A 72,089-nucleotide genomic window follows, 5' to 3' on the forward strand; every position below is an offset into this window, starting at 1 on the left:
AATCCATCAGAAACCAGATCAAGTTGTTCAGTAATGTGACTATAACTACAGCCAACAGGAAGACGATGAGGTCACTGAGAGTAAACAGACTCAACAGGGATAAATTTTTTTTCAAGTATATAAATGGGGAAGGAAAAGATAATGGAAGAGACATAGGCAATATTTATAGAGCAGCAACTCTTATGGCTTACAGCTCCAAGAAGCAAATAATGAGAGGAGTGTTAGTGTGGCTTTTTGTCTTTACCAAAGCTTTGATAATTGTGAATGGGGGAGAGATGCAGTGGAGATAGCCTCTCAAAGTCCAACCCTACATCTCCATGGTGAGAGGTGGCCAGCCAACAGAGCTCTGGTGAAGCTGAGTGGGCAATGGATTGCAGAAGCAATGATGAACTCCAACCATATCATCAGCCTCCGAGGACGATGGAGACAAGAGATCATCGATGGCTTATGCTCCTCTGGGAGCTAAGGGCCTAAGTCAGTAAGTAAGCAGTGGAGATGGACATGTGCATGGACCAAAGCAGTGTGGATATCATGGTCTTTAATGGTTTCCCACAGAACAATAATTGAATTAGTTGTTTCAGGAAAGGAATGGAGTTGTTGGCCCTCAGAGAACAGCTACAATGAACATGATGATATGTTACTGGGCCCCAAACTACCCTAAAAACAACACCTTCTGAAATAGGTCATCTTATATTGGAGTGTATGGTCTACTTTGCCTATACATATAGCTATACAAATAGCATAATGCCTATACCTTCAGCTTACTACAACCACTTTAAGGAGATCAAGCAGGCCTGAATAAGAAAAGACAATGCTGGAACAGTATTGAACCCAACAATGATGCATTAAAAATTTGGCATTTTGTAGACTCAGTTTCAAACGGGATAAACATCAGGCATTCATGATGGGAAATGAGAAAGAGCCCTTATAGCCAGCAGTGGAACAAAGCAATCCCATATGAATCCAAGTAATAGTTTCTCTAACTAGATTTATGAGATATTAAATCTGGGACACCAAAATCTTAAGATAGAAATCAGACACCACCTTGGGACTATTATTTTGGGTTAACAGTTAAAACCACATTATTCATTACAACAGCATAATCTTTTTTTCACTGATACAAATCCAAGATTTACAGTACTTGTACTAGGAAAGTATTGTTGTCTGATCACAATCTAAACTCAAACTCATATCTTGCTCATTCCAAGATGACAGACTAACTCTTTTGGATGGCATTCTTACCAGAAATGAGGATATTCAGAAAGGTCTATCTGGACACTCTAGAATGTAGTGTTCTGTTCATTAATTATTGTATAAATAGTTTTGTTTGGCCTATGGTTGAAACCATAAACATAGAATGTCATTAGAAATAAAAAATGGTATTTACAAGGAGCATTTTACTGCTAAAATACTGCTCAATACAAACACACACTAAAGTCAAAAAAAGATAATGAGATCTACTGTGCGGATTCTCACCCATGCGATGCACAATTTTCAAACAATCGATGAATCAAACTGACAGCTTTAAGTTCCCATGGACTACTTATTTGTTCCAACCTACCATTTCCTTCACTGTGCTGGCCATAACAGCAGGGGATGGTGGAAAAGGCTGATATAATAGGGATACTTAAAAGACTCTTAGACAGACACATCGATGTAAGAATATTAGAGAGATATGGGCTGTGTAAGAAGGAAGGGTTAGCTTGATCATTGAGTAGATAAAAGAACAGCACAAAATTGTGGGTCAAAGATCCATTCTGTGCTGTACTGTTCTATGTTCTATGTTTGTGTGTAACAATATGCTTTATTTTGAAGCTTAAACCTGTCTTTCTAGGCTCCCGAACCGGAGAAATCATCCTTCCTGCATGCAGCCTTCTAAGTTATTTAGGAGTTTTGTCGGTTTCAATGAAATCATTTCTTGTTCTGTAAGAGAATGCAAACTTATTCTCCTCAATATTTCTCCATACAGCAAATCCAACACTTTATCTGTCGGAGTAGGGAAATGTTGCACATCTCCCTCCTTGGCAACTTTGCCTTCGTAAATTAGAAGACAAAATTGCACACAATACTCTAGGTACAGTCTCACCATATCCTAACGAACTTGTGTGTGATATCTGTATACACAAAATGCTAGAGGAACTCAGCAGGCCAGGCAGCATCTATGGAAATGAATAAACAGTCAACATTTTGGACCGAGTCTCTTCATTAGGACTGGAAAGGAAGGGGGAAGAAGCAACGATAAGAATGTGGGGAGGTGAAGAACAGCAACCTAGAAGGTGATAGATGAAGTCAGATCATGGGGGAAGGGTATATGAAGCAAGAAGCTAGGAGGTGAAAAAGTAGAAAAAGTAAAGGGCTGGAGAAGAAGGAATCTGATAGGAGAGAGAAGGAGGCCATAGGAGAAAGGGAAGGAGGAGGGGCACCAGGTGAGGTGATAGACAAGTGAGGAGAAGAGAAGTAAGAGGGGGACCAAAGTGAGGAATTGAAGAAGACAGAAAAGGGAAGGGAAAAATACTGGGTTAGATGTACATGGCATCAGGTTCGATGCTATACAGATGGAATATGAGGTGTTGCTCCTCCAACATGAGAATAGCCTCATTGTGGCAGTAGAAGAGACATAGATCTAAATATTGAAATGGTAATGGAGAGTGGTATTAAAATGGTTGGCCACCTTGAAATATACCATACCTCTTCAATAATGATATTTTTATACCTGAACTGAGACCTTCTCATAATAAAGGCTAGCGTATTATTTCTTTCCGTTCACTATCTCTCAGCATCTCAGAGTAGTATATGGTGACATATAGTACCTAATTTGATCATAAATCTATTTTGAATTTGCTATATCTATATGTTGGTATTCAGGAACTTTTTTTTACCCAATTTATCATCCATTGAAAAAAAGTATTCTGCTCTTTTTTTTTTCACTAAAGTGAATGCATTTGCTTTGATTGTGTATTATATGCATCTAGCACAGTCAGTGTGTCTCTATCTCTTTCAACTATTTTTCTTCCTTCTCCCAATTCACTGTTACATAAGCGAACCTGGCAATGTCACATTTGGTCCTCTTACCAAATGATTGTCAGAGGCTATGAATAGCTGGGTCCCAACCATTAACCCTGATGAAAACAACACCACTTCATAATAGGAAAACTTACGAAAGGTCCTGATGAAGGAAACGTTGATTATTTATTCCTCTCCATAGATGCTGTCTGACCTGCTGAGTTCATCAAGCATTTTATGTCTGTTACTTAAGAAAGATGTTTATTCCAGCTCTTCATTTTGTATCTAACAGACAATTCTCTATCTATTTCAATAAATAACCATCAGCTCCATGCTTTGTAAAATTCTTGAGCAACTTCCTGTGTTGGAGCTTAACAACACCTTCTGAGAGTGCTAACTACAGCACATCCATTATCTACCTTCAGTTTATATATTTTACCAGTAACATCATCAAAAAATGCCAGTCAATTAGTCAAATATAATTTTCCTTTCATAAGATCATTAAGTCTGTCTTTTCTTATTATTCCTTTTAAAATACAGTATTCATTTCAAAAGCTTAAACTAGACTAGGCTCTTTCATTCACTTCATAAAAGAAAATTAGTCATCAAGTAACTATTGAAAGAGAATAAAGTTTTTAATTAATTGATCAGCTTTATACATTAGAAAATGCCCTCTGGTACCCTAATATTTCTGCGCAGAAGGAAACATATCTTCTCATGGAGCCCATGTTATCAGGTGAAGCAGCTTCTGCTTTTCTAGGAAAGATCATTATTTTGTCTCAATACAATTTATTTGCAAGAGATATTCCTTTGAGAGTTTGGCCAAAGAAAGTTATTCCGTTATAATCTGGGACTAAAATGAATGTTCAAAAATTAGAACATACAGACGTTTGTAGAATGATGATTTCAAGATGCTACACGCCTACTTCCTGGCCATTAAGACAGTGAATCATGAGCATTTATTCCTCATCATGAGCATTTATTCCTCAAGTAGCTTGGTAAAATGGATAGCATTGTTATAGGATCATACAATAAGGAGGTCTGGAGTCAGGAGTGATGTATTTACATGGATAGAGAATTGGTTATCCAATAAAAGGCAGAGAGTTGGGATAAATAGATGTTTTTCTTGCTGGCAATCAGTGGTGAGCAGATTGCCACAGAGGTTAGTGCTGGGCCCTCAACCATTCAGGATAGACATTACCAATTTGGAAGAGGAGACCATGTGTAGCTTATCTAAGTTTTCTGTTAACACTAAATTGAGTGAAAAAGTAAATTGAGCAGAAGATGTGGAGTGTCAGCAGAGAGATATAGATTCAGTGAGCAGGCAATCGTCTGGTCTCAAGTACAATGTTAGTAAGTGTTGAGTCTCCAACTTTGGAAGGAAATATAGAAGATCACATTATTTTTTAAATGGAGACAGATTGCAGCATGTTGTGTAGAGGGACTTGGAATGATTGTGCATGAATCATAAAAGGTTGTTTTGAAGATTCAACAGTTTATCATGAAGGCAGGTAGAATGTTGGCCCTCTTTGCTAGAGGGATTGAATTTAAGAGCAACAAAGTTATGCTGCAACTGTACAGAGTACTAGTGAGGCTGGATTTGGAGTGCTACATACTGTTCCGTTCTCTTTATTTGAGGAAAGATATACTGGCTTTGGAGTTAGTGCAGAGGATATTCACCATGTTGACCCAGAGATGAGGAAGTTAGTCTATCAGGAGAGATTGAGTCACCTGTGACTATACTGGTGGAATTCAGAAGAAGAGAGAAATTTTTTATAGAAAATAAAATTATCAAACAGATAGATAAGATAAAGGCAGAACGTTTGTTTCCACTGGCAAGTGAGACTCAGGCGAGGTACATCACCTCAAGTTTTGGGGCAGTAGATTTAGAGAGGAGGTGAGGAGAAACTGCTTTTCCCTGAGAGTAGTAAATTTGTGGACCTCTGACCAAGGAACCAGCAGAAGTGACCTCATTAAATATATTTAAGACACAGCTAGAAAGCTTTCTGCATAGCAAGGGAATTAAGGGTTATGGGGAAAGGGTAGATAGGTAGAGCTGAGTCAATGCCCAGATCTCCCATAATCTTACTGAATGGCAGAGCAGACTTGATGGCTCAGAAATCCTACTCCTGCTCCCACTTCTTACATTCTTATGTTGAAATTATGCAGAGCTGGCTAATGGTGACACCAAACCATATTTACTGCTGAGATCACTTCCATCAAATTGGACTCTAACAATCCACTGGTGCAATGTGTGAACCACAAATGGGAAGAGTGGTCTCAGCCGCAGGGAGAACTTAACCTTACACTGGGCAACTGAAACTTCACATGCAAGTAGATCAACCCATCAAGGTCTTCAACTGATCCAGAGTATATGGGCAACAACAGAGCACATAAAGAACCAGACCAGGAGCTACCCATGTATCTAAAGGAGCTTTCAGAGGCATAAGCTGTAAGTACAAACAGTGCATATGAAAATGGTGAATAGTCACGCAGCTAACTTCTGCATCATTCAGGTAGAAGGGACAGGCTTAATGCAGTAAGAGAACAAAAATAAAATAATGAAATTCAAACTGAAAGGAGGCTATAGAGGAGAAATAGAGAACTTCCTGATGCATAATGAGAAGAAATGCCCTCCGTATGCATCAAATAACAAATCATGTGTAGGCATAATCACTGGGGGAAGATGTACAACCTTAATGTGAGAGCATGTAGAGAGAATGGATGAGCCAGAATAAATAGAGTAACATCATAAAAATAAAGCAATACATGAAAAAGAGTTAGGGATTCCACCAGGTCTTACAGTCATATATGAACACCAAGTAACAGGATCTGGAAGCTGTCAGTGAAATAAAATTCACACTGAACTGAATTTGAATTGACTTTATTTCTAACATCCTTCACATACATGAGGAGTGAAAATCTTTACGTTACATGTCCGTCTAAATGTGCAATGTGCAATCATAGAAATATATAATAATTTATTATAAATAGAACAGTCAATGTAATATAGAAATACAATCAAATCAGTGTGAGTTAATCAGTCTGATGGCCTGGTGGAAGAAGCTGTCCCAGAGCCTGTTGGTCCTGGCTTTTATGCTGCAGTACCATTCCCCAGATTGGAGCAGCCGGAGTAGATTGTGACTGGGGTGACTTGGGTCCCCAAAGATCCTTCGGGCCCTTTTCTCACATCTGTCTTTGTAAATGTCCTGAATCACGGGAAGTTCACAACTACAGATGCTCTGGGCTGTCCGTACCCTGCAATCCTGCAATTAAGGGAGGTACAGTTCAAACCAGGCAGTGATGCAGCCAGTCAGGATGTTCTCAATTCTGGCCCTGTAGAAAGTTCTTAGGATTTGGGGGCCCATACAAAACTTCTCCAACTGTCTGAGGTGAAAGATGCACTGTTATGCCTTTTTCACCACACAGATAGTGTGTACAGACCACGTGAGGTCCTTGGTGATGTGGATGCCGAGGAACTTAAAGCTGTTTACCCTCTCAACCCCATCATTGATGTCTATAGGGGTTAGCTTGTCTCTATTCCATATGGTATAGGGACAATGATGGATAATTTGAAGCAGGAGGACACTCTACACTGGAAGAGGAAGAGATTAAAAGTGTCTGTGAACATTAAGTTTTTAAGTCTATAGCCATTAAGTTCAGAGCAATCATAGCAAAATCATCCCTGAAAAACCGATAGAAGGTAGTTTAAAGTTTTCAAACAAAGTATCTTGAAACAAGCAAGCAGGCCATTTGTGACGTGTCTGTGGAGTGAGAGATCACGGAGTGAGTTGGAGACAGTTCCTTGAGGACTTTACGTCCCAGTTTCAAAAAGTGAGCGGGATCTGTTGGGACACTTTCTGCGGAGTGCCATATTGACTGGGATAACAGTAACTTAGCAAGGGCCAATAAAAAGAACTGAGGTGTAGCAGGCAAGTATTGGAGTGGTCATGCTTTGGTTCAACAAGCATCAGAAAGAACAGGCGCAGGTTAGAACTTAACTTTGAGAACTTAGAGGTGTTACAAGTGTAGGTGGGATAGTAGTTCAGGCAGTGGAATGCTCCTCCTTTGAGAAGTGGGATTTTAGGGTACCTAACAGTGTCCCTGATGACTACATCTGCAGGAAGTGCACCCAACTTCAGCTCCTGACTGACAAGGACAAGGAACTGGAGACGGAGCTGGATGCGCTCAGAACCTTCCAGGAAGCTGAAAACTTCAGAGATGAGACTTTTAATGAGGTGGTCACATCCAGAGTGCAGGCTTCAGATAGTAGATGGGTGACCACCAGGACAAGTAAGGGAAGTAAACAGTTAGTGCAGGGCTCACCTTAACATCAAACATACCCTTGTGAGGGTGATGACCTATCGGGGGACAATGGCAGCAGCCAAGATAGTGGCGCTGTGGCTGGTTCTAAGGCCCAGCAGTTAAAGTCAGACAGAGTGATAATGACGGAAGACTCAAAAGATATGAGAACGAAAACAGATTCTGTGACCATGAAAAAGAAGACAAGATGGTTAGTTGTCTCCCAGGTTTTAGGGTCCATGATGTCTCAAAGCCCCTGCAGAAGACTCTCAAGATTGAGGGTGAGCAGTCAGATGTCATGGTGCACATTGGCACCAATGACATTGGTAGAAGGGAGGAAGAGGCACAGTGAGTATGGGGAGCTAGGGAAGAGGCTGAAGAGCAGAACCTCCAAAGTAGTAATCTCTGGATTGCTACCATACCACATGCTAGTCAAGGCAGGAATAGGATGACAGTACAGATGAACGAGTGGCTGAGGAAATGGGGTAGGGGACCAGAATTCAGATTTCTGGATCATTGGGATCTCTTCTGGGGAAGGTATGACCTGCACAAAAAGGATAGGTTACACCTGAAAATAAGAGGGACCAACATCATTGCAATCAGTTTTGCTGGGGCTGCTGGGGAGAGTTTAATCTAAGTTGACAGAGGAATGAAAACCAGAGAGTGATAGAGTTGAGGTTGAGGCAGTTGGTATACAAGTTGATTCAGTATGTAGTGAGGATGGACAGGTAGGCGATAGGGTAAAATTGCAGTCAGTGGATGAATTAAAGTGTTACATGGTGGCAGCATCAGGACAAGTGATGAATACTGAACTGAAGGTGTTATATTTGAATGCATGCAGTACACAGAATAAGATAGATGGTCTTGTAGGGCAGTTAGAAATTGGCAGGTATGATGTTGTGAGTATCACTGAGTCATGGCTGAAAGAAGATCATAGTTGGGAGCATAACATCTAAGAATACACATTGAACCGAAAGAACAGGCAGGTAGGCAGAGGAGGTGGAATGCCTGTTTTGGTGAAAAATGAAATCAAATCCTTAGAAAGAAGTGACGTAGGATCAGAAGATATAGAATCCATAAGGGGAAAGTTAAGAAACTGCACCTGATAGGTGTTATATACAGGCTCCAAACAGTAGCCAGGATGTAGGATATAAAATACAATGGGAAATAGAAAAGGCACGTATTAAGGGCAATGTTACGACAGACATGGGGAATTTCAATTTGGAGGTAGATTGGAAAAGTCAGGTCGGTGTTGGATCCCAGGAGAGGAAATCTGTAGAATGCTTACGAAGTGGATTTTTAGAGCAGCTTGTGGTTGAGCCCACTATAAGAAAGGCAATTCGGATTGGGCATTGTGCTTAATGTGGATGAACCCTTAGGAGGCTGTGATCATAATATGATAGAATTCACCCTGCAGGTTGAATGGGAGAAGACAAAGTCAGATGTACCTTTGTTACAGTGGAGTAAAGGGAATTACAGAAGCATGTGAGAGAAGCTGGCCAAAGTTGATTGGAAGGGGACTCCAGTAGGAATGGCAGCAGCACATCCGTGCTCCGAGCTTATGGGAGCAACTCAGATGGGCAGGATAGAGACATCCCAAAGATGAAGAAGTACTCTAAAGGGAGGATGAGGCAAGCATGGAGGATAATGGAAGTCAAAGACAGCTTGGAAGTAACTCTGAGGCTACTTGACAATATACGAGCCCATAATATTACAGAAAAATAATACCGTGGAGGTATACTGAGGTCTTTAAACTCTCCCTTGGGCAGTGTGTGGTATCCACCTCTTCATTAGCTCTTCATTCAACCCTGGAACCCTAGACAACAAAGATGCATGCATCAGGCTGCTCTTTATTGACCAGAGCTCAGTATTCAATACCATCACAGACTCAGAGTTATAGAAAAGTACAGCCACACAAACAAGCACTTTGGCCCATCTAGTCCACACCAAACCATTTAAGCTGCCTACTCCCATCAAGCTGCAATGGGACAATAGCTTTCCATATCCCTACCATCAATGTACCTATCCAAACCTCTCTTAAACAATGTAATTGAGCTCACGTGCACCACTTTCACTGGCAGCTGGCTCACACTCTCACGTCCCTGTGAGTGAAGAAGTTTCCTATTAACATTTTCACTTTTCACCCTTAGCCCATGATCTCTATTTGGAGTCCTACCCATCCTCAGTGGAAAAAGCCTGCTTGCATTTACCTTATCTATACCCCTCATAATTTTGTTTACCTCAAAATTGCCTCTCAATCTTCTACATTCCAACGAATAAGGTCCCAACCTATTCAAATCTGCACACAATAATGCACACAATACTCCAAATTAGGCTGCATCGGTGTCTAGTACAACTTCAACATAACATTCCTTCTCCAATACTCAATACTTTGATTTATGAAGGCCAATTTTCTAAAGCTTTCTTAACAATCCTATCAACCTGTAATGCCACTTTCAATGAATTATGGACCTGTATTCCAAGATCCCTTTGTTCTACCACACTCCTCAATGCCCTACCACTCACTGTGTAAGACAAACCATGGTTGGTCCTACCAAGGTGCAACAACTCACACTTGTCTGCATTAAATTCTATCTGTCATGTTTCAGCCCATTTTTTCAGCTGTTCTAGATCCTGTTGCAAAGTATGATAGTCTTGTTGGTTCTCCATTACCCCACTAATCTTGTTGTAATCCACAAATTTGCTGAACTAGTTAACCATATTATCACCAGATCATTGATGTAGATGACATAGAACAATGGACCCAGCACTGACCCCTGTGGCACTCCACTTGTCACGGGCCTCCTGTCAGAGAGGCAACCATCTACTACCATTCTCTGGCTTCTCCCACAAATCTAATGTCTAATGCAATTTACTACCTCCTTTTGAATGCCAAGTGACTGAACCTTCTTGACCAATCTCCCTTATCAAATGCCTTGCAAAGTCTATGTAGACATCATCCATTGCCTTGCCTTCTTCAACTTTCCTGGTAACTTCCTCAGAAAGCTCTAGATTGGTTGGACATGACCTACCGTACACAAAATCACACTGACTATCCTTAATCAGTCCATCTCTATCCAAATACTCATATATCCAGGCACTTTGAATACCTTCCAATAACTTTCCAACTACTGATGTCAGGCTCACTGGCCTATAATTTCTTGGTTTATTTTTAGAGCCTTTCTTAAATAGAACAACATCAGCTATCCTCCAATACTCCGGAACCTGACACGGGGCTAAGGGTGATTTAAATAGCTCTGCTAAAGCCCCAACAATCTTTGAACTTGCCTCCCGCAGGGTATGAGGTTACACCTTGTCAGGCACTGGAGATTTATCCACCCTAATTTGATTCAGGACAGCAAAATACTTCCTCCTCTGCAATCTATATAGAGTCCATGAAGTTGATGTTGTTTTGCCTTACTTCTATAGACTATGTATAGTCTCTGTGTCCATCTCCTGAGTAAATACAAATGTGAAAAAAATGCATTTAGGATATCCCCATCTCTTCTGGCTCCATGAATGGATTAACATTTTGATCTTCCAGAGAACCAATTTTGTCCCTTGCAATCCTTTTGCTCTTAACATATCTGTAGAATCCCTTAGGATTCTCCTTCACCTTGTCAGCTAAGGCAACCTCAGGCCTTCTTTCAGCCATCCTGATTTCTTACTAACGAGTTCTCTTGCATTTCTTATATTCCATAAGCAACTCACTTGTTCCTGCTCGCCTATACCCACAATGCACCTCTTTTTTTCTCTTAACCAGGGCCTCAATATCTCTTGAAAACCAAGGTTCCCTGCCCCTGTTATCTTTGCCTTTTATCTTAACAGGCACATACAAACTTTGTACTCTCAAAATTTCACTTTTGAAAGCCTCCCACTTACCAAGTACACCCTTATAAGAAGGCCCGTTCCAGTCCACACATGCCAGATCCTTTCTCCAATTTAGTATCTCAGCCCATGGACGGGGCCTATCTTTTTTGCATACTTATTTTGAAACTAATGGCACTGAGATCACTGGATGCAAAGTGTTCACCCACACAAACTTCTGTCACCTCCCCTTGCCTCATTTACTCATAGCAGATCAAATATCACACATTTCCTCATTGGGACTCCTATGTACTGATTAAGAAACTTTCCTGAATACATTTGACAAGAATCCTCTCTAAACTAATCAATAAGCTCCAATACCTTGGCCTCAGTACCTCCTTGTGCAATTGGATCCTGGATTTCCTAAGTTGCAGGCTCCAGTCAGTTTGGATTGCAACAACATCTCCTCTATGATCTCCATCAGCACAGATGCACCACAGGGCTGTATGCTTAGCCCTCTGCTATACTCACTTTGCATTTATGACTGTGTGGTTAAGCATAGCTCCAATGCTATGTTCAAGTTCGCTCATGACACTACTGCTTTCTAAACAGCAAATGAAGAGGTTAAAATTCCACTGCTTAGAACAGCCAAATCAAAGAAACATACAGAGTGGAAAAAGGGTGTTGCATGTTCTATGGCATAGAAAGCGAAGGATCTGTGATCTTGGCTTCAGGAACTGGCAAAAACTGCAATTTGTCAAGGTAAAACAATGAAATGGGGAGACAATTTTAAAAAAGGAGTACACTGACTGAGAAACGCCCTCTGGCAAGAAGCAAAACAAACCTGATACAAATGTACTCTGAAAGTTTTGATGAAATGCTGAAACATTTTGACAAATCAAAATATCATTCTAGCACTGATCCATAAGTAAAGGCAGTGAAACAATAACCCTACACTGACCCCGACACACCTCGACCAAACAGAGGAAGCTTGGAAAGGAACTCCAAGAAAGGAGGGCAGAATGGGGTAAAAAGCAATGTCAAGGAGCCGATACCAAAAAATTTTCTCATGTAAGGGAGAGCTGTGGATATACCGGGACCCAGAAGCCCTAAATAAAACAAGTAAAAGACAATTGTCATTTATCTCCATTTCTTGAAGAAACTATCTTATCATTAGCAAGACTAAAGTTATCTTATCATTAGCAAGACTAAAGTTTTCAGCAAACATTGCCGGGACTAGACACTTCAGTGTGCACCTTCTTGACGTATGTTCATTGTTAACTACATTTAATCCCTTAATAAATGATACCTCTTCCCACATCTATCTTTTGCCCTAAAAAGATCTCAGATGAAAATGTAGAAGGCTTACAGAAGATGGAAAAGAGCAACAGGTCATGGGATTTAGACACTCTAACTCTCTAAAGTATGGATAACTGACATGTCCCCTTTAAGGGTTCAGGATGGTCCTGCTAATTGGCAATCAATTTTTGGGTGCCAAGAATTGAGTACTTAAAGAGCACCTGAACTAAGCTTTGGTGTTGAATCGTAAACCCTGTTACTGATATTATCTAGTGTTGGTTTTGTACCATGTTGCTACCGTGTCTTGATCCTTCCTTCAGATACTCCAACGTTTGGGTCCGAACCATCCTCGTCAAAAACTCATCACAGTACAATTGAACCAGTATGGACCCAACGGGGTATCAGAGTCTTTCATCCTCTGGGGTCAAGCACAGTGAGAGGATTTCCAGGCAAAGCCTGCAGATACACTACCTCCAGGTGGCCGTCTGTCAATTTTCGCAAGAGGAAATCAGGAGAGTTAGTCAGTCGTTCTGTGGAGACATTACATCTTCCAGCCCTGGAGAGATTCGACGGTGACCCAGGTTCTTGCTGCCGCTTCCTTATCCAATGCTCATTAGAGTTTGAACTCCAGGTGTCCCGGCTGTCTTTGGAGTGTGGAAAGGTAGCCTTCAATATCTCTCTTCTGACTGGAGGGGCCCTGGCCTAGGTCACCATGCATTGGAATGCAAGTCAGAAATTTGCCTGAGTCAGAGGAATTCATGGCCGCCATGAGGAAGGCAGATCCGGCAACAGTTCCATCACTCCATTGGAGGCAGCCAAGCCTCAGACCGCCTGATGAAGATTCACAAGCTGACTACACAATCAAATTTTGGACTTTGGCCCGAGAGAGTGGCTAAAATGAGGAGGCCTTGGCCACTCTATTTTGCTATGGACTCTGAGATGAACTGAAAGATGCCATCAGCCTGGAAGAATCAACAGAGAACTTAGAGGTTCTGATCCACCATTCCATTTGTCTTGATAATTGCCTGGCAGAGCAAGAGTGGAACTACTTCTGGAGGTTAAAGAGAACCGGTCCAAGCCAGGTCCCAATGCATCGCAGTTCTGCTCACCAACCTTGGACAATGACCAGCCCACTTCCTGCTCAAGATCCTGTCAAGCCCATGTAGGGTGGCAGCTCTCTGCTGATGAGAGGTCTCAGAGTTGGAGTCAAGGTCGCTGCTTTTACTGTGGGGAAGCAGGTCACCTACGGGCGAAATGTCCTAGGCTGCAACCATTGGGAGAACTGCTAAGACCGTCCAATGTCAGCAGGACTGTGACAGTAGCAGCCACTACTCGCAATCCCACGAATTCTGCTTTTGTGCTGAAGGTGGAGTTCTCCTGAGGTAAGATCCTGAGGCAAGTGAAGGCTTTTGTGGACTCTGGGGCTGTGGGTAATTTTCTGGTCTTAGGAACCACCCATCGGCTCAACATGCCACTGCAAGAGTTGAGCCAGTCCATGCCCGCATCTGTCTTGGATGGCCGCCCGCTAGAGTCTGGGCAGATCTAGCAACAGACTGTGGTCTTGCAGATGAAGGATAAGGGACCGTGTGGAAGATATTTGTTTTTACATTATTGACTCTCCACAGAGTGAAGGGAGGAGAGTATCAATATTTGGTCCAGTCATTGTAAGAGGTTTTGTTTGTGGTGTGGTGTTCCAACCCCCAGATTCTCTTGAGACCAATGACCAACAAGGAGGCGACCTTCAGTGTGAGATAACCTTAGGCCTTCTGAAGACCTCGTCCTGTCCACAAGGATGGACAAGCCAGTCGCAGCCAACGGGACTGTGCGAATCCCAACATTGTCTAATTGGGACTGCATGGGAACTAGAGAAAGCAAATCTCTAGTTCAGAAGTGACCAAGGAGATGCCCAAACAGTCTGGAAAGCTTGCAGCTAAGCCTAAGGAATCTAGCTGCCATGTCTTGAAGAAAGCAAAGTCTCCTTTACGCTGATCCTTGAAGCCTATTCCTAGGAGGGGATAAGTACAGCCCCACTGACGCCCAGGTTTATCGATGGGAAACAGGTCTTTACAGTAAGACCTTTGGACTCACAGACTGTTCAGGGTGTTCAGCAATACCTTGTGGACTGGAAAGGATTCAAACCCAAGGAAAGGTGCTGCATGCCTGAAAGAGACACCTTGGATCTGGCTTTCATCCACGACTACAGTCACTGTGTCTGCAAGCAGCCAGGGCCATCAGGCGTCAGCCGTAGGGGAGGCGGTCCTGTTACAAGATGCTCCCATCCGTGCCAGCTTCCAGGATTTAGATGCTCTGATTCCCTGGTGTATGAACAGCTGGCACAGCCCCTTTAAGGATTCAGGATGGTCCTGCTAATTGGCAATTATGTTTTGGGCAGAGAGAATTGAGTATTTAAAGAGCACCTGAACTGAGGTTCAGTGCTCAATCATAAGGCCTACTAGCGATATCATCTAGTGTTTGCTTTGTGCTCAGCTCTCGATCCAATTTGATACCATGTCTTGATCCTTGCTTCAAAAACTCCAGAATTTGGTTCAAACCATCCTTGTCAAGGACTCTCGTCACACCATGACGATCATCTTCACAAAATGGGGAAAAGAAACTAAAAAGATTGACCACAAGCCAAATGCTGACTGGTCATCTTGAATGAGGAGTGCCATTTCTTCAGTAATATGTACTTCAGGTAGACTGAATCCAAGTCTCAAAAAATCATAGCTATTACTGAGATAGATGCACTAAGAGGAAATTATGACGTTTTTAAGACTAGTCAAATGCATGATTTCTTTCACCCTTTGCAAAATATAATGTAGTGCAAACCTGAGAGAATGTTGATAGAAGAGGCTGAATAAAATTCCACTGATGCAGTTCTACACTGCCATCATAGAGAGTATCCTCACTTGAGCCATTACTCTCTGGTTTGGTACAGAATCCTCTCACAATATACAAAAACTATAGCAAACTGTCAGTTCAGCAGAAAAGGTCATTGGCTGGAGTCTATCATCACTGTAGGATTTGTATGTGTCCAGGAAAAATCATTGTGGACACTACCCAACCAGCAGACTGCCTTTTTGAAAATCCCCCTTCTGGAACGGGCTACAAGGCTAGTAGAACAAATGCTTCACGCCATTTTAAAAGTTCCTTCCTCCACGCAGTTGATATGAGTGACTATTCTAGTTAACCACCACTACCCTCTCTATCTGTTACGTGAGTCTCTGCACTGCATTGTAAACACCTTAAAACATCTTTATAATGCTGTTTAACATTGTAAATACATCCTGGTATTTATGCACATTTTATTCCATATCTGTATTTTAACCTGTTTGTTTATTTTTCAGATAGTTCTTTACTCTTATAATTGCTGAATGTTGTTTTTGTTAATGTATGTTGTACCAACACACTACAACAAATTCCTAATACATGTATATACCAATTATGTGATGAATAATGTTGGTACTTGAATTTTGACCCTAAAAAATGATATTTCCACAGAAATAACTACAACATCAAAAATAACTGTCATTTCACGGCTCCTGCTCCTTGTCTGGTAACAGCTCCTAGGCTCCAAGAAAGACTTCTCAAGCCTTTGGATTGAAGTGTGCAAGCAATTTCATGAATAATTACTGCCCTGTTCCTGCTCCAAGTCATGACTCCAGTCAGCACCAGATTGCTTCAATTCATGCCAGCCACTCTCAAAACTGGACCACATGGCAATGCACCAATGCAAAAGAGAGTCCTGCCTGATGCTGGTTCGGACAATACAATTATGATACAAAGGTGAGTCAACAATACTAACATGCGACCAACAATGGATCAAAGTTAATTGCACTTCGTGACTCTGGGACACATCTTGCTGAGTCCTCATATATTTTCTCTGGTAGCTCCAGAATGTCTACATCAAGCAGTCCACAAGGATGGCCAGCTGCCAATACCTATGATAATGTGTTTCCTGCCAGCACCCAGTGAGTCCTATTTTCAACTGTTCAAGTTCTATTCAATTAACAAGGTGCTGCTTCCAGTTATAGTACAGGCAAGAGTGTGTGTAAGGGCAAATGCATCCTAAACCTCTGCACAAGCTAACTAGCTGTTGGCCGAAAATCATTGATTTTGATCTTTGCAATGCTGACTGCTAACTAATTGCAAACAGAGTTGGGAAATTATAATCGTCAGGAAAATACATTCCTTCAGCCAGATTTAGAGTAAGATGATCCATATTACAGATGTATAAAACACTACTTGTCCCCTCAATTGTTTTGCTTTGCAACTAAATATTCCCATTAATACTTGAGTTATTTTAACTACCATCTAGAGTATATGCTTGTTTTAGGGCTTTTTCAAATCTAGCGGAACAGAGGACAATTGGATACAACCGTAACAAATGGAGAGATCAAAGCCGAAATAAGTTGGCAATCTAGTGCTTATCAAAAGCAAAGGAAAGGGCCATCTAATCCATCAAGAATACAACACATTATAATGCCATGAACCTCATCCCCTTCTAGTTCCCCTTCACATCGGCATATCACGGGAGAAGCAAACATAAAGAATCAAAAACAAAGCTCTGGAACATTTCTCATCTGTGCATAAGGACAGTTAAGCACACGACGGGAGAATATCAGTGATTTATATTGTTAGTTCTAGCTGGCCTCATTCCATCTTTAATTTCACACAAGAATTTATTCTACTGGACATTGAATACCTGCAGCAAATATTCATTCGATGTGCCTGCTGCCTTTTTGCCAGACATTGACAACTCATCAGACAAGAATTGGTTCTGGCTTCTAACCTAGCTCTTTGTTATTGCAAATTGAGTAGCTTTCCCTGTTCATGTTTTTAGAAACTTCAGTTATATGTCCTCAAAGTTTTTCCTTTCTAGAGTTCCCAAAACTACACAAATACTGAGTAATTGTAAAGTACAACTATTGAATTTTCTTCTGTTTCATTTTTTTTCCTGGGCTCAGTAAGCAAGAGTAAATATCATCTTTGGCAACATAGAATCATGGAGTTATACAGTGCAGAGACAGGCCCCTTGGTCCAACTGGTCAATGCTGAGCAAGATGTGCCATCCAAACCAGTTACTTTTGGCGGCATTTGGTCCATAACCTTCTTAATCCCTCTATCCATGTAGCTGTCTTAATCTCTTTTAAAAGCTGTAATTTTATCTACTTTAACTGCATCTTCAGGTGGATTATTCCATGTAGTTACTACCTTTTAGATAAAAAAAAAGTTGCCCCTCAACTCTTAAGTCTCTTGCCTCTCACCTTAATCCTATGCTCTCTAGTTCTTGATTTTGCAATGCTAGGGAAAAGATCGAGTGCATTCTGTGCAGTATAAGGATGAAAGGGGGGTGGAGGGCTATGGTCTAGGTGAGGGTCAATGGGACCAGGCAGAATAACAGTTCACGTAGACTAGTTTGTTTCTGTGCTGTAGTTCTCTCTGACTCTATCACTCTATTCACTTTATCTATGCCTCTCATGATTTTTTGCACCTCCAGAAGAAAACCTCTCAGTCTCCAATGCTCTAAGGAATAAAGTCCTAGCCTATCCAATCTTTTCCTTTAATTCACTGCCTCAATTCCTGGCAACATCCTTGGAAAACATTTCTGTAGTCCTTCCAGTTTAGCAGCATCTTTCCTGTAGCAGGCCAAATAAAACTGAACATACCTCTGGAATAAAGAACTGTATAGTGTAACAATTTTTCTGTTAAAAATAAGTAGTCCGACTACATTGCCAACTACAAAGTACCCAGGATAGCTTTAGGGAGTGGTGTCTCAGAAAGGCAGCATCCATTATTATGGACCTCCAGCACCCAGGGCATTCCCTTTTCTTACTGTTACCATTAGGTAGGAGATACAGAAGCCTGAAGGCACACACTCAGTGATTCAGGAACAGCTTCTTGCCCTCTGCCATCCAATTCCTGAATGGACTTTGATGCTTTGGACACTACTTCACTTTTTTTAGCATACAGTATTTCTGTTTTTGCACATTTTTTAATAAGATTCAATATGTGTAATTTACTTGATAATTTATTATTTTATTTTATTATTACTAGTTTTTTCTGTCTCTGCTATATTATGTATTGCATTGAACTGCTGCTGATAAGTTAACAAATTTCACGTCACATGTTGGTGATAATAAATCTGATTCTGATTCTGAAATTAATTTTCTATCTCTACAGACACCAGGCTTACACAAGGTGCTGGAGGGAATCAATGTGTCAGATAGCATCTATGTAGGAAAATGGACAGTCGATGTTTCGGGTTGAGATCCTTCATCAGGTCTGAATTTCACTTCCAATCTAAATAGGAAGTCTTAACACAAACATCAAATGTCCATTCCCCCCGCCCCCCCAGAAATGCTTTCTGACCCACTGAGTTCCTCCAATTTTCTGTGTTGCACCAGATTCCAGCATCTGCAGCCTCTTGTGTCTCCATTTTACGCTGCCTCCCCAGTCGTCATTTGCTGCCAAATTTACAAAATCTATTAGAAAGCATGGGAAAGCTTGGAAAGCATGGGAAAGCAATTTATCTTCCAAGTAACTCTTCTAAAATGAGCAATTAGCATACAAAAAGGATAAATACAGTTCCATAATGACACAGCACAAAGATGTACAGTACATTTATCTTCTGCAGTATGCCGGTGAAACTGTCACTCAGTTCCCAAAGATTAGGATAGAATAAAATGGTGCACCATAGAGAAACTGCTTGCATGACAGTACAGTCAAAAAGTCATAGATCACTACAGCATAGAAACACCTACTCTGCGCCAAACCAGTAAACTCCCCAGTCTCACCGACCTGCACCCATACCTATCCAAATTTCTCTTAAATGTTGAAATCAACCCCGCATCCACTACTTGCATTGGCAACTCATTCAAACACTGTCACCACCCTCTGAGCGAAGAAGTTTCCCCTTAAACCACCTTTATCTCTTAACCCATGACTTCCAGTTGTAGTCTCATGCTATCTCAGTGGAAAAGGCCAGTTTGTATTTACTCTGTCTATACCCCTCATAATTGTGCATACCTCCATCAAATCTCCCCTCAGTCTTATCTTCAATATTCTAGAGAATGAAGCCCTAGCCCATTCAACATTTCCCGTAACTCAGGTCCTCTCCTCCACTCCCAGCACCAGCTTTGTAAATTTTCTCCGCACCATTTCAATCTTATTTACATCTTTCCTGGAGGTAGGTAGCCAAACCTGCATGCAATACTCCAAATTAGGACTCACCAATGTCTTACACAACTTCAACATAACATCCCAAGCTCCTGTTCTCAATACGTCAAAAACTTTCTTTACAACCCTATTTACATGTGATGCCACTTTCATGGGATATGGATCTGCATTCTCAGATCCCTCTGTCCTACCACATCTCTCAGTGCCCCACTGCACATCGTGTAAGACCTATGCTGGTTGGTCCAGCCAAAGTGCAACACATCACAATTGTCTACATTAAATTCCATCTGCCATTTCTCAGCCCCATTTTTCCAGCTGGTCCAGATACTGCTGCAAGCTCTGATAGTCTTCCTCATTGCCCGCTACACAAACCTTGGTGTCATCTGCAAATTTGCTGAACCAGTTCACCACATTATCATCCATATTGTTGATATAGTTAACAAATAGCAATAGACCCGGAACCGTTCCCTGCAGCGCAGCACTAGTCACAGATCTCCAGTCAGAGAAGCAACCATCTACAACCGCTCTCTGGCTTCTTTCACAAAGCCAGAGTCAATCCAATTTACTGCCACATCTTGAATGCCAAGTAACTGAACCTTCTTGACCAGCCTCTCATGAAGGATCCTGTCAAGGGGCTTGCTAAGATACATGTGGACAATGTCCATTGCCTTGCCTTCATTAACTGGTAACTCCCTGCTAATTTCTTCGAACAAAGCAATACCATGATATTTAGCCTCCCCCTTGGACTACCTTCCGAAAACTTAGATGTTAGTTCACCGACCTATAATCTCCTGGTTTATTCTCACAGCCTTTCTTAAGCATTTGAACAACGCTAGCTATCCTACAATCCTCCGGCACCTCACCTGTTGCTAAGGATGTTCTAAATCTTTCTGCTAGAGCTCCTGAAATTTCTGCACTAGTCTTTGAAAGGGTCCAAAGGATCACCTTGTCAGGCCCTGGGTATTATCTATCTTAGTTTGTGTCAAGAAGGGAAACACAAAAAAATCGATTTAAGATCTCCCCATCTCTCTCAGTCCATGCATAGATTACCAGTCTAATCTTCCAGAGGATCAATTTTGTCCCTCGCTATCCTTTTGCTTTTAATATATTTGTAGAACCCCTTCAATTTTTCTTCAACATGTCTGCCAGAACATCATCCTCTTTAAGCCCTCATATGCTTCTTTTAACCCTCCCGAATTTCCTTCTGATACTCCTTGCATTCTTTACACTCCTTAAGTACCTTATCTGTTCCTGCCTGCCCATACCTTTTGTGCACTTCCTTCATTTTCTTAACCAAGGCCTTAATATCTCTCGAAATCCATGGTCCATAAACCTGTAATCCTTGCCTTTTATTCTGACAGGAACGTACTAACTCTGTACTCTCAAAATTTCACTTTTGAAGACCTCCCACTTACCAAGTAGATCTTTGCCAGAAAACAACCTATCCCAATCCACACTTGCCAGATCCTTTCTGATACCATCAAAATTGGCTTTTCTCCAATTTAGAATCTTAACTCGAAGACCAGACCTATCCTTTTCCATAATTACCTTGAAACTAATGGAATTATCATCACTATATATAAAATGTTCCTCCACACAAACTTTTATTAACTGCTTGTCTCATTCCCTAATAGGAGTTCTAGTTTCGTCCTCTCTCTAGTTGGGACTTCTATGTACTGATTCAGGAAACTTTCCTGAACACATTTGATAAACTCTTTCCCATCCTGTCCTTTTACAGTATGGGAGTCCCAGTCAATACGCATAAAGTTAAAATCACTTACTATCTCAACTTTATGCTTCTTGCATAATACAAATACAGATTTGTTCCTCTAAATCCCATAGACTGTTGGGTGTCTATAATATAATCCCATTAAGATGGTCATACTTTTCTTATATCTCAATTATACCGATAAAGTTTCACTAGGTATGCTCTCCAGCATATCCTGAAAGAACAATGCCAGGACCTTTCCCCTCCCCCTTAATTCTGAGATCACAGTTCTGGAGATACTGTGCTTTAACTTAGCATCTAGCTCCATGAACTTTCTTTATAGGACCTTATCACCCATCCTACCCATGTCACGGTACTGACATGGATCACAACCTTTAGATGCTCACCCGCCCACTTAAGGATGCTGTGGACTCAATCTGCGATGCTCCAAGCCATGACACTCTGGAAGCAAGAACCCATCCGGGTATCTCATTCTTGGCCACAGAACCTCAGTTTTGTACCCCTAATCAATGATCTTCCTGTTACTCTAGCTTGCTTCTTCTCTCACCCTTCTCTTCTGAGCCACAGAGCCAGACTCAGTGCTAGAGATCTGACTGCTGTGGCTTCCTCTTTTAGGTCACCCCTCCCAACACTAAGCAAAGTAGTGTACTTGTTGTTGAGGGGAACGGCCTCAGTGGTACTCTGCACTGGTGGTCTATCCGATTTCCCCCTCCTGACAGTCACCTCATTACTTGTGTCCTGTACTTTGAGTGTAACAACTTCCCTGTATGACCTGCCTACCAACTCCTCAGACTCTTGAATGATCCAGAGTTCATCCAGTTCCCACTCAAACTCTTTAACATAGTCTGTTTGATGCACTTCTTGAAGGTGTAGTTGTTAGGGACACTAGAGGTCTTCCTGCCTTCCCACATCCTTTCAAGAAGAGCATTCATTATCTTGCCTGGCATCCCCATTGCTCTAAATGTGCAAAAAAAAAAGAAAGAACTGAAAAATTATGAAAAGAAATCTAGCTACAGTCTGCACCTCTCCTCAGGGAAGGATTGATGAGCCCAAGCCTCATCTCCCCACTCCAACACTGGACACTCACACGATGGCCTCTCCACTTAAACCTAATTTCTTTTTATTGGTCCTTGCCAAGTGTCTAATTATGTGCAATCCAATGTCTCACTCTGTCTATGCAATCTGATAACTCCTCAGGACTATGGTGCGCAAAATATACTGACTGCCCTCACTTGCTTCTTTTAAACTCTCTCCCTCAAAGCAATCTGATAACTCCCAGAGACTGTGGCACACAAAATGTGCCAATTGCCCCCACTTACTTCTTTTAAACTCTCTCTCCCCCTACGCAATCTGCTCACTTATTGGGACTGTGGCATGTAAAATGTGATGAAACTACTATGATGAAAGCAACAATCAATTTTCACTTTGCAGGGATACAGATACTGTAGTAGATAATCTCAGGACAGGGTTTGTGTGGCACTAAATGGTGGAACTTGCCTCCTGGTGAGCTGGTAGTGCATGCAAGAGATCCCTTCTGTTACATGGGCTAAGGCACAGAAAAGTGGTTGTTCCTGAGTTTCCTAGAGCTGTTCACCCAGCATTAGACTCCTAACCCTAAAACAAGCATCTTTGAAGGGTGGAGAAGTTTGGGGGGAAGGTGTTCTTGGGAGCAGAGGCAGATAATACAGGCTAAGCTGTTTTCGTAGAGCACAAAGGAAGACACAGTTATTTCTGCTGAACTTCCAGTGGACATTGTAGGGGACCAACAATTCAGAAGACAATAGGAGAAACTGAGCTACTGTTCAAGTCATTCCCTTGTTTGAACTGTAGTAGATGAATTCCAGGAATGACTAGGAGATGGATTCTAGGGAGTAGGTAAGCAATCAATTAGGGAACAACCTATTTAATATCCAATACAGTGCACCTAGACAGGGTTAATTAATAATATTGTTGTAAACCTCCCCATACCAGACTCTGAATATCATCTTATAAAATTCTATTTTTTTTACTCTGGAATGTTTTCTGCAGATTGAAGGATAACAAACATAGAGTAATAGAGTCATAGAGAAGTACAGCAGAGAAACAGGCTCTTTGGCCCATCTAATCCATGCAGAAAACATTTAAACTGCATACTCCCAATGATCTTCACCAGGACCATAACTCTCCATATCCCTACTATCCATGTACCTATCCAAACTTCTCTGAAATGTTGATATCGAGCTTGCATGGACACTAGTGCTGCCAACTCATTCCACACTCTCATGTCCATTTGAGTGAAGAAGTTTCCCCTCATGTTCCCTTTAAACTTCTCACCATTCACCCTTAAGCCATGACCTGGGGTTGTAGTCCCACCCAACCTCGGTAGAAAAATCCTGCTTGCACTTACCCTATCTGCACCCTTCATAATTTTTGTATACTCCTATCAAATCTCCCCTCAATCTTCTATGTTCTAAAGAATACAGTCCTAACCTATTCAATATTTCCTTACTGTATATCCCATGTCCTCCAAACCCGGAAATCTCCTCGTAAATTTTCTCTACACTCTTTCAACCTTGCTTACATCTTTCCTGTAGGTGGGGGACCGAAACTTCACACAATACTCCAAATTAGGCCACACCAATACCTTCAGCAACTTCAACATAACATCCCATTTCCTGTGCTCAATACATTGATCTACGAAGACCAATAAGCCAAAAGCTTTCTTTACAACCCTATATATCTGTGATGCTACTTTCAACAAATTATAAACCTGTATTCCCAGACCCCTTTGTTCTACCACACTACTCATTGTGTAAGACCTGCTCTAGTTGGTCCTAATGAAATCCAAAATCTTGCACTTGTCTGCATCAAATTTTATCTGCCATTTTTCTGGCTGATGCATCTCCCTCTGCAAGCCATTATAGCCTTCTTTGCTGTTCACTACCCCCCAATTCTTGGTGTCATCTTCAAATCTGCTGATACAGTTGGTCATATTATCATCCAGATCATTGATATAGATGATAAACAACAGTGGACACAGCACTGATCCCTGCAGAACACCACTAGTCACAGGCCTCCAGTCAGACAGTCAACTTACTACTACTATTTTATGGCTTCTCCCACAAAGCCAATGTCAAATCCAATTGACTACCTCATTCTGAATGCCGCATGACTGAACCTTCTTGAGCAACCTCCCCTGTGGGACCTTATCAAATGCCTCACTGAAGTCCATGTAGCCAACATCCTCTGCCTTGCCTTCATCCACCTCCTGGTAACTTCCTTAAGAAACTCAATAAGATTGGTTAGACATGACCTACCATGCATGAAGCCATGCTGACTATCCTTAATTAGTCCAGGTCTATCCAAATGCTTATATATCTGGTCCTTTAGAATACCTTCCAATAACTTTCCCACAACTGATGTCAGACTCACCGACCTATAAATTCCTGGTTTCTGTTTAGAGCCTTTTTTAAACAGCAGAACAACATTGGCTATCCTCCAACGCTCTGGCACATCTACTGTAGCTAAGAATTTTTAACTATCACTACTAGGACCCTGGCACTTGCCTCCCGTAGTGTTCAAGGGAACACTTTATCAGGACCTAGGGATTTATCCACCCTGATTTGTCTCAGAAGAGCAAACAGCTCCTCCTCTGTAATCTGTACAGGGTCCATGAAGTTGATGTCGCTTAGCCTTACTTCTATAGAATCTGCATCGGGAAGTATTTCTTTACACAGCGAGTTGTGGACACATGGAACAAACTACCTAATTGTGTAGTTGAGAGTAGTACCTTAGAGACTTTCAAATCTAAACTCAATAGTTATTTCAACACACTATGTGACCCGGAGTTTGGCAAGGTTTGTTGGCCCAAATGGCCTGTTCTTGTCAAAAACTTTCTAATGTTCTAATGTATCCACATCCCTAGTAAATATAGATGCAAGGAATGCAATTAAGATCTCCCCCATCTGTTTTGGCTCCAAATATGAATTTCCATTCTGGTCTTCCAGAGGACCAATTTTGTCTCTAACAATCCTTTTGTTCTTAACATACCTGTAGAATCCCTTAGGATTCTCCTTCACCTTGTTTGCTAGAGCAAATTCATGCTTTCTGTTAACCTTCCTGATTTCTTTCTTAAGTGTTTTCTTGCATTTCTTGTACTCCTTAAGCAACTTATTTATTCCTACTTATTTATAACTGCTACGCACCCCCGTTTTTTCTCTTAACCACGGCCTCAATATCTCATGAAAACTAAGGTTCCCTATACTTGCTGTCTTTACTCTTTATTCCGAGAGGCACATACAAGCTTTGTACTCTCAAAGTTTAATTTTTCAAGGCCTCCCACTTTCCATGTACACAGGTGCTGGAAAACAGCCTTTCCCAATCCACACATGTCAGACCTTTTCTGATACCATCAAAATTGGCCTTTCTCCAATTTAGAATCTCAAACCGCAGACAAATCTCTTTGCATATTTAACTTAAAACTAATGGCATTGTGGTCACTGGATGCAAATTGGTCCCCTACACAAACTTTTGTCACCCACCCTCTCTCAGTACCTAATAGTAGATCCAGTATCGTACACTCTGTCATTGTGACTTCTACACACTGATGAAGGAAACTTTCCTGAACACATTTGACAAACTCTATCTCATCTAGTCCTTTTACAGTATGGGATTCCCAGTCAAAATGTGGAGAGTTAAAATCACCTGCTGTAACAACCTTACGTTCCTTACAACAGTCTGCAAGCTCTCTGCAAATTTGTTCCTCTAAATCCCTTGGACTGTTGGGTGGTCTGTAAGCATTAACGTGGTCATACCTTTCTTATTTCTCAGTTCCACCTCTCTAGTTGAATTTTCCAGTCTGTCTGGATGGAGCACTGCCGTGACATTTTCCCTGCTTAATTATGCCACCCCTCCTCCTTTAATCCCTCCTGCTTTGTTACATCTAAAACAAATGGAATATTGAGCTGCCAGTCCTGCCCCCCTCCTCTAATCAAGTTTCACTAATAGCTACAACATCATAATTCCAGGTGTTGATCCATGCCCTGAGCTCATTCACCTTTCCTAAAATACATCTTGCATTGAAATATATGCAGCGCAAAATGTTAGTGGTCTCATGCTCAATCTTTTGATTTCTGACTTTGTCTGAGCCCTTTAAAACATCTGCCTCCAACCTCTCCACTAACTGTCATGGCACTCTGATTCCCATCCCCCTTCAACTCTAGTTTAAACCCCAGCATGCAGCATTAACAAACCTTCCCTCTAGGATATTAGACCCCCTCCTTCTGCACAGGTCCCACATTCTCTGGAAGAGAGCTCAGTGATCCAAATATCTTGTGCCCTTCCTCCTACACCAACTCCTGAGCCACGTATTAAACTGCATAATCTTCCTAGGTCTGGCCTCACTAGCACATAGTATGGGTAGCAATCCTGAAATCTCAACCCTAGAGGTTCTGCCCTTTAACTTAGCACCTAACTCCCAGAACTCCCTGTGCAGAACCTCGTCACTCATCCTACCTATGTCACTGGTACATACATGGACCACAACTTCTAGCTGTCACCCTCCCATGTAAGGATACTGAAGACTTGATCCAAGATGTCCTAAGTCCTGGTATCAGGGAGGCAACATATCATCTGGGGATCTCATTCTTGCCCTCAGAACCTTCTATCCATCCCCTAGAAATTCCTTATCATAGAACATAGAATGGTACAGCACATTACAGGCCCTTTAGCCCACAATGTTGTGCCGACCCTCAAACCCTGCCTCCCATATAACCCCCCATGTTTATCACCAGAGTTCACCTCTTCTCCCCACCCGCCTTCCCTTCTGAGTCACAGAGCCAGACTCAGTGCCCAAGACCCAGCCACTGTAACTTTCCTCTGTTAGGCCATCCTCCGAACAGTATCCAAAGGGATATTCCTGTTGTTGAGGGTAGATGGCCACAGGGGTACTCTGAACTGGCTCCTTAATCCCCTTCCCCTTCCTGACTCTACTATTTGAACAAGGAAGAAATGAGAAACCAGGAAAACAAACTATTGGTTAGGCTGACATGAGCAGAGGTAAAATATGTTTGCCTGATTTTTGAGGATGCATTTAGTAGAATAGATGAAGAGGATGTGGTATCCTTAGATATTCCGAGTGCATTCAAGATCACACGTAACAGGTCAGTGAACAAATTTACAACATATAGAATTGGAAATAAAAAAGTGTTTCTCTTTCCACAGCTGCTGGTCTGATGAATATTTCAGCATTGTCTTATTTTTCTCAGCTTTCCAGAAACTGCATGATTTTTTTTATTTGGTTTTATATTTATTTGGTAGATTAAGTGTTGGTTAACAAGTAGAAAGCAGAGAGTAGCTGGAGAGGTTCCACATGGATCAGTATGTTTTGTCTATATTTTCACATTCCATATGAACCGTTTGACTGAGGAAGAGAAGTGCAACATTTCCACATTTGCTAATGTCACAAAGCTAAGTGAGACTGTGGATTGAGAGGAAGATGGATAGGTACTTCAAGTGGATGGGCAACAGCGTGGAACATAATGTGGGTAAATGTGCAGTCATCCACTCTGTCATGTAAACAAAATTATTGAGTTTGTTTAAAATGGTGAGAGGTTCGGAAACTGACGCTTAAAGGAAAATGACTGTCCTTGTATGTAAATGTTGATGCGACAAACATGTGATATGCGGTCTTTTACTGTTAATGGATTTAAGTATTATAGTAAAGATAATGGAAAACAGTTATTCACGGCCAATAAAACAATGACCACACAGCATCTACATTCTCTTGTATCTCCACATCTGGAGTGTTGCCTGTAATTTTAGTCTGCTTGTAGTAAAAAATATATGCTACTAACAGAAGTGTGGCAAAGATTCACCAGACTTGTTCCTGAAAAGTGTTTGAATATGTTCGGGTTTATTTGCTAGAGCTAGAGGAATAAGAAATGAACTTATTGAAAATTCTTAGCCAAGGGAAGGATGTTTCTCTGGAAGGAGTCTAGAACTAAGAGTAATAATCTCAAAATAAGGGATGGAACATTTAGGACTGAAATGAAGAGAAGTTACTTCATGCAGAGGACAGAGATTCTTTAAAATTCTCAACCTTGGAGGGATATTTTGACTTAGTCATTTGTGTTTATTCAAAACTGAGATGATAGATGCTGGTTATTAAAATAATCAGCATGCGCGTATTACAGGAAATGGTGCTTGATATAAAACATCAGCTGTGATCTTGTTGAATGATAATACAGAATTGAGAAGCCAAAAAGAGTGAAATAGTACAGGAAGAGACAGCCCAATGAATCTGTCTGACTATTAAGCACCCGTCCACACTAATATTTTCCCTGTATTCCTGGATTCAACCACTCACCCGCATACCAGTAGTACTTTGCAATGTTCAATTAGCCTACCAATTAACACACATCTGAATAAAAGACGAGCCTGAAGCACCTAAAGGAAAACCACGTGGTCACGGGGAGAATACAGTATACACACTGTACACAGACAGCTAGCAAATCTACTGTCTCACTGGAACTGTGAGGGAGCAAATCTACTAGCTGCTACACTGTGCCACCCTCTTGCTTTCTTATTTTCTTCTGTAAATAAATTTATGTGCTACATTCAACTAGATTCAAAAATGATGGCTGAGGTTTCTATAACATCACAGAACATTAATTCCCAAACTACATGTGAATAAGAACATTTTCCAATGGAAGTAATATATCAATGGAATTGAATGTGATCCTGGGTCAGCCAAGCAAAGTTAGAGAGTCATGGAATCATATGGAATGGAACAAGGCCAACTTGTACATATTGCTTGACCTGCTGATTTCTTCCAACAGTTTGCTTTCCATGTTATCAACAACTCTGCCTGTCTTTACTCTGAACTTACGACCACGCATCCCACATCCATTTCCAAGTTATAAATGGGCCAGGCAACTAATTCATTTATGGCAATAGAGAGTTAATCCAGCCTATGTGTTTTTAGACCAACTCCAGTTGGCCAGTGGTACTTCGTATGACAATGAACAGCATCTTTGGATCTCCTTAAATTCTTCTGAGATTATAAAAGAAATCAAAGCATCTCCATTTATTTCAAAAGAATTGTTGATAAGAAACTTCTATTGTTTGCCAACACCACAATCATTCCCTTTCCTCTGATGCAATCAAATCTCTTCCCTCTTCCAATGCTAGCCCTAATCCTTGCTGTGTTTTCACCTTCCCCTCTTCGAGACAGGCATTCTGTCCTCAACAAGGGCCTTACCTTTATCTCCCTTCACCTGCACCTCGGTGAGGTCCATGCCTGTCATGATACCAAGCTCTTATTCTATTGCCTCCATTTCTCAGCTGACTTCTTTGGCAAGAATTCCACACCCTACACTGATGACCCCCTTCTCCTGTCTCCAACCCTCCTCCTCTTCTTGGCCACCAAATTCTGGTTCTCTGCCTGCTCTTTACCTTGTCATCTCGAATTGCCAACAATATATCAACCATCTCCACTTCGGCACTCTTAACTCCTCCTCGGAACATATATCCTCTGAACGCAGTGTCCTCCACTTTCTTCAAATCAATCCCAACCTTATCACCAAACCCACAAACAAAGAGGGTGCTGTTGTAGTGAGGCACATTGATCCCTACCTTGCTGAGGCCAAGCGGTAGAGCTCAGACACTTCTTCGTACCTACACATTGAAGAGCACCCTACTCCAAACTATCAGAAAAGCTGTCTCCAACACCATCGCTGACCTCATCAGCTCTAAGGAACTCCCATCACTGCCACCAAACTCATAGTTCACTTGCCCACACTTTTTTCTACATTCTATCTAAGATCCACAAATCTTACTGTTCAGGTAGGCCTATTATCTCTGACTGCTCCTGTCCAATGGAACTTGTGTCCTCATACCTCGACTCCATTTTACCATCCTTGGTTCAGTCTCTTCCCATCTACATCCATGGTACTTCTCATGATCCCAATTGTCTCTGTAACTTTCAATTCCATGGTCCTGACTGCCTTATTTTCACCAGGGATGTCCAGTCCCTACATACTTCTATCCCTCATCCAGAAGGCCTCAAAGTTCTCTACTTTTTTCTTAATACAATATCCAACCAGTTCCCCTCCACCACCAGCCTCCTCCATCTAGCAGAACGGGTCTTCACTCTGAACAATTTCTCCTTCTGCTCCTCTCACTTTCTCCAGACTTGGAGTGCAGCCATGGGCACCTGCCTGGGCCCACCTATGACTGCCTTTTCAATGGCTGTGTAGAACAATCTATGTTCCAAGCCGTCCCTGGTAATGCTCCTCAACTCTTCCTCTACTACTGCACTACGACTACATTGTTGCTGCTTCATGAATCCTCGCTGAGCTTGACAATTTCATCAACTTTGCCTCTAGCTTTCACCTGCCCTTAAGTTCATTTGGTCCATTTCAGACGCCTCCCTTCACTTTCGCAATCTGTCTGCCTCTGTCTCTGGAGACAAACTGTCAACTGACATCTTTTATAAACTACCGATTCCCATGGTTATCTTGACTATACCTCTTCCCATCCTGTCTCCTGTAAAATGCCATTCCTTTTTCTCAGTGTCTTCATCTCCACCACATCTGTTCCCAGGATGCGGCTCTGTAAAACTCTGGTTAGGCCACACTTGGAGTACTGTGTCCAGTTCTGGTCGCCTCGTTATAGGAAGGATATGGAAGCATTGGAAAGGGTACAGAGGAGATTTACCAGGATGCTGCCTGGTTTAGAGAGTATGGATTATGATCAGAGATTAAGGGAGCTAGGGCTTTACTCTTTGGAGAGAAGGAGGATGAGAGGAGACATGATAGAGGTATACAAGATATTAAGAGGAATAGATAGAGTAGATAGCCAGTGCCTCTTCCCCAAGGCACCACTGCTCAATACAAGGGGACATGGCTTTAAGGTAAGGGGTGGGAAGTTCAAGGGGGATATTAGAGGAAGGTTTTTTACTCAGAGAGTGGTTGGTGTGTGGAATGCACCGCCCAAGCCTGCGGTGGAGGCAGACACTCTAGTGAAATTTAAGAGACTATGAGACAGGTACATGGAGGAATTTAAGGTGGGGGGTTATATGGGAGGCAGCGTTTAAGGGTCGGCACAACATTGTGGGCCGAAGGGCCTGTACTGTGCTGTACTATTCTTTGTTCTTTGACATCGGAGATGTCTTACTTCTTCAAAGTATGGTATTTCCTTTCCTCCACCATGGATGCTGCCCTCACCTGCAACTCCTCTATTTCCTGAACATCCAGCCCATCTCCCAGCCGCTTTAGCAGTGATAGAGTTCTTCTTGTCCTTGTCTACCACCCCTTGAGCCTCTGTATCCAACACATTATTATCTGCAATTTCTACCATCTCCAAAGGGATCCTACCACCAAACATATCTTTACTTTCACCCCCCCCCCACCTCCATTTTCCACGGGGATCATTTCCTCCCTGACTCCCTTGTCCATTTGTCCTTCCCCACTAATCTCGCTCCCGGCACATATCCCTGAAGTGGCCAAAGTGCTACACCTGCCCACACATCTCCTCCCTCACCACCATTCAGTCCCCAAACAGTCCTTCTAGGTGATGCTGGGGTCATCTATTGTGTCTGGTGCTCTCAATGCGGCCTTCACTGGATTGGTGAGACCCGCCGTAAATTGAGGGACCGCTTTGCCGGGGTTGATACCAAAGATTGAAGCCTGAAGGTCAATCAGAAGTCCGTAGTCAAAGCCTGATAGCCAAAGCCTGGAGACGAGAGACTGGAGGTCTGGAGATCTGTCCTGGGATTAGAGAATGTGTGTGTAAATTAGAGCTGTATGTGTGAATGGATAGCAGTGAGGAAAGGAGCTTGTTTTCCTGCTGTTGTTTTGTTGCTTGTTGTGTTCTGTGTTGATATACCAAGCATTTTAGGTGTGATATGTTAGTGCCAGAACTGCGTGGTGACACATGCAGGTTGCCCCCAGCACGTCCTTATATTGTGTTAGTTGTTAATGCGAATGACGCCCTTCACTGTATGTTTTAATGTACATGTGATAAATAACTGAATCTGAATGTGAAGCTGAAGTGCAGATGTCAGGCTAACTCTCACCCTCTGACTTGATTGAAAACCATCTTGGAGAGCTTGGAATCTTATGGAATTGCTTTTGAATTAACTCATAATAAATACTAGTCAAAAATACATTAATATCTTGAAATTGGATGATAGATGCTTGCATTATCCAAGGGTACTGTTGCATTTTGCAATAGTGCTTCAGCCAGTTCTGACAAAACTCATACAACTGATGAAAAATAATTCTAAACAGTGTCAGTGTGATTTACACCCAGAATCAAGGGCTAATACAGGAATTGCTTTGTTTCTGCTGTGACAAAAGCTCAAGTAAACGCAATTGATAACTGTTTCTCAACTAACATCGGCAGAAGCGTTTCCTCCCTTAAAGACACACTTCTCATGGCAACAGTAATACATAATGTAGTTGACAGGGAGAAGAGAGGCAGTAAGAAAAGGGGAAAGAACTCCCATAATTACTTAAAAATCTTAGTAAAGTACATGAATATCAGAAAAAGATCTCATGCAGAAGATCTTTTGCAGCTATGGATACAATAGATGTGCCAGGACCTTTCAGAAGAAACGGGTGGGTGAAGGATCAAGTTGTCTTCCTCTCCTGCAATAAGAAATGCCACAGCAAGGAGCGATGTCAGATCTTATAAGTTACATGAGGGGAAGCTGTAGATCATCATAGACATAGACCCAGGCAGAAGGTAGGTGTGAATGCAGACATATATGCATGCACACATCCACACACATACAGACATACATGAAACATGCTTATGTACACACACATTTTCCACACACACGCACCTCATATCCTACCCTCTCCCACACCATCTACCATATACATTCCACCCCCTGCAGGCCTCCACTGAAGTCTTGATGTCTCACACCCTGGCAATGGCAGCAAGGGTGGGGGCCTCTACCGGTGGAGGATCCTCAAGAGCATTTTCTCACAAAGTAGGAAGGGACCCTATTCCTCCTTACAGGAAGGAAGGTCACTGAGGAAAACTAACCCGCAGAGGTGATAAAAAAAATCTACCTGGTCCTTTGAGGAGACCAGAAGTTTGAGGAGATTTGGTATGTCACCAAAGGCACTCACAAATTTCCATAAATGTACTGTGGAGAGCATTCTAACCGGCTGCATCACCATCTGGTATGGAGGGACCAATGCACAGAATCAAAATAAGCTGCAGAAAGTTGTGAACTCAGAGAGCCCCATCATGGGCACTCCGGCATCCAAGACATCTTCAAGGAGCAATGCCTCAAAAAGGTAGCATCCATCATTAAGGACTCCCATCACTCAAGTCATGCCCCCTTCTCATTGCTGCCATCAAAGAGGAGATACAGGAGCCTGAAGGCACACACTCAACAATTCAGAAACAAACCGCTCCACCATCAGATATCTGAATGGACATTAAACATATAAACATTATCTCATTTTTTTTCTCCTTTTGCACTACTTATTTAATTCACCTTTTATAATAAATGTGTATATATACATTTCATACTGTAATTAATGGAAATAATAATGTTTTAATTATTATGTATTGCAATATACTGCTGCCACATAACAAGTGTCATGACATCGCCAGTGATACTAAACCTGATTTTGATTCTGATTCAGGTATGCTCACTGAGCGTTACATTTTGATGACTATGTCTCTTTTATTTCACCTACAATAGTGACTCATATTACTGTTTGAGCTACTGTACTACAATGTTCTGAGCACAATTTAACGGATGTGACCACATTCTCTTTTGTCCTTGCAGGGATTGAAGAGAACACCATGCTTTCAGAGCAGAAAGATCCAGAGAACAAAAGAAAAGAAAAATGAGGATGGATATGGTAATGAACTGGGAAGGCAAAATTCATCATTGAGTTATAGCACAAAAGATTGGCACGATGAAGAATAAACTGATTACGTCAAAAGGATGTGTGTCATAATAAAGACATCAAGCAGCAAACCATTCTCGAGAATCAAGCAGCAGCTGGTAGCATTGCAGTGGGGGAGATTCATATATACTGTGCCAAAGGACTCAGATCGATATCATGCAGGGCTTGGGCCTTTCTGAAGGCTGATCAGAATCTATCCAGAGGCAGTAAGCGAGCTGTCAGCCCTGCCTGACCGAATGCACCACAGAGGTGTCCATTGGACAATATGTTGAGTCAGAGACAGAAGAGTGGGTACACTGCTTTGGGGATTCTGCATACCCCTTAATAGTGTACTAGAGACTCAAATGGAAACTAAATGTTAATCGTTTCTCTGCAATCAAATAACTCTCAGTTGTGGTATGAGTCTAAATATCACACAGTCATGTAGCCCAATACAGGGCAACTGTTTTTATGGGGAAAAATACCTATCAGTGTTAAACATATTCACCTTAAATGCACCGAATAAACAACAATGGAAAGTAGGGAGCAGGAAAATGTTATATCCCCTTTTTTTTTGAGAAAACATATCAACATCGTTGGTATCTCAATAATACTTTTGAATAATGGCAAATCAAATAGTAAATCAGAACATTTTTCAGTAAAATCACATCCTCCGTGCCGACCTTGTGCCAAACTCAAACTGCTTCCCAGGTTCAACTGAAGGAGCAGACTGGGGTACGGGCTATGGGCCACCTGAGACCACGGAAGGAGGTGAATTGGTGCCCAGCTGAAGGGTGATGTGTTTGTGATGTATTTTGTAAAAATAGTAGATGAAACTGAACAATTCCAAGTGACACATTAATTCTTTGTGAGCTCACAGCATGTAAGGTGCCTGTACAAGTTAAACACTGTAGGTTTGTTAAATCAACACTCACAACACGCTGGAGGAACTCAGCAGGTCGGGCAGCATCTGTGGAAAAGATCGGTCGACGTTTCCGGCCGGATCCCTCCTGGGAACGAGAGGTTTGTTAAATGATTGCTAATAGCAGCTGGATTATTTCTGGCCTCGGGCACTGTGACATGAGAACAAATGATCAAAAGTTTGTCTGGAGTCTCGCTATGCTTGTGGGTTGAACACCTATTTATCGAGGCACCTTTCATTCGGTTCTCGGGACTTCAACCAGACTGAGGAATCACGATCATTGATGCCTAGGACGGATGTAGGGTGATTTCAAGTTGGAATTCAGAGCCTCCCCAACAACAATGACAATAAAGTCCGCCGGCAACAGCAACAATCAACTGGAAACTATGAATAGTGACCCCTGAAACCTTTGTAACTTACTATGTAGGTTTTGTGTGGTTTATTTATGCTTTCTATTTTATATTAATAAATTAGGCTGACATTACTTTATTGTGCTTGTAGGCTTATTACTTCATTTCCTGGACACTTGAATTAGTTTGGGTGTTTTGGGTCTGATCAAGCCAGCCCATTACACAATTCCAATAGCCCAGACCTGCAAACTAGGTAAATTCTTGGCTGACAGAATAAGCAATAGTATAGTACGGCAATCTGATGGCACTCAGGTCATTCTGTCCATTCAAACTCTAGACATGGAACTGAGCTTGCAAGTCAGCTCAGACTGGTCAATAGTTGTCATATTGTGCAACTTTCTCCTCCATGGTGTTGTGGATGTGGACAATGCACAAATAGTGACTTTGTTTAGTACCTATCACACATTAAATAACGGTCAGGTGTGCATATAACTCCTTGGTTTGTTTTCACAACTAGCATCATCTTACCTGAACATGACCCCTGTGCACCCTGAGCCAGGCAAAGTCAAAAGGACATCAGATACAGGCATGATCTGATTTCAGGCTTATTTAATCTGAGGAGAAAGTAAAGTTAATAATCAGCTTTTTGATCTTTCATCAGAAGCAGGAGAAATTATAAATAAATCAGAACACACTAATTACTTACACTGTTTCATTTTTAATCTAAGCAGATAGTACCAAAAGTTATGTCTTAAACATATGGAATATACCCCTCACAATAAAAGACTGTTCTGTTATTCCAGAACATGTAAGTAAATAAAATTAAGGCCCTCATGGAGGCTTGGCAGAAATGCAGAATTAATGCTGCTCCAGTGCTTTATCACATCTCTTAAAAAGGCCCCAAAGTAGTTTGGTTGATTTAGGAATAGAAGATAATGTTGAAAGGCATGGACAGAGTGGACGTGGCAAAGTTGTTTCCCATGATGGGGGAGTCTAATACGAGAGGGCGTGACTTAAGGATTGAAGGGCACCCATTCAGAACAGAAATGCGAAGAGATTTTTTTAGTCAGAGGTTGGTGAATCTATGGAATTTGTTGACATGGGCAGCAGTGGAGGCCAACTCATTGGGTGTATTTAAAGCAGAGATTGATAGGTGTCTGAGTAGCCAGGGCATCAAAGGTTATGGTGAGAAGGCAGGGGAGTGGGACTAAATGGGAGAATGGATCAGCTCATGATAAAATGGCAGAGCAGCCTCGATGGGCCGAATGGCCGGCTTCTGCTCCTTTGTCTTATGGTCTTATGGTCTTATAAACAAAGCCAATTGAGATCAATTACTCTAAGCTAGAGTCAATCTCGGTAAAAATGATTTGTTGCTTATTTTAATTGTTTAGAATTCCAAACACTTTAACTCTGTCTATTATAGCAGGACAATGGAAAATGTGAAACCTGTTTCACATGGATGACTTTGGAAGATGTGAATATTGAGGAAAGCATTGGAATGTAAAAAGTCTCATTTGATGGAAGTAAAGTAGAGCCCCTGAAAAAAAAAATGTTCAGACAGCTGGTAAGATAAAATTACTACAATCTGAAAAAGGGGATGAATGTAAGTCAAACCATTCACTTTCAGCTTGAACAGGAAGGCGGTGTCCAATTTACTCTGAGTGGACAATGCAACCTTTTATTCTTCCTGCTTCATGCTTACATTTAACAATTTATACGTTAGCTCACATTGAGTGGTTTTCCAAAATATAATGGAATTAGATGGACCAGATGCTAAAGTCAGTGCATTTACATTCTGGTTTAATGACCAATAGGATCAGGAATTGTACTTTCCAACAAGCTAACCTGACATCAATGTCTAGAGCACATCTAACATCCCTATATCATGATCATCGACCCATCTGCCTGAATCTGACCATCTCTACTATTCCATTCTCTCCTTATTCCATTCAAGTTTCCTAACCTACAGCATTCCAATAAAGATCTGTTAGGAGGCAATGGAAATAATTTGGGATTTTTTTCATTTATTCATTTATAGGATGTGGGAATCGCCAGTTAAGCCAGCGCTTATTGTCCATCCCTAGTTGCCCTTGAGAAGGTGGTGATAAGCTGCCTTCCTGAACAGTTGCAGTCCCTGAGGTGTCAGAACAACCACAGTGCTGATAGGGAAGGAATTCCATGATCTTGACCCAGCAACAATGAGGGAATGGCGTTATGTTTTCAAGTCAGGATGGTGAGTGACTTGGAGGGGAATTTCCAAGTGGTGGTGTTCCCAGGTACCTGCTGTTCTCGTCCTTCTAGATGGTAGTGATCGTGGGTCTGGAAGATGCTGCCTTGGGAACTTTGGTGTGTCGTTGTAATGCATCTTGTAGGTAGTACACACTGCTACAACTGTTTGTCGATGGTGGGGGGGTTGGATGCTTGTGGAATGGGTACCAATCAAGTGGGCTGCCTTGTACTGGATGGTGTTAAGCTTCTTGAGTGTTGATGGAGCTGCACTCATCCAGGCGAGTGGTGAGTAATACATTACACTCCTGACCTGAGCCTTGTAGATGGTGGACAGGCTTTGGAGAACCAGGAAGTGAGTTACACGCCACAGAATTTCTGGCCTTTGACCTGTTTTGGTAGCCAAGGTGTTTATGTGGCTAGACCAGTTCAGTTTCCTGTCAATGGTAACCCTCAGGATGCTGATAGTAGGGGACTCAGTGATGGCGATGTCACTGAATGCCAGGGGGCAATGGTTAGAGCCTCTCTTGTTGGAGATGGTCATTGCCTGGCACTTGCGTGGCTGAAATGTTACTTGCCACTTGCCAGCCCAAGCCTGGATATTGTCTAGTTCCTGCTGCACTTGGGTGTAAACTGCTTCACTTTCTGAGGAGTCACGAATGGTGCAGAACATTGTGCAGTCAGCTGCGAACATCCCTACTTCTGACCTCATGACAGAAGGAAGATCATGATGAAGCAGCTGAAGATGGTTGATCCTAGGACACTTCCCTGAGGAACTCCTGCAGTGATGTCCTGAGGATGAAATGATTGACCTCCAAACACCACAACCATCTTTGTTTGTGTCAGGTATGATTCCAAACAGTGGAGAGTTTGCCCCTCTAATTCCCATTGACTGCATTTTAGCTCGGGCACCTTGATGACATACTCAAAAAAATGCTGCCTTGATGTAGAGGGATATCACTCTCACCTAGGGAGCAGAATTAGGCCATTTGGGCCTTTTGAGTCTGCTCCGCCATATCATCATGGCTGATCCTATTTTCCTCTCAGGCCCAGTCTCCTGCCTTCTCCTTTCACACCCCGACCAATCAAGAAACTATCAACCACTGCCTTAAGTATACATAAAGACTTGGCCTCCACTGCTGCCTGTGCCAAAGAAATCCCCAGATTCATCACTCTCTGGCTAAATAAATTCCTCCTCATCTCCATTCTAAAAAGAACCCCTCTGATCTCATAGTCATAGTCAAAGTCATAGTCGTACTTTATTGATCCCGAGGGAAAGTGGTTTTCGTTACAGTTGCACATAGATAATGAGATAGTAATAAAACCATAAATAATTAAATAGTAATATGTACAAACCCCATTTCCAGAAAAGTTGGGATATTTTCCAAAATGCAAATAAAAACAAAAATCTGTGATATGTTAATTCACGTGAACCTTTATTTAACTGACAAAAGTACAAAGAAAAGATTTTCAATAGTTTTACTGACCAACTTAATTGTATTTTGTAAATATACACAAATTTAGAATTTGATGGCTGCAACACACTCAACAAAAGTTGGGTTAGAGGCATGTTTACCATTGTGTTACATCACCTTTCCTTTTAATAACACTTTTTAATTTTTTTGGAACTGAGGATACTAATTGTAGTGGATTTGCAATTGGAAATTTTGTCCATTCTTGCTTGATATAAGACTTAAGCTGCTCAACAGTCCGTGGTCTCGGCTGTCTGATTCTCCTCTTCATGATGCACCATTCATTTTCAGAGTCAATGGTACCTTCACATACATGCAACTCACCAATGCCGTGGGCACTGATGCACCCCCATACCATCAAAGATGCTGGCTTTTGCACCTTTCGCTGATAACAATCCGGATGGTCGTTTTCATCTTTGGCACGGAGAACTCGACGCCTGTTTCTTTCCGAAAACTAGCTGAAATGTGGACTCATCTGACCACAGCGCACGGTTCCACAGTCTTTCAATCCATCTGAGATGAGCTCGGGCCCAGAGAACTCACTGACGTTTCTGCATAGCGTTGACGTATGGCTTCCTCCTTGTGTAACACAATTTCAAGTTGCATTTCTAGATGCAGCGACAGACTATGTTGGGTGATAATGGTTTTCCGAAGTACTCCCGAGCCCAGGTGGCTATAATTGTCACAGTAGCATGACAGTTTCTTAGGCAGTGCCGCCTGAGGGCTCGAAGATCACGCACATTCAACAGTGGTTTCCGACCTTGCCCTTTACGCACTGAGATGTCTCTGAATTCTCTGAATCTTTTCACAATAGTATGTACTGTAGATGTTGAAAGACCTAAATTCTCTGCAATCTTGCGTTAAGAAATGTTCCTTTTGAACTGACTAACAATTCTCTCACGAATTTTGGCACAAAGGGGTGAGCCATGACCCATCCTTGCTTGCAAAGACTGAGCCTTTGATGGACGCTACTTTTATACCCAGTCATGATACCTCACCTGCTACCAATTAGCCTGCTTAATGTGGAGTCTTCCAAACCGGTGTTACTTGAATATTCTGTGCACTTTTCAATCTTATTTTAACCCTGTCACAACTTTTGTTGAGTGTGTTGCAGCCATCAAATTCTAAATTTGTGTATATTTACAAAATACAATTAAGTTGGTCAGTAAAACTATTGAAAATCTTTTCTTTGTACTTTTGTCAGATAAATAAAGGTTCACATGGATTAACATATCACAGATTTTTGTTTTTATTGCATTTTGGAAAATGTCCCAATTTTTCTGGAAATGGGGTTTGTAAATTATGCCAGGAAATAAGTCCAGGACCAACCTATTGGCTCAAGGTGTCTGACCCTCCAAGGGAGGAGTTGTAAGGTTTGATGACCACAGGTAGGAATGACTTCCTATGACGCTCAGTGCTGCATCTCGGTGGAATGAATCTCTGGCTGAATGTACTCCTGTGCCCAACCAGTCCATTATGTAGTGGATGGGAGACATTGTCCAAGACGGCATGCAACTTGGACAGCATCCTCTTTTCAGACACCACCGTCAGAGAGTCCAGTTCCATCCCCACAACATCACTGGCCTTGCAAATGAGTTTGCTGATTCTGTTGGTGTCTGCTACCCTCAGCCTGCTGCCCCAGCACACAACAGCAAACATGATAGCACTGGCCACCACAGACTCATAGAACATCCTCAGCATCGTCCAGCAGATGTTAAAGGACCTCAGTCTCCTCAGGAAATAGAGATGGCGCTGACCCTTCTTGTAGACAGCCTCAGTGTTCTTTGACCAGTCCAGTTTATTGTCAATTCGTATCCCCAGGTATTTGTAATCCTCCGCCATGTCCACACTGACCCCCTTGGATGGAAGCAGGGGTCACCGGTGCCTTAGCCCTCCTCAGGTCTACCATCAGCTCCTTAGTCTTTTTCACATTAAGCTGCAGATAATTCTGCTCACACCTGACACATCTGAGGCTGTGTCCTCTGGTGCTAGACTCTGTCTCACCACAGGAGACATCCTCTCACTATCCATTCTATCAAAAGCCTTTCACCATTTGATAGCTTTCAATGAGGACACATCTCATTCTTCTGAATTCCAGTAAATATAGGCCCAGAGCCATCAAACATTCTTCATATGACAGCCCATTCAATCCTAGAATCATTTTCATGAACCTCCTTTGAACTCTCTCCAGTGTCAGCACATAATTTCTAAGACAAGGGACCCAAACCTGCTCATCATACTCCAAGTGAGGCCTCCCACCAGTGCTTTATAAAGTCTCTACATTACATCTTTGCTTTTATATCTTAGTCCTTTGAAATGAATGCTAACATTGCATTTGCCTTTCTCAACGCAGACTTAAACTGCAAATTAGCCTTTAGAGAATCCTGCGCAGGGCTCCTAAGTGCCTTTGCACCTCAGTTTATTGTATTTTCTCTCCATTTAGAAAATAGTCAACCCTTTCTTTTCTTCTACCAAAGTGCATGACCATACACTTCCTGACACTGTCTTCCATTGGCCATTTCTTTGCCAATTCTCCTAATTTGTCTAAGTCCCTCTGTAGCCTCTCTACTTCCTCAAAACTAACTGCTCCTCCACCTGTCTTCATAGCATCTGCAAATTTTGCAACAAAGCCATAAACTCCATCAGCCAAATCATCAACATACAACATAAAAAGAGTCAGTCCCAACACAGACCCCTGTGGAACATTACTAGTCACCAGCAGCCAGTCAGCAGGACTCCCTTTATTCTCACTCTTTGCCTCCAGTTCCCAGCCTTTGCCTTCCCACAGGCTGCATTTTTCATGCAAGGATATTAGAGTACTCATAAACATGAGCTTGTGTTATAATGTCATTGATTCTTAGGGTTACCTATCTATGATTTTTGATTTATCTTTACATCTAACAAATTTTGTCTCACCCTCCCTGCTTAGGAATTAAATTGCCCATCATGCATTTTACCAGCTTTTTAGTTTAGAAAATTTTGTTTGATGAACTGCATTCCAGGAATACATCCTTTGTAAATTGAGGAGTGTCAGCAGTAAGTCATATAAACAGGCAAAGCCTGCAATTACAGTGCTTGTGAGTAGTAATCTCAGAAAAGTGAAACCAGTGAGGAATTTGGCAAACATGTCTAATTAGACTGACATCTCACACTAATTAATGGATGAAATTCTAGCATCAACTACAATCTCACTTTATATTTCAACTTTTAGGAAGTTCTGTTGAGCAACTTCATCTGTCACAGAGAAAATACAGGAAAAGGGGAATGACCACCAAAAGAAGCTTTACTGATTCTGTTTGGTAGTGGGAAGAAAGGCTGTTTAGTGGGGATCTCAACTTATTTTGTAAAAGTACAAAGTTTTGCAGATTTCATTATTTTTTATCTTACCAGAGCATCTGAAGTGCCTCCCAACCATTGAAGTGTGCTGTACGTTTTAATATACAATGGCATGCAAAAGTTTGAGCAGCCCTGGTCAAAATTTCAGTAACTGTGAATAGTTAAGTGAGTAGAAGACGAACTGATCTCTGAAAGACATAAAGTTAAAGATGAAACATTCTTTGCAACATTTTAAGCAAGATTAGTGTATTCTTTTTGTTTTGTGCAATTTTAGAGTGAAAAAAGGAAAGGAGCATGATGCAAAAGTTTGGGCACCCCAAGAGATTTGAGCTCTCAGATAACTTTTACCAAGGTCTCAGACCTTAATTAACTTGTTAGGGCTATGGTTTGTTCACAGTCATCGTTAGGAAAGGCCAGGTGATGCAAATTTCAAAGCTTTATAAATACCCTGACTCCTCAAGCCTTGTCCCAACAATCAGCAGCTATGGGCTTCTCTAAGCAGCTGCCTAGCACTCTGAAAATTAAAATAAATGATGCCCACAAAGCAGGAGAAGGCTATAAGAAGATAGCAAAGTGTTTTCAGGTAGCTGTTTCCTCAGTTCGTAATGTAATCAAGAAATGGCAGTTAACAGGAACAGTGGAGGTCAAGTTGCAGTCTGGAAGACCAAGAGATCTTTCCGAGAGAACTGCTCGTAGGATTGCTAGAAAGGCAAATCAAAACCACCGTTTGACTGCAAAAGACCTTCGGGAAGATTTAGCAGATTCTGGAGTGGCAGTGCACTGTTCTACTGTGCAGTGACACCTGCACAAATATGACCTTCATGGAAGAGTCATCAGAAGAAAACTATTCCTGTGTCCTCACCACAAAACTCAGCATCAGAAGTTTGCAAAGGATCATCTAAACAAGCTTGATGCATTTTGGAAACAAGTCCTATGGACTGATGAAGTTAAAATAGAACTTTTTGGCCTCAATGAGTAAAGGTACGTTTGGAGAAAAAAGGGGGCAGAATTTAATGAAAAGAACACCTCTCTAACTGTTAAGCATGGGGGTGGATCGATCATGTTTTGGGCTTCCGTTGCAGCTAGTGGCAAAGGGAACATTTCACTGGTAGAGGGAAGAATGAATTCAAGACTGCCTAAGAATCTTACAGAACTAGAAGCCTTTTGCAAGGAAGAATGGGCGAAAATCCCCCAAACAAGAATTGAAAGACTCTTAGCTGGCTACAGAAAGCATTTACAAGCTGTGATACTTGCCAAAGGGGGCATTACTAAATACTGACCATGCAAGGTGCCCAAACTTTTGCTTCGGGCCCTTTTCCTTTTTTGTTATTTTGAAACTGTAGAAGATAGAAATAAAAAAGTAATCTTGCTTAAAATATTAAAGAAATGTGTCATCTTTAACTTTATGCCTTTTGAAAATCAGGTCATCTTTTACTTGCTTTGGTATTCACAGTAACAGAAATTTTGACCAGGGTGCCCAAACTTTTGCATGCCACTGTAGGTAGGTGAAACATCCACCATTCTTCCAGCAGGATTCACCAGCAGCCGCGTGATAAATGATCATAAAAACTATTTCCAATGCTACTGTTGGAGCAATAGATGTCAGACAGAGCAAATTGCTTGATCTTTGAATACTGCCATGGGACCATTTACATCCAGCCACGACTGTCACAGTTTAATATTTCATTCAAATGCATCAACTTGACAGTGCAGCAGTGCTTTATAAATATAGATTACATGCTCCAACCTCTAGATTAGGTTTGAACTCACAACCTTCCAATTGATACGCAGAGTGTTCCTACTAAGCTAAGACTACGTCAAAGTAAAGCAGTAAATTAATAGCAGCGATGAAACCAGATAACCAGATTTGTGCATCATATTATTTATAGCTAAGCAACAGTTCCTGAATCATTGTGCAGCATAATTATCAGGCACTCAACATTAATTTAAACCTAGATGGAAAATTAGTGCAATGAAAATGAGGATTTATTATTGTGCAGGGTTTAGCTGTGAAAGTGAATGCGTAATGATATCCTGATGAATAAGAAGCCATCTGCAACAAAATAGAATCAAGGCAACTTCTTTATAATAGAACTGTGTTTTAATGTACTTCATAAAGTCAAAAGGAAATATATGATCACCATCCCAGAGATCACAGTAGGGGACATGACCAGAATCTTGTTCCATTCGATAATTTTAAAAGGACTAAAATGAGTAAACCCAGCCCTATGTAGAAAAAAAGGACAATGGTGGAAGGGTGGAAGGAGATACTGGATTTAGATAATGGAGAATACAGGGACATGAAAGCCATATTATAGGGATTAAGGAATGGATAACCATGAAGAGTGATTTAAATATAAGGATAACAATTTTAAACGTAAGGCTTTGGATAGTTAGAACAAATGTAGTTCAGTGATGACAAAGATAATGTTTGAGTGGAGCTTTAGTCAAGATGCAGGAAGACGGGTCGTATGGGTCAATATTATACCCTCAGCAGCCACTTTAGTAACAACAGCTGGTACCTAATAAAATGGCCACTGAGTGCAGTTGAAGAGCAGCAAGGAGGCCTGGGTGAACTTAGGCTGGAATTGATGAGAAGATATTAGAGTTTCAGCAAATGCTGGCCAGAGGTGGATATGGAAGTAAACAATGTAATGGCAATAGAAGTCCAAACGATAGAGTAGATCTGGGATCTTTTAGCTTCTGTCATGTGTAAACTGGATGGTATTGAACTAATCACCTATTACACATCTCATCCTAGTTTCACATTAGCTCAAATAATAATTTCATGTATCATTTATGAAAATGTATTAGAAGTTTAGAGAACGAGAACATATAGAAATACTGTCAGAAGAACTCAAAAAAGGCTTCAGAGGAGGAAAGGAAGTGAGAGATGAAGGCAGAGTTAAAATGGGGCTAAACGGCAACTCATTTGCTTGCATCTTCGGAAACAGCTCTATTTCCATCTTTAATATCTTTATTTTTCCCTTTCAGGATTCTTTTGAAAACCCTGATCTGAAGTTACACGCAGACTTCAGTTCTTTGCAGGAATGGGACCCGTTTTCAGGGTTTCAGGACCGGCCGTTGTTGCTCAGCACGCTAAGGGTTCAGCCTGAGAATCCGGCTTGAATTCGAAAGCCTAAGATCTCTGGAGACGGGCAGATCGAGGGTCAGTGTTACGGCAGGTGTTACATACCCCGCAACTGGGTTGTCAAACCAGCAGAAATGGAACACTCGTTGGAGTCTGTGATTACTAGAAACTAATAAAGTTTTATTAAAAAAAAGTAATACAGTACACTAACCGCAAGGATATAAATGCAACAGGTTAGCAATGATAGTATACACATATACACAGAAATAGGTAATAGGAATCATCCAAGCTCTATCGCAGTCTAGGGGTAAAATGATCGGCCTTAAGGTGAAGCAGAGTTCAGTTCAGTCTAGTGTAGTTCGAAGTAATCGCTGTTGTTGTACCGTTGGAGAGAGAGAGAGATTGAGTGATACAGCTGAGGTTTCAGGCAAACCTTTCGAGTCCTTCTGATCCCGTTGTGGCCACTGACTATGACCCCTCCGTTCCAGATGCGATTGTTCTTCCGTGGTGAACCCGGCACCCAGGCAAGGGCGGATATACAACAGATTTCCACCGGTCCTACCTTTACACCCTGTGAGCCTCTGACCGATTTCCATGAATCGGTCCCAAACTCCCACCAACTTGTGGGACACAATGCTCTTTCCAGGGTCTCGTGGCGTGTGTCCTGTGCCTTAGCAAACCTGCTATTTTATTCCCCCTCCCCCCGATGGGGTATCACCTGTCCATCAAACTTCACACTTACTATTGTCTCAGCAGGATTGTTGATGAACGGTTCAGGTTCAGAGCAAACTGTCTGTGGCAGAGGCCAACATACTGAATTATGTGTCTCTCGCTCTCGTTATCTCTCTCTTCTCTCTTATTAGCATTTTGAATGGCTCTCCTTTGTCTCTCCTTATCTCTCTCTCATTAACAGCATCCGTTCTGCAGCTCTGCTTGGCTTCACACAGGACACTGGAGACACGTATATCGTCAGGGAGGCCAGAAAATCTTTCGCTGTGGGCCCAAAGATCTGCAATCTTTGCGATCTTCAGGCACGGAGCTCGTAAAAAACAACAAAATGGACTTTTTAACATTGTAAACCAGCGAGTTGTTGTTATGTCTCCCGCTCACTGTGAAAATGGGGGACACCTCCCTCTCCCTTATTAAGGATGGAGAGAACCTGTGGTTTGTCGAACGCCAGATGAAATGCGATAGTCTTTGGAGTAACTGCAAGGTCTATGTCTTTGCTATCACCTAGCTCACGCTTGTGCTCGGTAGTGGGTGCACTTTTTTTTGCTGGGGGGGAGGGAGAATCATTGTTTGCTTCCGCTTATGCGTGTGAGGAGATAGCTGGGGGGGACTTTGAGGCTCTCACGTTTAACTGTCCGTCATTCTTTGGGGCACTTCTCTGTTTTCATGGATGTTTGCAAAGAAAAAGCATTTCAGGATGTATATTGTATACATTTCTCTGACATTAAATTGTACCTTTGAACCTCAGAGGTGAGAGACAGATCACTACATAGGATCACTTTTTGTATGCCTACTAATGGAGTAAAAGAGAATTTACTGGTAAGGCTTGATTAAGTGGCAGAGACACTAAACACCCATTGAACTCTAAGAGCCATTTGGTTCAGTTGGCATAAACAATAACCTATTTCTGTGGTGCATATTGTTACAACTTCAATTGATATAAAAATTACCTGTGACCTGGGAAGTATTTGAGTCTCGGATAGACCAGTTCCACTACTTGTTCAGGGGACAGTAAGTACTTAGACAAAAAGATACAAGGAAATACAGGTGTTCTGTTACGATTAGGATACCTAAAAATGTCACTAGAGGTTAAAAGAATGAGAGATCTGACTGAAGTATATACAAGTACTACAGAGATGGACAGATTGGATGCAGGAAGATGTTTGCTCTTGCTGGGCCATATTGAATGAGGGACCACAGTCTCCAAATGCAGGTTAAAGACTTCAGACTGAGATGAGGAGAACTCTCTTCACTCAGGGGGTGACAGAATTCTCCACCACAGAGGGCTGTGGTGGCTAAGTCTCTGAGTACATTTCATAAGAACAGAGTTAGATTTCTCAAAGCAAAAGATATCAACTGAAGGGGTATGAAAAGAAAACAGGAATATGGCTTTGACTTAGGCGATCATCCATGTTCTTATTGAATTGTGGGACAGATTCAAAGGTCGGAATGACCTACTGATGCTCCTATTTACCATATCAACTAGTGACAATAAAAAGAATATAAGCATGAATATAGTAACTAATTATTGCATTTGCAAAGGACATGGAACAATTGTCACATTAATTTCCACTGATAATGTGTTTACCTTTTTGTGTCTTTAATATAAGATTCATGGGAACCCCAAGAAAATATTCTCTTCATGTAGCTCCAGCAGACGTTTTTAAGCCAGATGATCAGAACTGATAAACAGAAGTACATTTAGTAAAACTTAGAAGACTTGAATGTACGGTGGAGAGCATTCTGACTGGCTGCATCACCGTCTGGTATGGGGGGGTGGGGGTGAGAGGGGGTGCACAAGATCAAAATGAGTTGCAGAACTTGTAAAATTAGTCAGCTCTTTCATGGCTACCAGCCTCCGTAGTACCAAGACATTGTCAAGGAGCAGTGCCTTAGGAAGGTGGCGTCCATGATTAAGGACCCTCACACCCAGGACATGTCCTCTTCACACTGTTACCATTGGGAAGGAGGTACAAAATAGCCATATAACCATATAACAATTACAGCACAGAAACAGGCCATCTCAGCCCTTCTAGTCCGTGCTGAACGCTTACTCTCACCTAGTCCCACCAACCTGCACTTAGCCCATAACACTCCATTCCTTTCCTGTCCATATACCTATCCAATTTTACTTTAAGTGACAATATCAAACCTGCCCCTGCCACTTCTGCTGGAAGCTGGTTCCACACAGCTACCACTCTCTGAGTAAAGAAATTCCCCTCATGTTACTCCTAAACATTTGCCCCCTAACTCTCAACTCATGTCCTCTTGTTTGAATGTCCCCTACTCACAATGGAAAAAGCCAATCCACGTCAACTCTATCTATCCCGCTCATAATTTTAAATATCTCTATCAAGTCCCCCCTCAACCTTCTACACTCCAAAGAATAAAGACCCAACTTGTCCTTTCTCTGTAACTTGGGTGCTGAAACCAGGTAACATTCTAGTAAATCTTCTCTGTACTCTCTCTATTTTGTTGATATCTTTCCTATAATTTGGCGACCAGAACTGTACACAATACTCCAAATCTGGCTTTACCAATGTCTTGTACAATTTTACCATTACATCCCATCTCCTATACTCAATGCTCTGATTTATAAAGGCCAGCATACCAAAAGCTTCCTTCACCACCCTATCCATATGAGATTCCACCTTCAGGAAACTATGCACCATTATTCCTAGATCCCTCTGTTCTACTGCATTCTTCAATGCCCTACCATTTACCATGTATGTCCTATTTTGATTAGTCCCACCAAAATGTAGCACCTCATATTTATCAGCATTAAACTCCATCCGCTATCTTTCAGCCCACTCTTCTATCTGGCCTAAGTCTATCTGCAAGTTTTGAAAACCTACTTCATTATCCACAGCACCACCTATCTTAATATTATCTGCATACTTACTAATCCAATTTACCACCCCATCATCCAGATCATGAATGTATTTGACAACTAACATTGGACCCAGTACAGATCCCTGAGGCACACCACTAGTCACCGGCCTCCAATCTGACAAACAGTTATCCACCACTTCTCTCTGGCATCTCTCATCCAGCCACTGCGGAATCCATTTTACAACTTCAATATTAATACCCAACAATTGAACCTTCCTAACTAACCTCCTGTGTGGAACCTTGTCAAAGGCCTTACTGAAGTCCATATAGACAACATCCACCGGTTTACCTTTGTCAACTTTCCTAGTAACCTCTTCAAAAAATTCAATAAGATTTGTCAAACATGACCTCCCACACACAAATCCATGTTGACTGTTCCTAATCAGACCCTGTCTATCCAGATAATTATATATACCATCTCTAAGAATACTTTCCATCAATTTACCCACCACTGACATCAAACTCATAGGCCAATAATTGCTAGGTTTACTCTTAGAACCCTTTTTAAACAATGGAACAACATAAGCAATACACCAATCCTCCGGCACCATCCCCATTTCTAATGACATTTGAAATATTTCTGTCAGAGCCCCTGCTATTTCTACACTATCAACTCTGCTTTCAAGGTCCTAGGGAATATCCTGTCAGGACCCGGAGACTTATCCACTTTTATATTCCTTTAAAGCGCCAGTACTTCCTCTTCTTTAATCATCATAGTTTCCATAACTTCCAGAAGCCTGAAACACACACTCAATGATTCAGGAACAGCTTATTTCCCTCTGCCATCCAATTCCTAAATGGACATTGAACACATGAACACTACCTCACTACTTTTTTATTTCTGTTATTTCGCAATACTTATTTTTTACTTATTTAATGGATATATGTATACTTAATATAACCCTTTTTTCTCTATATTTATTTATCATGTATTTTATTGTACTGCTGCCATAAAGTTAACAAATTTCACAACATATACCAGGGATATTAAATCTGATTCTGATTCTGATTCCAAACATTGGCACCCCTTACTTTTGATCTATCTGCACTATTATCCAAACGTTTTGTCAGTCTTCTGAAAGTTAGTTGTTCAACTATTAAAAGAGCAGGCAATTGAAAAATAAATTGAAAGACAGAAAAGGAGCCAAATGAATAACTGATGAGGGAAGATAGTGAGGATGGAGACTAAAGAAGCCATAATTACCAGAGAGGAAAGAATCAGGGAATGGATCATCCTTGACTGTGCAGATAGAATGATTTGAGAGTAACTTTAAGCAAAGTAATGGTAACCACTGGAAAACTGCCCAAGTTTCATGTATTATGCAAGGTTTTGGGAAATAGTGCTACAGAAAAAGATGATCGACCAAAATAATCAAAAATAATAGTTTCAGGGATGGCCACAGGAGAGTGCAACAGCTGTTCTCAACCCAATTGCATAATGCTAAGGGGTTGTAGATTTTTATTGCAATGTCACTAAAGTTACATTAATGTGCAGTGTTTTTCAAATAAATTGTGCTGTACTGAGAGCCTACGTGGATTAAACACTATAATTTAAGCTCTGTAAACATCTGGAGCCCTGAGTAAATGGAAGTTGAATGAATCTAAGGAAATTTGTCTCTATTTACTTCTTAACACAATTTTGCAATGTCTGAGCTTTATTCTCTCCTAGATCTCTTAGCTTACTTTCTGTCATATTGTTTTTGTTCAAGATTTTGTTTTTAAAATTTTATTTTCTTACAAAGGACTATTGGTATTTGTAAAACCTCTTGTCCAAGAATAAGGAGTAAAGTAGGTCAAGACAAATATAGTGAGGCAGATAGAGGGATAGGGGGATCCAAGGTGAAGTGCTGGAGAAGCCTCAGCCCTTGAACTTGCCCTATATTTCTGAGATTGTAGCTCCCTGTGAGGATGAGAGTTGAGGCTGTAGGAAGGCTGAACAATCAAACTGTGCCACCATGGTTCAAGGAGCATTGCGGGGGGGGGGGGAGCGAGGGGAGGGGGAGAGGAGAAATGCAGTTTTAACTGACAACAGTATGTTCAGGGGAATAAACACAATTCTCTGTCACAGGGATCGAGAGTCTTGAAGGCTGTGTTGATTGCCTGGTGCCCAGACTTGGGACATACCATCTAATCTGTAGATTAATTTGCAGTGGGAGGGGATAGATCCAGTTGTCACAGTCCATGTTGATACCAACGATGTAGAAAGAATAAGGAGTTTCTACAGAGAAAATTTGAGCTGCTAGGGACTAAATTAAAACATAGAACTGTAAAGTTAATCATCTCTGGGTTGTTACCTGAGCCTTATGCAAATTAGAACAGGGTTAATAAGATCAGAGAGCTGAATACGTGGCTTGCAGATTGATGTGGAAGAAGTGGGTCTGAATTTGTGGGACTCTAGCACCAGTACTGGGGAAAGAAAGCACTGTTCCAATGGGGTAAGTTCCACCTCAGCCATGTTGGGACTGGGAACCAAGGTGAAATAAAGGTTTGACCAGTGACCAATCTGGACATTGGAAGATTTGAGAGGAGGGCAGTTCACTCAGGTCCACTGACCGAGTAGAAAAGGGAGCAATGGGTTGCTGCAACAAAATAGAGCTTTGACCAGCAACTAATCTGCATTTGGGATTGATTAGCAGAGAGTACAGTGGTGACTCTCTGCGGGCTGCAGTAATTCGTACCACTTTTCCTCTTAACTATACTCCTTTTGAACTACTTTAGCTGTAATTTGCAGCAGTAAATTTCCTCTTAACAATGGACTACGAGATTGCATCAATGATCTTCAGATCTCATGTTCGATGCTTAAACGTGGCACCTCTGAGTGTCAATGCCAAGGCCAGGGCCAAAAACGCAGAAGGAGAGGCTGGATTCAAACCAGGCTGAAGCCTGGATGAGAGGGATGAGGCCTCCTCTGCCTACCACCTTATTAGTAAATGTACAGTCACTTGAAAATAAGATTGATGATCTCAGGGCAGGGCTGCTCTCTCAGAAGCAGATGAGGCTGATCTCAATTCTTTGTTGCATTGACGCCTGGTTAACAGCAAATACTCTGGACACAGCTATCCAACCAGAAGGTTTTACAATTTTCAGAATGGATCGAACCTCAAATTCTGGTGAGGAAAGAGGTGGCGGCGTGTGTCTTTTAGTCAACTCTTGTTGGTGCATGGACATTGGGATTATATCGACTTCTTGTTCCTCTGACTTAGAACAACTAACAATTAAATGCAGACCATTCTACTTGCCTCAGGGGTTCTGATCTATGATCCTGAGTGCACTTCACATGCCACCAGTGGCCAATTATAAACAAGCACTCGCTAAACTACACAATGCTGTCTGTAAACAAGAAATGGCCTGTCCCAATGCACTTCAAATTACAGTTGACAACTTTAACCAAGCCTGTTTGAAGAAAACCCTGCCCAGTTATCACTAGCATGTAACCAGGTGCTCCAGAGGCCCCAACACACTAAACCACTGCTGCACTATGATAAGGAATGCCTATCGTTCCTTCCCGAAATGGCACTTTGGCAAGTGGGATCATTTGGTTGTACGCCTGCTACCTGCATACAGACAGAGCTTAAGGAGCAAAGCTCCAGAGATCAAGACAATGAAGAGGTGGTCACGGGAGACAGAGGAACGGTTAGAAGATTGCCTTGAGTCTGTGGACTGGGCCGTGTTCAAGAACTCCTCTGAGAACCGGAATGGCAACACCAGGGTCGTAACAGACTGCATTAAGGCCTGGTAGGGGAACACTAATGCCTTTGAGTGGAAAATCCTACAAAACATAATGGATCCAGTCAGGTATATCACAGGTAAAACCCCCTGAGCACATCTACATGAAGCATTGCCACAGAAAATCAGCATCCATCAGCAAAGATCCTCACCACCTTGCCCATGCTCTTTTCTCGTTGCTGCCATCCGTTAAAGATACAAGTGCCTCAGGACTCACACCACCAGGTTCAAGAACAACTGTTACTGTACTACTCAACCATCAGGTTCTTGAACAAAAACGAGTAGCTACTCTCATTTAAGGTCTCTGTTATATTGTTATCTCATGCTTGTTATTTATTGCTACTTATTTATATCTGCATTTTCACAATTTGTTTACAGTTGACAGTTCTTGATGTTTACAGTTTACAATTATGGTTCTATAGAAAGGGAGGCAGGGCAAGTGCTGCGGCCATCGTTGCAGAGGCCCTGTCTGAGTAGAGTCAGAATGGTGCTCGAGGCTTCAATTAAAGAAAGCAAAGAAAATAAAATCTCAAGGTTAAGTTTTTTTCTCCTTCCCTTCTTTATATCTGCTCAGTTATGACAGTAAAGATGCCAGGCAGGATAGTGGAAAGTTCCTCTTGTGGGATGTGGGAAGGCAGGAAGACCTCTAGTGTACCTGACGACAACTACCAGAAGAGCATCCAGCAGCAGCTCCTAACAATCCAATTGAAAGAGTTGGAGCTGGGACTGAATGAACTCTGGATCATTCGGGAGCCTGAATGGGTATCAGACAGGACATATAGAGAGGTGTTAACACCCAAGGTGCAGGACACAGGAAACTGGGTGATAGTTGGGAAGGGGAAAAGGGTTAAGGAGCCAGTGCAGAGCACCCTTGTGGCTATTTTCCTCAACAACAGGTATATCACTTTGGATACTGTTGGGGGATGACCTAACAGAGGAAAATCAGAGTAGTTGGGTCTTTGGCGCTGAGATTGATTCTGTGACTCAGTAGGGAAGGGGGCGGAAAGGCAAACTGCGGTGATAGGGGATTCATTAGTTAGGGGAACGGCCAGGAGGTTCTGTGGGCAAGAACAAGTTCCTGGATGGTACGTTGCCTCCCGGGTACCAGGGCACAGGACATCTTGGATCGAGTCCTCAGCATTCTTAAGTGGGAGGGTGAACAGCCAGAAGTCATGGTCCATGTAGTTACTAAGGTAATGTTACTCTGTAATGCTTGGATGGGGGGATTCATTGATAAGGATATTATAGGAGTGGAACGTACTCTATGTAATGCTTGGGTGGGGGGGTTCATTGATAAGGATATTATAGGAGTGGAACGTACTCTGTAATGCTTGGGGGTGTTCATTGATAAGGATATTATAGGAGTGAAACGTACTCTGTAATGCTTGGGGGGTTCATCGATAAGGATATTATAGGAGTGGAATGAACTCTGTAATGCTTGGGGGTGCTCATTGATAAGGATATTATAGGAGTGGAGCATACTCTATGTAATGTTTGGATGGGAGGGGTTCATTGATAAGTGCAGCTGGAGAAACTGAATGCAAAAATAAACTGAGTGTACACCTCCCACCTACTGAATAAAAGATTTGAATTTCAAAAGAAGTTGCAGAGAGCTTGATTTTTCATTTGACGTATGGGCACACGGTAGCGTAACACTATTACTGCGCCAGTGACCTGGGTTAAATTCCCACTGTAGTCTATACAGGGTCTGTACGTTTTTTCCGTGACCACTTGGGTCTCCTCCGGGTGCTCGGGTTATTTCCCTCATTCCAAAGACTTACGGGTTGGTCGGTTATGTCATCAGATGGGTGTAATTGGGCGGTGCTGACTCATGGGTTCCGAAGGGCCTGTTACCATGCTGTGTATCTCTAATGACCTGGGTAGGATGAGTGACGAGGTTCTGAACAGGGAGTTCAGGGAGTTAGGTGCTAAGTTAAAGGGCAGGACCTCCAGGGTTGTGATCTCAGGATTGCTATCCATGACATGTGCTAGTGAGGCCAGAGCTAGGAAGATTATGCAGCTTAATACGTGGCTCAGGAGTGGGTGTATGAGGAAGGGCATAAGATTTTTGGATCATTGAGCTCTCTTCCAGAGAATGTAGGACCTGTGCAGAAGGAGGGGGACTAATATCCTAGAGGGAAGGTTTGTTAATACTGAACCATGGGGTTTAAACTAGAGTTTCAGGGAGATGGGAACTAGAGTGCCAGAACAGAGAATGGAGAGGTTGAGGAGGCAGATGTAAGTGAGACCTCAGACAAAGTCAGGAATCAAAAGGTTGAGCATGGTGCGACTAGTGTCAATAGCTGCATATATTCAAATACAAGAAATATTTTAGGAAAGGCAGGTTATAGTGCTGAAGATGAGGTAGCTGGTTTACAAACAGAAGCAATGTGCAGTGAGGAGACGCCGTTGATAGGGAAAAATTGCAGTCAACAGCATATGTTGCAACATAAAAGGTGGACATTACCGAAAAGGATGATTGCAGGTCTGAGGGTGTGATATTTGAATGTGTGCGGTATACAGAATGAGGTCTATGAACTTATATCACAGTTACAGATTGGCAAGTATGATGTTGTAGGCGGCACTAAGTCATGGCTGAAAATAAGATTATAACTGGGAGCTTAATGTCCAAGGAAACACATTGGATCGAGAGGACAGGCATGAAGGCTAAGGGGGCAGCATTGCTCTGTTGGTAAAAAATCAAATCAAATCATTAGGAAGATGTGACATAGGGTTAGAAGGTTTTAAATCATTGTGGATAGAGCTAAGGAACTGCAAGGGTAAAAAGACCCTGATGGGAGTTATGTGGAGACCCCTAAACACAAATGATGATGGCAGATAGAAAATGCATGCCAAAAAGGTAATGTTACAATAGTCATGGGAGGATTTCAATCTGCAGGTAGATTGGAAACATCAGGTTGATCCTGGATGCCAACAAGATTGCTTTTTAGAGCAGCTTGTGGTTGAGCCCACTAGGGGATCAGCTATTCTGAACTGAGTATTGTGCAATGAAACAAAATTAATTAGAGAGCTTAAGATAAAAGGACCTTTAGGGGAAATTGATCATAATATGATTAAATTCACCCTGAAATTTGAGAAGTAGAAGCTAAAGTCAGATGTATCAATAAAGGAAATTGCAGAGGCATGAGAGAGGAGTTGGCCAGAATTGATTGGAAAAGAACACTGGCAGGGATGACAGCAGAGCAGTAATGGATTGAATTTCTGGAAGCAATTCCAAAGGCACAGAATATATACATCCCAAAGAGGAAAAAGCACTCTGCAGGCAAGATAATGCAACGGTGGCTAACAAAAGAAGTCAAAGCCAACATAAAAGCCAAAGAGAGGGCATATAATAAAGCAAAAATTAGTGAAATTAGAAGATTGGGAAGCTTTTAAAAACCAAAGGAAGCAAGTAGGAAAAGTCATTAAGGCAAAGATGAAATATGAAAGTAAGCTAGCCAATAATATTAAAGAGGATACCATAAAGTGTATCTTTCTTTAGAAATATAAAGTGTAAAGGAGGCAAGAGTGTATGTCAGACCGTTGGAAAATGATGCTGGAGAGGCAATCATGGGGGACAACAAAATAGCAGACAAACTTAGTCAATCTTTTGTATCAATCTTCATTGTAGAAAACACAAACAGTATGATAGAAGTTGCAGTTGTCAGCGATCATGAAGTGTGTGAAGTTACCATAACCAAAGAGAAGGTTCTTGGGAAACAGAAAGGTCTGAAGGTTGATAAGTCAGCTCAACCAGTTGGTGTACACCGCAGAGTTCTGAAAGGGGTACCTGAAGAGATTATGGAAGCATTAGTAATGATCTTTCAAGAACTACTAGATTCTGAAATGCTTCCGGAAGACTGAAAAATTGTAAATATCACTCCATTCTTCAAGAAGGGAGAGAGGCAAATGAGAGGAAAATTTAGGCCAGTTAATCTGACCTCAGTGGATGTTCTGCTGTTTATTAAGGATGAGGTCTCAGGTTACTTGGAGGCACATGAAAAAATAGGCTGTAGACAACATGGTTTCTTCAAGAGAAAATCTTGCCTGACAAACCTGTTGGGATTCATTGAAGAAGTAACAAGCAGGATAGACAAAAGAGAATTGGTCTGATGTTGTATACTTTGATTTTCAGAGGCCTTTGCAGGGTGCCACACATGAAACTGCTTAACAAGCATCAAGCCCATCGTATTGCAGGAAAGATTACAGCTTGGATGAAGCAGTAGCTGATTGGCAGGAGGCAAAGTGTGGGAATAAAAGGAGCCTTTCTGGTTGGCTGCCAGTGACATGGTGTTCTGCAGGGTTCTTTGTTGGTGCTGATTCTTTATACGTTATATGTCAATAATTTTGATGATGGAATTGAAGGCTTTGTTGCAAAGTTTGAAAATGATATGAAGGTAGATAGAGGGGCAGGTAGTTTTGAGGAAGTAGAGAGGCTACAGAAGGACAAGAAGATTGGGCAAGAAATTGCAGATGGAATGTAATGTCAAGAAGTATATGTTCATGCACTTTAGTTGAAGAAATGAAAGGGTTGACTATTTTCTAAACAGAGAGAAAATACAAAAAAACCGAGGTGCAAATGAACTTGAGAGTCCTAGTGCAGGATTCCCTAAAGATTAACTTGTAGGTTGAGTTTGTGGTGAGGAAGGCAAATGCAATGCTAATATTCATTTCAAGAGGATTAGAATATAAAAGCAAGGATGTAATGCTAGGACTTTATAAAGCACTGGTGAGGCTTCAGTTGGTGTATTGTGAGCAGTTTTGGGCTCCTTATCTTTGAAAGGATGTGCTGAAACTGGAGAGGGTTCAAAGGTTGTTCATGAAAATGATACCAGGATTGAATGGCTTGTCATATGAAAAGCCTTTGATGGCTCTGGGCCTTCATTCACTAAAATTCAGAAGAATAAGGGGTGACCTCCTTGAAACCTACCAAATGGTGAACAGTCTTGATAGAGTGGATGTGGAGTAGATGTTTCATATGGTGTCAGAGTCTAAGACCAGAGGACATAGCCTCAAAATAGAGGTGGGTCCTCTAAGAATGGAGAGGGGAAGGAATTTCTTTAGCCAGAGAGTGATCAAACTGTGGAATTCTTTGCCAGCTGTGAAAGCCAAGTCTTTATGTATATTTAAGGCAGAGATTGATAGATTTTTGATTGGTCAGGGCATGAAGAGATACGGAGGAGTTGGGGGGAAGAAGGCAGGAGATTGGGCCTGAGAGGAAGTTGGATCAGTCCTGCCGAAGTGGCAGAGCGGACTCCATGGGTCAAATAGCCTAATTCTGCTCCTATACCTTATGGTCTTATGGAATCAGATAACTAGTGCTGTAGGTAGAGCTGTAAACTAAATAACAGAAGGTGAGTTCAACAGCTCCGAGAGGTATGGATAAAGTAAAACGGAAGGAGAGTGCAGAAAAGGTTGCCAAAGTGTCCAGAATAAAGAATAGGACACAAAGTTTAGAAAGAGATAAAAAAAGTTACCTTCAGGCAACATGGATAGAAAATTGAAAAGAAAGGTAATGAATACAGGACTGACAGTGTTATATTTGACTATGTACAGTATATGAAATAGGGTCAACAATCAGTTCAAAATTAGGTGGTATGATGTTGTGGTCACCACAGAGTCGTGGATGGATGACCACAGCAGGAAGGTTAACATCCACGGATACACATCAAATCAAAAGAACTAGACATAGGCAAATGGGTTGAGTGGTTTTGATAATAAAAAATAAAATCAAATCCTTAGAAAACAGTGACATGGATCAGAAAATGTGGTATCATTGTGGGTAGAGTTAGGAAATAACAAGGGTAACAACTTATATAACTCCTGATGGAAGCTGTATACAGGCCTTCAAACAGTGCCCATGATGTGGGGTGCAAATTACAACAGGAGATAGAAAAATAGTGTAAAAAAAGAGCAATGATATGAAGGTATTGGGACATTTTAAAATACAGGTAGATTGGAAAAATCAGATGGTGTTTTTGATAGCAGCTTGTGGTAAAGCCCACTAGGGAAAAGGCAATTCTGGATTGGGTGTAGTATAATGAAACAGATTTGATTAAAGAGTTTAAGGTAAAGTAACTTTTAGTGATTATAATATGATAGAATTCACCCTGCAATTTGAGAAGGAGAAGCTAGCATTGGATATATCAGTATCACAGTGGAGTAAAGGTAGCTACAGTGACATTACAGAAAATCTGGCCAAAGTTAATTCGAAGGGAACACTATCAGAAATGATGGCAGAGCAGATCGTTAGAGTTTCTAGGAGTAATTTGGAAGATACAGGATCTATAGATGCCAAAGCAGAAGCATTCTAAAGAGAGGATGAGGCAACCATGGCAGGCAAGGGAAGTCAAAGAAAGCATAAAAGAGAGGGCATTGGGAAGCCTTTAAAAACTAACAGAAAGCAACCAAAAACACTAAAGAAAAAGAAAGATGAACAATGAAAGTAAGCTAGCCAGTAATGTAAAAGAGAATACCAAATTTTTTTTTCAGATATGTAAAGAGTAAAAGAAAGGCAAGAGTAGACATCAGACTGCTGAAAAATGATGTTGGGGAGGTAGTAATGGGGGCAATGAAATGGCAGACAAACTGAATAAATACTTTATATCCTTTTTCACTGTAGAAGACACCTGCAGAAATTCGAGATCATCAGCGGGACGAAGTGAGCATGGTCACCAATTAACCTAACTTCCGTGGTTGGCAAAACGTTAGAATCAATTATTAAGAATGAGGTTTTAGAGTACTTGGAGGCTCATGACAAAACCGGCCAAAGTCAGCATGGTTTCCTTAAGGGGAAAACTTGTTTGACGAATCTATTGGATTTCTTTGAGGAAATAATGGTCATGATGGACAAAGAATGTTTTTTTTCACTTTGATTTTCCGAAGGCCTTTGACAAGGTGCCGCACGTGAGCCTGCTAAACAAGATAAAAGAGCCCACAGTATTACAGGAAATATACTGGCATGGATAGAAGATTGAATAATTGGCAGAAGACAAAGATTGAGAACAAAAGGGGCCTTTTCAGGTTTGCTACCAGCATCTGTTGATGTTCCACAAGAGTCGGTATTGGGTGCTAAAAATTATATGTTAATGATCTGGATGATGGAATTGGGAGCTTTGTGGCCAAATTTGTGGATGACACAAAAATAGTTGGAATGGCAGTTAGGATTGAGGAAGTACAGAGTCTGTAGAAGGATTGGGGATTACATTGAAATGTATAGAATATTAAAAGACCTGGATAGAGGGGATGTGGAGAGGATGTTTTCAATAGGGGAGAGGTCTAAGATTAGACTAGAATAGAAGGACATCTCTTCACAACAGAGATGCAGAAACCCTCTTTAGCCAGAGGGTGGTGTAAATGTGGAATTGATTGCCACAGATGGCTGTAAAGGCCAAATCATTTAAAGCAGAGGTTGATATGTTTTTGTTTAGCAAGGGGTCAAAAGTTATGGGGAGAAGACAGAAGAATGGGTTTGAGAGGAAAAATACATCAGCCACAAACGATTAGTGTAGCATACTCGATGAACTGAATGTCCTAATTCTACTCTTATGTCTTATGGTCTTAACTAAGTCAAAATTTTGTCTGTCATTAAAACCTCCTTACTTCTAACGCTCAATCTTCCTACAGAAAGCTATGCTAACAAGCACACCGGCTCAAGATGCAGGAACTTCAGGGTTGAAGTTCCAGCAATTATGATCCTTCTGCTCTCTCCATAGGCTTTTTCTGACCCTGCTCTGTACTTAAAACATTTTCATGCCTTTGGTTCAAATTTCAACATCTGTTTCTTAAAAACAAATCTCCTCCATATTCTCGCAAACACGAGGAAATCTGCAGATGTTGGAAATTCAAGCAACACAAACAGAAAGTGCTGGTGGAACGCAGCAGGCCAGGCAGCATCCATAGGAAGAAGCACAGTCAACGTTTCAGGATGCTGCCTGGCCTGCTGCGTTCCACCAGCATTTTGTGTGTGTTCCTCCATATTCTTTACATTGCTCATATTTCCCCATACCTGTTCAGCAGGGGCATCGCGTGGGCGAACCGTATTGTGAACTGTAAGACCATCCTGGAAGCTGGTGATTTCAGGTGCCTCTGACAGAAGACTTCAATGTCAGAAGCTTTTTGAAATTGCATTGTAGAGCAACATTGCTCCTTCAGGAAGAACTGCCAGACACCAAACCTGGGCTGATATTGTTATCACTCACACAACACCCCATTTGCTCCGGTGTTGCTGGAAGCAATTTCTCTCGGGATCTCCAGTTACTTATAAAAGACAACTGCATACTCCTTGCTGAGGCTCCCAGTTATTTTCTTGTAAGTGTTTCAACTTTCCTTTGCTATCCCAGACTACTTTTTCCAGTGCCTATCGGATCTCACTTTTCCACTCTTTTTCAAATTACACAGTTTTTATGTCCTCAGATGTCCATTAACATTTCTACAGTGGACTCTTTTTTCTAACAGGCTGACTTTATTTGCTGGGGTCCTATGGTGTTCTACCACACAAATGTAAATGTAAATACTATGAGATTCTTTTTTTCATAGAGAAAAATAATTGTCATTAGGACATTTTCACATACTGCACTGAAAGTTTGAAATTTGCAACATACCCAGGCATCCATTCCAAGTTTAGATTTATTTATCACATGTACATCAAAACATACAGTGTAATGTGTCACTTGCGTTAGCAACCAACATCAACTAGGGATGTGCTGTGGACCAGCCCACAAGTGTCACAAGACGTTCTGGAGCCAAGATAGCATGCCCACAATGTTTGGCAGAACAACACAGAACACAATAAGCAACAAAACAACAACAGCAAAACAAGCCCCTTTCCTTCCTCCCACCCATCCACAGACATGGACAGTCCTCCAATCCCAGGATGGTTTGAAGTGTTTGGAGAAAAATGAAGCAGCTAGAATTCTATCATTGCATCAATCTATGTACCAGCCTCGACTAATCATAATTTTCACTATCATTGTTCTCAGGCACTTAAGATTCCAACAGGATATGCTACATGTTGTGTATTTACTATTAAATTAATATTTGAGTAATCTTGTATATGTATATTGGTTGATTAAGCATTCTTGTTTATTTAAATAATACATTACGGGTTATGCAGTATATAGAAATATGTGAATTGCCTACATCATCACGGTACTATGTGATAAATGTGCACCTTGCATAAGTAAACTCTAGTTTTTTTTAAACCTACAGCACAACACAGGCCCTTCAGCCCACAGAGTTGTGCAGAACATGTCCCTACCTCAGAAGTTACTAGGCTTACCTATAGTCCTCTATTTTACTAAGCTCCATGTACCAATCTAAAAGTCTCTTAAAAGACCCTATTGTATCCACCTTCACTACCGTTGCTGGCAGCCCATTCCACGCACTCACCACTCTCTGAGTAAAAAACTTACTCCTGACATCTCCTCTGTACCTCCTCCCCTGCACCCTAAACCTGTGTCCTTTTGTGGCAACTATTTCAGCCCTGGGAAAAAGCCTTTGACTATCCACACAATCAATGCCTCTCATCATCTTATACACCTTTATCAGGTCACCTCTCATCCTCAGTCACTCCAAGGAGAAAAGGCCGAGCTCACTCAACCTATTCTCATAAGGCATGCTCCCCAATCTAAGCAACATCCTTGTAAATCTCCTCTGCACCCTTTCTATGGCTTCCACATCCTTCCTGTAGTGAGGTGACCAGAAATGAGCACAGTACTCCAAGTGGGGTCTGACCACAGTCCTATATAGCTGCAACATTACCTCTCAGCTCCTAAATTCAATTCCACGATTGATGCAGGCCAATACACCGTATGCCTTCTTAACCACAGAGTCAACCTGCGCAGCTGCTTTGAGCATCCTATGGACTCGGACCCCAAGATCCCTCTGATCCTCCACACTGCCAAGAGTCTTACCATTAATACTATATTCTGCCATCATATTTGACCTACCAAAATGAACCACTTCACACTTATCTGGGTTGAACTCCATCTGCCACTTCTCTGCCCAGTTTTGCATTGTATCAATGTCCCGCTGTAACTTCTGACAGCCCTCCACACTGTCCACAGCACCTCCAACATTTGTGTCATAGTTACACCCACATTTCAGACTCCCACCTCTTCCTTTGAATTAATTAAATATTTTGAAGTTACAAAACATAATACTGCATTCCATGCACTCCAATCGGAATGGAAAGATTTGAATCAGTAAAAGAAGGTTTTAATGAATATCAGCAGCCAGAGCTTAAGAATCCTAACCTTCTCACGTCAGAGCTACATTAATAGTTCTCTGTGTTGGTAATTTCACAGTATGAAAATTCAAACTGGTTAGTACAAACCTGATTGTCTGATTTCTAGAAGAATGAGTTCCTGATTAGGATGGTACAAACTTTGATCCACCACCAGATTTTGCTAACCATTTGTAATCTTGAAGTGAAATGGGTACATTTTAACAATTATTACTCATAAATATTTGTACATTAGACATATTATTCAGCTAATTACAAAAATGCCTGGAACTCTAATTAAGCAGAGTTTGAAGACATAGTATTTAGATGTATTTGCTCTGTTTAGTTTTATACAAGATATACACAACTGTTGGATTTTTTAAAGTTGATTTACTCTGAGGAAACCAATCCTATGAACAAAATGAAAAAGCAGAAAATCAACCCACACAAAAGTAATGAGGTGTGTTGCCTTTTGTGACCTCAGGTTAACCAAAAGCATTTAAACAACATATCAAATTACTTTTGAATTACATCCAATTTGCATAGCAAAGGGTTCCACAATCAACAGCAGAAAAATGATCAGAATCTGCCTTAATGATTAGGTTTGGAGGGTAAATATTGGCTAGGACTTTAATAATTTCCTTGCTTTTGTTTTGTTTCAGAGCCACAAGATCTATTTGGTTGCACCCTGATTTAATGTTCCATCAAAAGACGAAATTTTGTCAGCATTCCCTCCATACGGCAAACGAGTCAAAGTATAGAATATATGTTCAATTCTGTGGCTTGAGCCCAATAACTTGACCCAGAATTGGGCCTGCTATTCACAGGACCACAGCTGACCTTTTGTGACCTAAAGAAAGCCCCAAGCAGCTCAGGTTTTTACTTCAGTAGTTACATTTTTAAAAATGCGTTATTTCCTGAAGTCTTGGCAACATATCCCCTAAATATCCTTCTGTTTTCAACATTAGGTATGTTTAAAATTTTCAAGCTGACTTATAGTTTTGTTGATTTTCTTGGAAACGCACTGTATATGTGCCTGATCAGTGAATATCTAGTACTGTTTAACTTTGTTTACCCTGAATTCAAATGTGAGGAAGGGACCTTTATGCAACAGAAGGGAACTTGTACATTGAGCCAGTGTGGAGATGCTGCTGTTCCGGCGAACGTAATTGGCATTTCAATTCCTTACCTATTTGCAGACTCTGCCGTCAGGCTATTTGAATCCATACAGGAAGAACAGGCTCCTTAATTACTTCTTGTGCTTTGGATAGCCTGGTGGAAGTCATAAGCACTGAAACTTCTATTTGTTTTATGCTTTCGCAGCTGGGTGCCAGTATAAACTTGATAAAATACATACCACCTCTTCTCTGCCAAATATGAGTTCAACCTGGCATGCTAGAATAACAAGATAAGATAGTCTGGGGAATTGAAAAATACACACCAGAATATCTTCATAGCTGGAACTTATTAGTACTGACTTCTGCTGATTTTTCCAATATGTGAATAATTCATAAAGTTAACTATTCGAGTAAAAGTACTGGCAGTGCTCTGCTGTCAAGTCATTTATAATCCTTGTGAAGTGCTGTTGCAGTCGCATGTAATATCTGAAATGTAAGTTGTTCAAAACACTGAAATTAAACTAAGCAGTTAATGGTAACAAATAGTTTGGTGATTATTAATTTAGCAATATTAGTGTTTGTGGGAATGCTTTTGTAGTAATGTTTTTAATTATATCACTAAACCTGAAAAAAATCAGGTAAAAAGCAAAATCTCATATATGGAATTATTTGTCCTTATACTTAAATCCTAACTCTACCATGAATGGTCCCAAGCCTGGCTGTGCTGTGAAAGGAGGCGGGTTGGGCATGTGGCTAGCAAACCCATCCCTTAAACACCCAGAGCTACTGAAATGGCAACAGACGCTCCAAAGACCTTATCTCATCCCTGGGAGAGAAAGGATCTTTGCTGAGAAGACATGTAAAGTCATGTGGTGAAAACAGAGCAAGGTCACAGGGCCCATCAACCTTCTATTGGCCCAGGGCAGGGGACCCTGGTGAGCTGCCATTGGCCGCCTGTGCCCCAGTAGGGATGATGGGTTAAGAAGAAGAAGATTACGTAAGATCCTGAATTTAGTTATCCGTGCAATAGACAAACACGTGTATTTGTGGTGGAAAACTATTTAAAGACTGATGACTTGAACCGAAAGTTATTTGTCTGCTAACTAATGGAAACATTGGTGACTCTGCAATGGAAACCACAATGAATCTACTGCAAACAAAGTTATTCAATCGAATTATGCTGTTTAAGCAGAGGTAGTCAGCCCTCCTTAGTTAAACTTTATGAGTACTCAGAAAACCATGGCTTTTTCTGGGACAAGTCATGCTGTAGTTCATTCGAGATTTTTGAGGAGGTGACAATAGTGATTGATGAGGGTAGAGCTGTGGGTGTTGTCTATATGGATTCATGGATTTGACAAAGTCCCTCATGGTAAGTTCATCTAGAAGATTAACATGCATGGAATTCATGGTGACTTGGCTATTGGAATTCTGAATTCACCTGTGTGTAGAAAACAAATGAGACTTTTTTCTGGCTGGAGGACTGTAAATAATGGTGTCCCACAGGGATCCATACTGGGACCTCTGATGTTTGTGATATACACATGGGCAGAGGAATGGCAGATGGCTTTTAATCCAGTCAAGTGTGAGGTATTGTACTTTGAGAGATCAAATGTAAAGGTTGAGTTAATGGCAGTGCTTTTAACAGTGTTGATGTATAGAAGGATCTTGTGTTCCTGATCCATAGCTCCTTGAAAGTGACTGCACAAGTTGATAAGGAAGTGATAAAGAAGGCATACGGCACGCTTGCCTTCGTTAGTGGGGGCACAGTAGTTCAAGAGCCAGGAAATTGTGTTGCAGCACTGTTAATCTTTGGTTCGGTGGCATTTTGAATATTGCGCTGAATTTTGATTATCCCATATATGAAGGACATCGAGCTTTTGGAAAGGGTACAGTAGAGGTTTATTGGAATTAGAGGGCATGTGCTAGAAGGAAAGGTTGGGCAATCTTAGATTGTTTTCTCTGTGTGGCAGAGGCTGAGGGAGATAAAAATTAATAAAATTATAGGCATGAATAAAGCCAGTCTCTTTTCCCAGCATCAAAATATCTAACACTATGGGGCATGCATTTAAGACAAGAGGGGAATGTTCAAAGGAGATCTGTGGAGCAAGGCTTCTGTGGCCGCAAACGGGACTGCCGTATGGCGTGTTGCCTCTTGGGTTCAAGGGTCATAGATGTCTCGGAGAGGCCTGCAGGGCATTCTGAAAGGGGAGGGTGAGCAGCTAGTTGTCGTGGTGCATGTAGGTACTAATGATATAGGAAGAAAGCGGGATGAGGTCCTACAAGCTGAATTTAGGGAGCTAGGAGATAAATTAAAGAGTAGGACCTCAAAGGTAATCACCTCAGGATTATTACCGGTGACATGTACTAGCCAGAGTTGGAATAGCAGGATAGCTAAAATGAATATGTGGCTTGAGCCATGGCGCAGGAGGGAGGGTTTCAGGTTCCTGGGGCATTGGAACTGCTTCTGGGGGAGGTGGGACCAGTACCGTCCAGACAGTCTACATCTGGGCAGGGCCAGGATCAATGTCCTAGGGAGATTGTTTACTAGCGCTGTTGGGGAGGCTTTAAACTAATATGGCAGGGGGATGGGAACCCACACAAAAGAAGAAGGAAGTGATGCAGAGACCAAAGCTAGAGATAGTGAAGCAAAAAGTAAGAGTAGAGTGCATAAAAGTAAAAAGCAAAAATCGCATAGATCACTAGATTTTAAAGGGACAATGAGTATACGGGCACTTTATCTAAATGCCTGTAGTATTAGAAACAAGGTTAGTGAACTTGTGGCACAGATCAGTACCAAGGCATATGACTTAGTGGCCATTACAGAAACCTGGCTGCAAGGTGGCGATGACTGGGAATTAAATATCCAAGGGTATCAGGTAATACGGAAAGATAGGCAGGAAGGCAGAGGAGGTGGGGTGGCACTCTTGATTAGGGATGAGACCAGGGCAATTGTGAGAGACGATATAAGATCTACAGAGCAGAACGTTGAGTCCATCTGGGTAGAGATTAAGAATAGTAAAGGGAAAAAATCTCTGGTGGGTGTTGTCTATTGGCCACCTAATAAAAATATTGCAGTGACAGAGGCAATTAACCAAGAAATAACTGAGGCTTGTAAGAACAGAACGGCAGTTGTCATGGGGGATTTTAACTTCCACATAGATTGGGTGAATCAGGTTGGTGAAGGAGGTCTTGAGGAGGAGTTCATAGAATACATCCATGATCGCTTTCTTGAGCAGCATGTTAGTGATCCTAAAAGGGAAAATATATCTTAGATCTAGTCTTGTACAATGAGACAGGTAAGATTAACGATCTTGTACTCTTGGAAAGAATGATCATAGTGTGATTGAATTTCGCGTATTGATGGAGGATGAAATAGTTAGATCTAAAACTAGTGTATTATGTTTGAACAGGGGAGACTACAATGGGATGAGGGAGGAGTTGGATAATGTGGGTTGGGAGCACAGGCTATTTGGTAGGACAGTTGAGGAACAGTGGAATACTTTCAAAGAGATTTTTCACAGTGCTCAACAGAAGTATATTCCAGTCAAAAGTAAGAACAGTAAGTGTGGGGAGAGCCAGCCTTGGATAACTAAGCAAATAAAATATAGTATCAAATTAAAAGCTCATGTACAAAGTCGCAAACAGTAGTGGGAGACCAGAGGATTGGGAAAACTTTAAAAAGCAACAGAGAGCAACTAAACAAGAAATAAGGAAAGGGAAGATGGAGTATGAAAGTAAATTAGCACAAAATATAAAAACAGATAGCAAAAGGTTTTAATAAATATATAAAGCAGAAGAGGGTGGCTAAAGTCAATGTAGGTCCCTTGGAAGATGAGAAGGGGAAATTGATAATGGGTGATAAGGAAATGGCTGAAGCATTGAATGACTATTTTGTGTCGGTCTTCACGGTGGAGGATTGGCGGAGGTTATAGTAGACACGTTAGTAATCGTTTATCAAAACTCTCTAGACTCTGGGCAGGTCCCAGCAGATTGAAAGACAGCAAATGTCACACCACTTTTTTAAAAAGGATGTAGGCAAAACACGGGCAACTACAGTTAGCTTAACATCTGTAGTCAGGAAAATGTGTGAAGCTGTCATTAAGGAAGAAATGCCGAAACATTTAAAAAGGAGTGGTTCTATTAGACAGACACAGCATGGATTCAGAAAGGGCAAGTCCTATTTGACAAACTTACTTTGAGCACATAATGAGTGCAGTGGATAGAGGGGAACAGGTGGATGTCGTATACTTAGATTTCCAGAAGGCATTCAATAAGGTGCCGCACAAGAGACGTATAAATAAAATACCGATGCATGGAGTCGGAGGAAGTGCATTGGCATGGATAGTGGATTGGTTAACCAATAGAAGGCAGAGAGTTGGTATAAATGGGTGTTTCTCCAGTTGGCAGTCAGTGGTGAGTGGGGTGTGGCAGGGGTCGGTGCTGGGCCCACGGCTGTTTACCATTTACATTGATGATTTGGAAGAGGGGACTGAATGTAGCGTACAAAATTTGCTGATGACACTAAACTGAGTGGAAAAAGCAAATTGTACAGAAAATGTGGAGAGTCTGCACAGGGATATAGATAGGTTAAGTGAGTGGGCCAAGGTCTGGCAAATGGAATACAGCGTTGGTAAATGCGAGATCATGCACTTCGGAGGAAATAATAGAAAAGCAGATTATTATTTAAATGCTGAAAGATTACAGCATGCTATTGTGCAGAAGGACTTGTGAGTGCTTGTTCATGAATTGCAAAAAGTTGGCGTGCAGGTACAATAGGTTATTAAGAAGGCAAATGGAATATTGGCCTTCATTGCTAGAAGGATTGAATTCAAGAGAAGGGAGGTCATGCTGCAACTATACAGGGTACTGGTGAGGCTGCACCTGGAGTACTGTGTGCAGTTCTGGTCTCCATACTTGAAGAAGGATATAAACAACAGGAATTCTGCAGATGCTGGAAATTCAAGCAACACACATAAAAGTTCCTGGTGAACGCAGCAGGCCAGGCAGCATCTCTAGGAGGAGGTGCAGTCGACGCTTCAGGCCGAGACCCTTCGTCAGGACTAACTGAAGGAAGAGTGAGTAAGGGATTTGAAAGCCAACTTACTCCAGTTGGCTTTAGGCTTCGACGGGAGTTCAGTGAAACCATCTCTCACTGCTCCCCATTTGTAGTTTGTTCGGCTCTTCAACTTTTCGACCACACTTTGACTCAGACTCGCTATCACAGCCATATATCCTTTCTTGGAACGTGCCTCCATCGCCAACTTACTCCAGTTGGCTTTAGGCTTCGACGGGAGTTCAGTGAAACCATCTCTCACTGCTCCCCATTTGTAGTTTGTTCGGCTCTTCAACTTTTCGACCACACTTTGACTCAGACTCGCTATCACAGCCATATATCCTTTCTTGGAACGTGCCTCCATCGCCAACTTACTCCAGTTGGCTTTAGGCTTCGACGGGAGTTCAGTGAAACCATCTCTCACTGCTCCCCATTTGTAATTTCTTCGGCTCTTCAACTTTTCAACCACACTTTGACTCAGACTCGCTATCACAGCCATATATCCTTTCTTGGAACGTGCCTTCGTCGCCAACTTACTCCAGTTGGCTTTAGGATTCGTTTCCGAGCCTCTCAATTTGGACCTTCTGAGGATCCCAGGTACTCACATTTTATTGACTCTGCCTCTCGCCGCTTCTCCCGTCAAGCTCTGAAGGCGACTCTCTCCGCCATGAGGAGGTACTTGGTGTCCCTATCCCAGACCCTTCCACACCTTCGGGACACTTTCTTTGCTGTCTGTAATGGTCCTACCCGTTATTTCATCCTCCGTCGGATTCACGCCTGCAATCGCCATTTTTTTGACTTTGTCATGTTAGGCAAAGATCGCAAGATCCTACATCTACGGACTCCAGAGCCTGCCAGCCATGAAACTAGCAGGCATGAACTTCAGATTGCCTCTGCCATTGATCTCGCCGGCTCCAACACCTCAGGGCATATTCAATACCCGGACTCCAGCAACGACCATGGACACCTTCACAGCGATTGCGCAACCACCAACTGTGACTCCAGCCTTGAACTCCAGGCCGGGTCTTCATGTGCTGCTGTTGTGACTCCCGTCTCCCCTTCCCCCACCAATACTCTGCAACCCCGTCTCCTTCAGATCCCACCGTCAGCTCCTGGGTACTCAGAGGCTCCATCTTCCTCTCACCCCAACCCTCCCCTCTCCACTGACACCCCCAGCCTCCCTCCCCCCTCCCCCCTCTGATCCCAGCTCACATCCGCGCCAGGTCCTTACCTTCAACTGTCAGAGGCAGAGTGCTCTGTCTTCAGTAAGGGCCTCACCTTTGTCCCCCTTCGCCCACACCTCAGCGAGTTCCGTGTTCGGCATGATGCGGAACTTTTCTTCCACCGTCTCCGTCTCCGAGCCTACTTCTTCGGCAAGGACTCTTCCACCCCCACCGATGACCCCTTCTCCCGTCTTCAACCCTCCTCTTCTTCATGGACACCCTGCTCTGGTCTTCTGCCTGCTCTGGATCTCTTTATCGCTAACTGCTGACGGGACATCAACCGTCTCGACTTCACCGAACCTTGTCCCCATTCCAAACTCACTCCTTCGGAATGCTCTGCTCTCCACTCCCTCCGCACTAATCCTAACCTTATTATTAAACCTGCGGATAAGGGGGGTGCTGTTGTAGTCTGGCGTACTGACCTCTACCTTGCCGAGGCACAGCGACAACTCGTGGATACCTCCTCTTATTTACCCCTCGATCGTGACCCCACTAAGGAGCACCAGGCCATTGTCTCCCACACCATCACCGACTTTATCCGCTCAGGGGATCTCCCATCCACTGCTACCAACCTTATAGTTCCCACACCCCGCACTTCCCAGTTCTACTTCCTACCCAAGATCCACAAACCTGCCTGTCCTGGCAGACCTATTGTCTCAGCTTGCTCCTGCCCCACCGAACTCGTTTCTGCATACCTCGACACGGTTTTATCCCCCCTTGTTCAATCCCTTCCTACCTATGTTCGTGACACTTCTCACGCTCTTAAACTTTTCGATGATTTTAAGTTCCCTGGCCCCCACCGCTTTATTTTCACCATGGATGTCCAGTCCCAATATACTTCCATCCCCCATCAGGAAGGTCTCAAAGCTCTCCGCTTCTTTTTGGATTCCAGACCTAATCAGTTCCCCTCTACCACCACTCTGCTCCGTCTAGTGGAATTAGTCCTTACTCTTAATAATTTCTCCTTTGGCTCCTCCCACTTGCTCCAAACTATGGGCACCCGTATGGGTCCTAGCTATGCCTGCCTTTTTGTTGGCTTTGTGGAACAATCTATGTTCCGTGCCTATTCTGGTATCTGTCCCCCACTTTTCCTTCGCTACATCGACAACTGCATTGGCGCTGCTTCCTGCACGCATGCAGTGCTCGTTGACTTTATTAACTTTGCCTCCAACTTTCACCCTGCCCTCAAGTTTACCTGGTCCATTTCCGACACCTCCCTCCCCTTGCTAGATCTTTCTGTCTCTGTTCTCTGGAGACAGCTTATCCACTGATGTCTACTATAAGCCTACTGACTCTCACAGCTATCTGGACTATTCCTCTTCTCACCCTGTCTCTTGCAAAAACGCCATCCCCTTCTCGCAATTCCTCCGTCTCCGCCGCATCTGCTCTCAGGATGAGGCTTTTCATTCTAGGACAAGGGAGAGGTCTTCCTTTTTTAAAGAAAGGGCTTCCCTTCCTCCACTATCAACTCTGCTCTTAAATGCATCTCCCCCATTTCACGTACATCTGCTCTC

Source organism: Mobula birostris, chromosome 2 (genome assembly GCF_030028105.1).
Source record: "Mobula birostris isolate sMobBir1 chromosome 2, sMobBir1.hap1, whole genome shotgun sequence".
NCBI classification, from domain to species: Eukaryota; Metazoa; Chordata; class Chondrichthyes; order Myliobatiformes; family Myliobatidae; genus Mobula; species Mobula birostris.